The sequence below is a fragment of the Pholis gunnellus genome, assembly GCF_910591455.1.
Source record: "Pholis gunnellus genome assembly, chromosome: 4".
Lineage (NCBI taxonomy): Eukaryota > Metazoa > Chordata > Actinopteri > Perciformes > Pholidae > Pholis > Pholis gunnellus.
The window spans coordinates 29,150,496-29,222,584 of NC_136530.1; the positions used below are offsets into that span (position 1 = coordinate 29,150,496).

General features: G+C 41.8%; 3 protein-coding genes across 4 annotated transcripts in view; all 3 read left to right on the forward strand.

Moving 5' to 3' along the window:
• Positions 1-3,848: 3,848 nt before the first annotated feature.
• Positions 3,849-30,000, forward strand: LOC306694785 (uncharacterized protein). 2 transcript variants are annotated; one of them, XM_079157796.1, is made up of 14 exons: positions 3,849-3,980; positions 9,365-9,490; positions 11,627-11,782; positions 14,053-14,191; positions 15,053-15,222; positions 16,727-16,861; positions 18,389-18,574; positions 18,706-19,217; positions 20,676-20,818; positions 21,454-21,675; positions 22,830-23,069; positions 24,382-24,515; positions 24,932-25,258; positions 25,357-30,000. In XM_079157796.1, exons 1-14 carry the CDS (start codon positions 3,924-3,926, stop codon positions 29,836-29,838), a joined length of 7,029 nt encoding a protein of 2,342 aa, XP_079013922.1. In that variant the 5' UTR covers positions 3,849-3,923; the 3' UTR covers positions 29,839-30,000. The 2 variants fall into 2 exon arrangements, with proteins under 2 accessions (XP_079013922.1, XP_079013923.1); XM_079157797.1 differs by lacking the exons at positions 3,849-3,980; positions 9,365-9,490 and having other exon boundaries at positions 11,654-11,782; positions 15,053-15,154.
• A 4,975-nt stretch (positions 30,001-34,975) lies between these two features.
• Positions 34,976-53,268, forward strand: ttr (transthyretin (prealbumin, amyloidosis type I); the record flags this gene model as incomplete). Its single annotated transcript, XM_079158435.1, is given in 5 exon segments — positions 34,976-35,047; positions 44,591-44,730; positions 44,825-44,840; positions 44,844-44,960; positions 52,448-53,268. Coding segments are annotated over 5 exon segments (507 nt in total). The 3' UTR covers positions 52,610-53,268.
• A 6,076-nt stretch (positions 53,269-59,344) lies between these two features.
• The window catches only part of b4galt6 (UDP-Gal:betaGlcNAc beta 1,4- galactosyltransferase, polypeptide 6), a 15,488-nt gene continuing 2,743 nt past the window's right edge, over positions 59,345-72,089 (forward strand). The window contains exons 1-7 of the mRNA XM_079157588.1: positions 59,345-60,103; positions 63,928-64,044; positions 66,093-66,206; positions 66,498-66,622; positions 66,777-66,893; positions 67,573-67,760; positions 69,363-69,485. Of these exons, the coding sequence (XP_079013714.1) occupies positions 59,989-60,103; positions 63,928-64,044; positions 66,093-66,206; positions 66,498-66,622; positions 66,777-66,893; positions 67,573-67,760; positions 69,363-69,485 (899 nt within the window). The 5' untranslated portion in view covers positions 59,345-59,988. The remainder of the gene's footprint in view (positions 60,104-63,927; positions 64,045-66,092; positions 66,207-66,497; positions 66,623-66,776; positions 66,894-67,572; positions 67,761-69,362; positions 69,486-72,089) is intronic.

The following is a 72,089-nucleotide window of genomic DNA, read 5'->3' on the forward strand; positions in this document are numbered from 1 at the left end:
CACTTTGTCACTTTCTGTGCACCTTTCGCTAATTTTCTTCATCCTTATCTGCATTTGTACTGCTGACACCAAACTGACACCAAACTGGACCTGGCACTGTAGAGTGTACACCTTGCATATGATAATATTTGTAATACATCATAACCAAAACTTCAGTTACTACCAACTGACATTTCATTCAACACAATGTTGCTCTCCTCTCCCTCAGTTGGAAGTATTGCTGGTTTATTGGGATGGGGATGGGGAGACATGGCTGCTGAGCATCAAGCTGCATCTGTACTTGGGCCTAGACTAACTCAGTCTCATTGTGAAATGCTCACAAAATGAGCAAAACTCAAAGGAAAGGCTTGTCACTTCAAGGAGAAAAGCGCTGACCCACCTTCACGGTCAGCCCCCCTTCAGTGAGCCTGAGTTGTTGCTAAACCTTTCATTTTAAGTAACCGCCAAATAAATTGTACACACCAATAGCGTTACTGCTAACTTGATCACTCACACACTCTCTCTTGGCTACCGAGCGAGGACCATTTGGTCCTCCAGCGAGACAGTTTAAGGAAGAGAGTGTCGTAGACTGCACTTTTCAGAAATTAATATAATGAATGCTACACACGTTATATACCAGATTAAACAGCAACATCTGGGCAATACTACCATGTAAGTCATTTTTTACACACTCCAAACACAATTATACACAACTAATATAAGCAACTAGAAGATATATCACGTATTTGTCACCACGAGTCGGCGAGCTATGCACTCCTCTTCGATATTCCAAAAAAAGCTAATGGCTAACACGGACCACCAATACATCGCAAAGCATAAGAATTCGACACAGAATCCAGAGATATCTTCAGACTGTCTCTCCGTGAAACCAGTACAGAACTGTGAGCAAATAAATGCCAGAACAACAAACCGCTTCACCGAAAAAAAATCTTAGCAGCACTTCACTTTTAGCTGAATCATGAAAAGAACAACATAATTCCCCATTTGTCGGCTAAACACTGTTGCTACATATATCCTGTGTGTTTCTCATCTGTTTCCAGGAGAAGGGGGGGTCAACCTAACTTGTGGGACCCCGGGGTAAGGGCTTAGACTTTTGCCGAATGGAATTTTATGCTCGGGGGTGCGCAGCGGTTTTCCGATTTTTACTGGCTTAAGACTCTGTCAATCAACACCAGGCTACTACTACCGCATTCCTGAGACTCTGACGCGTCGAAAGAGGTGTCATTTTCTAAAATTGACCAATCCTAGGCTGACAAAGCCTCACACAGTCAAACTGCAGTCAGACGAGAATGGATCCATGGTTTACAACCTTAAAGAGCATTCTGGCAAAATGATGCCACACTGCTGTATTTGGATAGATTGAACACTATTAGTGATAAAACAAGTGAAATATATAGTTATATAGAATATAAAAGTACAATGGAACAGCTGGTTCCAAAATGAGAATTTTGCCTGCATGACCTCTCCGTACTGAAACCTCTTTAACTTTGTCCTGCTTCACTTTAGACTACTGACATGCTGTGCTATGATTTAGGCTAACCAGGGCCTCATTTCAAGAACAAGATAACAATAAAAGTGCTTTATTTTCAGGCAAACCTGAAACTTTTCAATTTCAGATGTGTCTTCATCTTCATTTACTCTTAACCAGTATATATACACTGATATTTACACATCTGAACAAATCTCACAAGTGTTACCGTTATAACATCAGAATTATTAAAATAGACCTTGTAGTTACAGAATTACAGTCTTTTTGGTATGGGTATGCAATTTTTGAGCTGAGGCCTAAAAATAGGGCTAGGTATTAAAGAGTTTTTAAGCGTTCACTCGCTAACGTTAGGCTGGGCGTAACATACTGATTGACTATGCCAGGAAGACCTCGCAGCTTAACAAATTAATGTGGTGGAGCTGCATGTGTCCAAGACAATGCACGCAACACCGTGCTCCTAACTCTTCTGGACGGGTTTACTGGGGATTTAGTTGCCTGTTTTGCGCTGCAGCTGGAAATAAATGATGCAGTTAGCTTTCTTTTATAATGCATTAGAAATTCTGGATTGTCAGTTCAACTCAGCTCACCTGGTCTACAGGTAACCGGTATAACCAGTGGTTAGTGCCAGGCAGTGTCTAATGAAACTAAATTAAGTTTCTAATGAAGCTGCCTGTCATAATGATTTGTAGAAATGACAAGTATGTCTAGGAGCAAATAAATCAAAGCGGCGTAGCTTGATGTACATGTGTGATTAAGATGGTATTTCAACTGTAAATGTGCTGTAAAAAAATCAAGGGAAGACTACAACAAAACATAATATTTGTTCAAGTAGCAATGTTGGATTTTAAACATCTATTAATGGTGAACGTACAAGATTTTACTGTTTATGATAAAATTAAGTTTTCTGTCTGAAAACATGCACTCTGTACATGCATCTCAGTAGTGTCTGAATAGTACAGACAGTGAGCAGGTAAGTATTTACGTATCGAGCAGATTAAGGCGGGAAAGCTGCGAACAGGAAATACTTATAGAATATAAAAATAGACTTCTTTGTCAAAGTGTCTCAAAGAGCTATTTTTCAGTAGAACCAGTCCTGTACTGGGTCAAATTCATAAAAAGCAGAAGTTGAATTGGTTTTCAGTGGTGACACCGTTGAAGGTAGACAGACAGAAGAATCTGAGGCAGTCTGAAGTCATACACTGATATCTAAAATCCCCTTTCACAGTTTTTTGTGGAGGTGAACGTTGTCTTAGATTATTCTCTTTAATTATAATTTATTTTGACAAAAAGAACAAATACCAGACACCTTTTAATAGTATTTTGGATATTTAATATCTGAATGAATTTTCCTTTCTAAAACCAAAACAGCAACAACAAAGCTAACGTACTGTAAATGACCATTAATAAATGAAGGAAAGATAATCACAAATAAAATCAATCAAAATAATAAACATCAGGTGTAAGTATGAATGAAAGGCATTCATCCTCACTGAAACAAAAAATGAAGATGAATCATGATAAACTACTCGGGAACACCAGAGGGTTGTTTCTGTGAAAACAGAGCAGCTGTTCTGATATCGGTCTTTGAAAGCTCAGTATTTATTTAACGTGAGCATGAAGCTGAAGCACATACACTGTAGAGAGTGTTTGATAAGATCTTCTGGTGAGAACTGGGGATAAAACAACAATATCTTATATCTTACATATCTATCAGTTATTACTTTAATAAACTTTATTTGTGTAGCACTTTGAACAAATTGAACTTCAATTTGGATGTGAAGGTGAACTTGTTATAAATACACATACACATGACATAGACCTGGTTACTAGTTGGTTAAGGTTAGAAAAAAGATCATAGTTTGTGTTCAAATAATAATCTTACAACTCCTAACAGCGTAATGTAACAGCTTAAAAATCAGTGTAATATAATAACGCAAAGTAACATAACAATGAATAGTAACAGCGCATCGTAACAGCGCAATGTAACAACATAACGCAACAACTTCTTTACACCTTCCTGAACCTGAGCCATAACTTTACTGTTTTTTGCAAAATAATAAAATATTTTCTGAAAAAAGTGGAAGGTTTTCTCTTGATCGAGTGTTTTTACAGTGTGCGCTACTTGTCTGTCCTTGTCAGCTTCATGAACTGCCTGAGGCTTTACTGTACCCTTTAAAAACCATGAGGCAGTAATCCGACACACCTTTGAAAAACATGCACACATGTGACAGCTGAGGTTACAAAAGCATACATGATGCTAGGGGAGGGAGGAGGAGGGGTCTACACATGCAAGACTGGTTGTAGGTGTGGAGGGAGGGGGATGAAGCTGACATAGGTGTGTTTAAGTACAGTTTGTTCTGTTTTGACCTCCTGCAGTGGGGTTTTCCACACATAGAAAGGACAGGCTGCCGTACGCTCTGGATTCCCTGAACTCATGGCTTGGCTCTCCTTCATAGAAGTAGGCCTGCTGCTTTTGTTAGTGATGGCCTTGGTGAGTATTCACTCTGAAGCTACTCCTAAATTTCACTTTGACTCACCAGGACATGCTGCAGGCCATGGTGGAACTTGTCATTACAGAAGAGTCATTTATACTTTAAGTGGACTAATTTGCACTTTGTTAGATGCAATTACTTGTGGTGATAAGTCACGTTTCTCTAATGATTTATGAATGCTCTAGTTTAATTGTTTTTCAAAGTCTTTCAGAGTTGCAGATCATGCTAGTCAGAAATGTATTGTCAGTTCTGCACATAAATACTGCTATATAAATAATGCGTTGATAAGCAGAACCTTGGTGCTTGTTGTTTCTGCTGTAACTACGGTGTGCCACAGTTAGAGATCAATGAAAAGCTGCTAGCTCACTTCATGTCAGCTTGTTTGATATTGTGTCAAGCCGCGCTAAAATGGAGACACGCATGAACAATACTGTGGTGGAATGAGTTAGATGAAGTAAAAGCTGAGAGCTGAGGAGCATCTATCTGGCTCATTTAGACAGTGTTTACATCTTGGGATGTGACCTCATTGAAGTTTTTAAACTTACAGAACAGTTTACCATCTATTAGTGTTAAGATAATATGTATATTCAAGCCCAGTCAATTTTATTCATGCAGCCCATAAATTGGCCTCAGGTCATTCACAGTTACAATAAAGTAAGATTTGATAAGAGATTTAAGGATAAAACCTTTAGAAAGTATCATTAAATGGGTTTTACAGAATGTATTTTGTCCATGGTATTGGGCTTTTGAGCTGAAAAAGTGTCCTATCATGCTGTATAGAAATTTATGCCCTCCTGGCCAGGTTTCCCTTGAAAAAGAGGTTATTGTAGAATATCTCTAATGGCTGCCATTTTGGCTTGGTGCAAAATGGCATCCAGCCTGACATATCTGTAAAGGATCGGGTTCACTAATGTACATTGAACTATACATGTTATAGAATTAGGGTTGCAAAAAATCTTGATGAATCTGACAGTAATTTCCCCACTCCCTTATCATGTCTGGAAAGCGTTTCCTCTACGGTTTGTTTTTCTTCTTTTTTTTCTTTTTGTTCCATACAGTTCATCAAACTTGTATTCAAATCCATCTGCAGCTAAAGGGTGGGTCAGTGGTGGTCTCAGGCCTTGTTGATGGGGCCAATTTCAGATGGGAGTCAGCCTCCTGCCAGAGGGTGGGGAGGGGTCGCAAACTCGTCAATCACCTGTGAATGTCCTACTGTTGCATGTATGCTGTAAAAAATAAATAAGCCTATTAAAACTAAAGACAGTAGCTTACCCACCCTCCAAAATATTATATTATATTTCACCCTTCAGGAATGTTTAAACAAACATTTTAAACTGATTCTGAGAACACTGTACAGTGCTTTAACAACAATCCCCATTTCCATAAAAACAGCTACAGATTCCTCTTCATTCCCCTCTTTAATGGCATTTATACTGTATATGTGTGTGTCCATAATGAGAAATGTCTTGATGAAATAATCCAAAGGCATTGCAGAGGTACATTTTCTGTGTTGGAAATTACCTTTGTTCTCTATGAGCGACCACAGTTTGGTGTTAACAAATAAATCAGACAACACAGAAGCAGTTTAGTGATACCCCTGCAGTTGTGGCCTTCAAAGGATAATTCAGAGTCCTTCTTGCCTGAAATTGAGACAAGACCAAGTAAAAATGCTGAGACCGAGACCAAAACCGCTCTTGAGTACTCCAACACTAATATATCTCTATATAACCCTCTCGCTCTGCCTGAACAGTACTAACTTGTCTTTTTTTACAGTAGCCTGCAGTCAGGAGGGTCCTTCCCCTAAATAGTTGGCACTTGTTCAGACCTCCACCAAGGGTCAAAATATCAGCCCCTTTTAATTGTATGCATCTGTGTCGTATAGTTGGATATCCTAATGGCTTTTGTTAGTTTATTTAAATGTGAGTTTGTTCTGTTAAGAGTATCTCGAGAGGTCAAGAGGTTTATGTGTGGTGTCACACACTGTACGCTGCTTGCTATGCCCATACAGTAGCTAATGAAACCATTATCCACTTATTGCACCGATTCACTGCTGTCCAACTACATGCTCTCTAGTATTAAACACGACAGCACCAGCAGCTCCAACAACATTGTGATGATATCGGCAGACCTGCTGCCTCACACATCACACTATCACAACACAGCCCAGGTCCAGACTCAAGCTCTTTAACAGTTCCCCATGCTGGGAGAGGAGCAGTGTTTTACCTCCACATGGTGTGACCAGGTGCTGCATACCATACATTATTCACATTCAGTGCTGGCGTGCTCCCTGGTGCTCAGGAGCTGGACCACACCTTAGACTCACCTCTTTCTCTCTCTACACACTCTTCAGCAAGATTTTTTAATATATACACTCACGATCAGTTCCCTTAGCCATTTTTGACTAATATTGTATTTAATGTGTACATGATATAATCCATCCAGTTAAATTTGAAAACTGAGAAGAATAATTGTTAAAATATAATTGATGTGTACTTTCTTTATTTGATTTGATAATTGTTGACTATACAGAGACGTTGTTACTACTACTAGGCTTCTTGAATATACAGTATATATGGCATTAAATAGCGCAAGTGAGATATTATTGTCATGTTCCGGACATTTGCACGAGGAGATTTTCTTGATCTGGACCTTTTGGAATTTTAATTGAATACCCCTGGTCTAGAAGTTAATTCATGAGCACACAACCACCAAAACCAAAGCCAAAGCAAGAATGTGTGACGCTGCTCAGCGAGCTAACCTATTAGCACAAAGGCTAACCCAGTAGCATAAAGTCTACCGGGTTAGCCTGTAGAAATACATAAATAAATGTTCGTCTCATTTCAAGAATAACAAGGTCTCCATCTAAATAATACACAAAAAATAACTTTTGAAAAACTTGCAACTTAAAAGACAGTGCTTGATTTTAGAAAAATGAAAGAAAATTAAAAAGAGTGTGACTGGAGTTAACATTTTTTTGTTTTTGTTTAATCCATTTCACATCATAACGGTCTCAGTCAACTTTATAATAAACAATCTACACATCTTGCCCTCAGTTCAGATTGAAGTGGGTATATGTTAGCTCAAAAGAGTTATGTTTGGTCTCGTAGTGGCTTTTCATATTGGCGCATTAAATAATTGCCACAATATCTGAACATATGAGACAGAGTGGACAGAGCACCAGTAGGAAGAATGAACAAAGAAGAGTCCGTCCATTCTTTGTTCACTAACAAGGACCACGCCAATAACAGTATGAGTTTCGAGAGGTTTATTGCATAATAGAATGATAGTTAGATTTACGAAGCGGAAAGGGTCGAGGGTTGAATAGATATAGGGTAGGGGTAGAGGGATGTAGGGTAGAGGGATGAAGGGATTTAGGGTAGGGATGCAGAGATGAAGGGATTTAGGGTATGGAGTCAAGGTAGAGGGATGTAGGGTAGGGATGAAGAAATTAAGGGATGTAAGGAAGAAGAAATGAGGATGGTTTGTAGAAAGGAGGTTAGGTGATCGATGGGGGACCGTTGGTGTCCAGTGGCTGGCAAGAACAAGGGGAATGGAGACTGTAGGGTGGGGGCTATCTCTTCGGAAGCTCTGGCGGTGCAGAGTCCCCTGTTGTTCCTGTAATCCTGCAAGAGAGAGAAAATAGAAGGACAAAATGGGGTTGGGAGGGAGGGATGTGACGACAGAGTCGAAGAGGAAGTGAACAGGTTCGTTGTGCTTAAATACTCTGTGCAGAGGAAATGAGCTGTGTTCTGGGCGTGGCCCCGTTCCTGAACTAAGTTTATAAAACTACATTTAAAAGCTCTGTTTTCGCAGTCCACTTTTCTCTTTTTAGAGCACGTCATGTGAAACTGCTCCTCGGACTTACTTACTTCTCCCATTGCTCGCTCTCTCGCCCTGTCTCTCTCTTGTCCAGTCTCTCTCCTGTCAGTGTATAAATCTCACTTGACTCACGATGCATTTTGGAATACACATATTTGATCGGTAGTAGTCACGTGAGATGATTTACAACGTATGCAATTGGTTTGTGTGTTTCCTGGACTGCTGAACGAGTGCTAGTAAGGCTAGAAAATCTACACAGGTTAAAATAGAAGCGCTCCGCCAAAATGTATAATTCTCAATTATCCATCAGTTATAGGTCTGGGTCCATATCCGGACCGAGGTCCGCCTATTAGTGACCCCTGTTCTAAACTTTGCTGTCGGCCCATTTGTTTGTGTTTTCTTCCATGTTTTGTGTTGTCTGTTGTTTGTCTGTCATGTCTTCGACTATCCACCGTACACTTTAAGTCACTCCCTCTTGAACTGGGAGAGTACCTACTCTTACCTAAGCTTAAGATGTCCTTCAAAACTGCGTTTTGATAACTACGAATGTTAAACAATATTAAAAGGGATTCTCAGAACTAAGAAAAAGCTCTTTCTGTCCGAAAACGTATACCGTACAGCCGAGGTCCCCAACCTTTTTTGCGCCACGGACCGGCTTCATGTAACACAATATTTTCACGGACCGGCATTCAAAGTGTGGCGGATAAACACGACGAAATAAAATGATACGATTGGCATTAAAACAAATATAAAATGCATAAATAAATACTACTCACAATAACGCTGAATCAGTGAGAGCCCTGAGCTTGTTTCTCTGAAACAAGACGGTCCCATTTGGGGTTAATGGGAGACAATGACACCCGAAGTGTGTTCCTTATGTCCAGTCTACTTCATTTTGTTTTGATTGCTGTCACTGCAGAACATCCTGCTTCAAAAGAGGATGTGTGAAATGGAAGCAAGTTTTTCAGTGCTTTAGTGGCGATCTCAGGATACTCAGCCTTGATTTTAATCCAATACACCAGCAGAGTTGTTGTCTCAAACATACTTTTAAGGCCACCGTCATTTACAATCTCCAGCAGCTGATCTTCCTCTGTTGCCACATATTCTGCAGAGCGGGCTTGGAGCGTCAGAAATACTCCTGATATTTAATTAGACTCCTGATATTTAATTAGACTCCTGATATTGTCTGTTAAATGAAGTTTTCTTTTTCTTGGAAGTTGTCGGCTCTTCTTCTGTCTCCTTAGTGGCCTTTCTCCCTTTGCAAAGAAGCTCTCCAAAAGTTATTTACTCATTTTCGCTAGTTTACGGGCTTCATTATTATTAACGTATCACGTGACTGAGACAAGCGTCTTGACATGTGTCAACAACCACAGACGGATGAAATTGCCAGAGAATCCGGTCATTTTTCAAAATAAAACTTAAAAAAGAAAATCAATAAAACGGAAATAATATATTTATTCTTTCTGTGCAGCCCGGTGGTCGGGGACCACTGCCGTACAGCACTGCCCACTGTACTGCTACTGTCTCCATTAAAAGCAAGTGAACATCTGCTGTTTGCTTTCAGATGCTCAGTGCTGAGGCAAGAGAGAAGACGCGAAAGGCACTAAGGAGGAAGAAGAGAGAGTGGATCCTTCCTCCTGCCAAGCTGATGGAGAATGTTGACTACAGAGAGAAGGAATTCATTGCCAAGGTCATTTGGCTCTTTAGACATTCAAATCTTATTTCCTTTAATTTGCATATTGGCATCAGAATGTGTCAATGTAAACTGGAATAACAGGAGCTGCTTTCTGTCACATCATTGGATGGTCTGCCAATAAGCCTGCAGGGATTAACCCATTTTCACATGTTGTTTCAGTCAGTTCTAGCCCTCAGCTATACCACTATGGGGAATTTGTCCCTGGGCTGAAATCTTTTAATTCACTGTTCTTTTAAAAGCCAGACAATTAAGCAAGAGGCCAAGTGATGGAGTAAAGATTACAATTTACTGGACCAGAATCAGAGGATACTAGACTCCAACAGGAGGCAGAAAAGGTGTTTTCAATATTCAATGACCACACAAGACAAAGAGTTAAGAACTGGTCTCCCTTTTCTTAGGTTTTCAACCACTGAGTTCTTTCCAACTTCTTTTCTGTCTAACTGGATGCACTCTAAAACAGGTTATTCAGAATCTCAATTCTCAATACTTGGATCCAGCATTAGGTAGGTAAAAGTATTGAAACAATACCAGGTTCAATATTATCTCTTTACAACTTATTTCAACCTTAGAATAATTCACTATTCACTGCATCAGCAATAACAAAATCACCTTAAACCAAGGCACAATAATATGAATACTCAGTCCATTCACTTAAACCAGTGAAGGTTACAACTCAGTCAGACACAGGGAATGTGTTTGAAGAAGAAGGTAAGTACTCTTTTTTTTTACTTGACTTTGAAAAGACAAAGTCAGAGTCTGGAATCTGGGGTTGTGCAAGTGGTGCTGAGTGTAAGAGTTATGCTGGCCTTGTGCAGGTTATGATGTGGCAGGAGAGGGGCAAGGTTGGCAGTTCTGGCTCTTAGCTCTTCAAATCTTCAAATATTTATATTGTACATAGTACCTAAATGTTAAATGTTTATGCTTAGTTTCTCTGTTCTATTTTGTTGTCTTTAATGTCCTTGTTTTTATATTTCTCTTGTTTATTGTATATTCGATGGGAAGCAATGTGTAACCGGAGTCAAATTCCATGTATGCGCACGCATACATGGCCAATAAAGCTGATTCTGATTCTGATTCTGAAATCAGAGGAATCAATCATCCAGGAATCTAGAAGTCTCGTCTGGGTTGGCTCGCCATCAACTTCAAATCGATAAACAAAAACCTGACCTGCAGTCCTTGATATGGCCAGAACTGTCTATTAAGCAACTGCTCAAATGTCTGTCTTATTAGTGAAGGATTCTTATTTTTATTTAACTTCAACAAAATATACACATGGAACTTAAAATATTTGAAATAACCTTTACAGTAAATTAATTTCTGAGTAAAGTGAAGATACATTTCTATTTTATACTCCTATACACTTTTTTAATTTAAGCAAAACAATGTTACGTGAATTACAAACCCTTCAGTGTACACTCGACAAAATAATGTTGTCTTCTATTCTTTTTTGAAATTTAGATTCAATATACCAATGAAATACAATATCTGACAAAACATAACTTTTACTGCTTCAGTATTAAATGGACGGTACTTGTGTAGTTTTCCGACCACTCAAAGTGCTTTACCACTACATGTCATCATTCGCCCATTCACACACTGTTGAAAGGGGCTACCATGCAAGGTGCCACCTACCCATCACAACTCTAACTAACATTCATATCCATTCATACACTGTAGGAACAATTTGGGGTTAAGTGTCTTGCCCAAGGACACATCAACATGGACTAGCAGAGCCGGGTTCGAACCGCTGATTGAAGGACGACCCTGCTCTACCACTGAGCCACAGTCGCCCCTCAGTTCAGTAGCTTTACCACGTCATATTTTTATATTCTTTCCAGTTGAGTTGTCAAACAACTTTTCTTTAGTTTAGCCCTACAACAGTTGGCTAATAGCAGGTGTCATCCCCTAATGCTAATTGTGTTAGCTCTGAACACATTCACTTGAACTCGCTAGCTTAGCCTAGCCATTTATTTATTTTTACTGCGACATTGGTTGGCTTCTGCTTCATAGCAATGGATGAAAACGTTTTTACGGTGCCATTCAACAGTAGCCATGAGAGGTGTCATATTTCAACACTAAAAAAGCAGTGTTTAAAAGTCCTTAAATTCTCTGTATGTGTTTTGTTGCCAGATTCGCTCTGATAGAGACTCATTTAGGGAGGTGCATTATTTTCTCACCGGACCAGGAGCTGACAAGCCACCCGTCAACCTCTTTTTGGTGGACCCTGACACAGGGTTTGTACGTGTTACTAAGGTTCTGGACCGGGAGGAATGCAAATCCTACAATGTAAGTCTCTCTTTAGATAAGTTCTACGCCTCGTGCTGTACTGTGTGGACTGAAACCTGTTGTCGTCTGAGTTGTTTTGCAGCTCCCATATACATATATTTCAGTTGGCTGTCGACGTTTTGTGACAGTAATATGATGTAGATTAAATCTCTGTTGACAAAGCTATACAAGTTAATGTTGTCAGAGGTAACAGCAGCTATAAGAAACTGCAGCTCTTATGCTCATGGGCTGCAGTTGATGCAGGTGTAAAACTGGCCTGACAATGAGTTTCTACAGCCTGAGGTTCATTGTTGACCTTAGAATTCAAGTTCTACTTACTGTGTTTCTTCTGCAGCTTTCAGCTACATATTGTGGCCTTCATAAGTGGATTGAGTTTGCTAAGTTAGTCAAGTCAACTCACTAGATTTCTTTTTAAAACAAGCTCCATCTGCTGATGAAAGCTCTGGAAGAAAATCTAGTCCAGATGAGGGCCATGAAATGTGGCTGAAAGTTTAGGTATAGACAGTGGTGTACAAAGTACCCAAAAGCCATACTTGAGTAAAAGTAAAGATACCTTACTGGAAAACGACTCCAGTAAAAGTGAAAGTCACCTATTAAAATACTACTTGAGTAAAAGTCTTAAAGTATCTGATATTTACTGTACTTAAGTATCAAAAGTAGTTTTCTGATATTAAATGTACTTAAGTATTGAAAGTAAAAGTACAAGTAAATGCTGTTAATAAAAAAGCAAAGGGTCAGAATTTTGAGAATTATGAAGTTTATTCTTTTAAGTGCTGTGGCCACCATGACCAAGGACAAGGAGTTGTGTTGAAAATAATTGGGTTGGCTGTGATCCATCCAGGAGCAACAATGTTCAACATCATATATTGTACATAAGTATACTTTTGCATCTACTATGAACTATGGGCCTGATTTGAACACAACAGGCAAAGGTTTTGCGCAAGCTGAATCTGCAATTGGTCGACTGCTACCATCATAACTCGATCTGATCATCCACAAAATTACTCAAATATCAAAACATGATCAATACTAAAGTATTACAAATCGTAATGCGGCGCTCTCGTTAGCTAACTAGTGCTGCAGTGATTATAGCTATGATGACTCAAATCAACAACATCTCACAACTGTCAACACTTCCTCAGCTCACTAACTCGCTAGCGATCTGTCTACTACACTAATTGTCTCATTTGATTTACGATAGCTAGCGAACGTTAGCCTAACATACACCATGTATAGCTAAATTAGAAGATCAGACACCTGTCCCCCCCCCCCCCCCCCCCCAAAAGATATACTCTGTGGGAAACACTGCTAGATATCTGAACAGGTTTATGATCATTATGATAACTAAACATTAACGTTGCGGCTCATGGGATTCATCTTAATTTACCTCAATGTGTTTCCTGTGGTTGGATGGGGAGTTTTTGAATGCTAATATTTCAGTAGCTTCGGGTAAGCATAAGAGGCACTTCATCCGGTACGAAGAATCTTTCACTCCAACATAAGAAAACATTTCTCGCAAATATGGCGACGGTGTTGGTCTTCGTCACCACCGTCGTTTGTTGCGGGAGCAGCAGGTGCTTCCATTTCTGCTTCCATCATGAAATCAGTCATCGTAGAGTGGAATTCTACTCATGTAGTCGCTCGCTAGCGAGCATCCTGGGCATCACTGGAATCAAAAAAACGCGGCTTTAAGAGCACTTGTTTGCAGTTGCGCATTAACGTGATTAACCAATGATTTAACTTGCAAGCTAGGTCCACTGATTCACAAATCTGCTTGCTTGCAGTCTGTGTTCCACCACAGTCCCAACGTTGGTCTCATGATTCATTTTTTTTCTAAAGATAGATTTTATTTTGTAGCGAGTAACGAAGGTTTCAGGGGAAATGTATCGGAGTCAAAGTATCAGTTTTCTTTGCAAAATGTAGTGAAGTAAAAGTCAAAGTCAAAAGAAATATAAATAGTAAAGTACAGATATCCAAAAAGACGACTTAAGTACAGTATAGTAACGAAGTATTTCTACTTCGTTACTATACACCACTGGGTATAGATTTAGCACATTTAGTAACCCCGTACTTCTGGTACGTTAAGTTTTGTGATGCTAAATCGGGCCAGGGGGGACCACCACGCCCGTCTTTGAACTCCGTTTTGATCTCAATTACACACCTGTAAAGTCTCATGGCTTCATGTTACAGGGTTGGGATGCTGTCCCGGTGACAAAATCTGTTCACAGACATGACTAAGCTTGTCTCACTTCGTTATGTCCTTCATGCAGCTGACAGGGATTGCTAAATACAGAGATGGGACCACAGCAGAGGATGACATCCCACTGACTGTCACAGTCCTGGACGAGAATGACAACCCTCCTCGCTTTGAGATGCATTCAGGCCACATCGAAGAGGCTAGCAAAGCAGGTATTGTCACTGTTTAAACACTCTCCATCAGCCTTTTTCTGTAAAGGATGGATACGATCAGAGGTGTGCAACAGGTGATTGTTTGTTTATGCTGCCAGTGCTGTCAATCAAATGTAAAGCACACCCACATAGTGCCGATGAAGTAGATCGTCCAACCCAGTCTCACTCCCAATCCAGTCAAATACTGACTGACTCTCTTGCATAACTTATGCACTTAACTAACATACACAAAACAAATTATGTGAATTTTAACTCAAGCACCCGCAATCTTTTTTCCTTAACCTAAAAAAGTACTTTTGTTGCATAAGTAAACCTACATTGTAATTTATTTTGAAAAGACACTATGCCTGTAATAAGACTAATACTAACAGAAGAGGTGAACCTAGAGTGGCATAGTTTAAAGCGTAAGGCCACTGACCAAGAATTGTTATTGGACAAGTGAGAATGTGTTGCAACGTCTGAGTTTATCAGTGTTCAATTCTAATAAAGTGAAATAAAGATGTGCTTTCGCCAAACTTTAACTTTGGTTGTTTGAGATTCAGTCATGAATATTTAATCTTATAGAGAAATACTTCATCAACTTTTATGGCATCTACATGTTTGTGAGAACAGACTTTTTCACTCAGTTTTTTGGAAACCGTCATTTAGACTCAGTAGTAAAACAAGGATCAGCATGATGATATGAGTGGGATATGATAATGGTTGATAATTGATGGTTATGTACTATATAGATGATCCAATATAAAATCCTTTAACATTCATTAATGGCATTCCGGCAATCTGTTTTATTAGATCTAAACATAATATAGAAATTTAATGGATTCTCATGAGATGGTGTTGTGCTGTTGTGTTCCACTGCAGGTATATTTGTCATGCAGATCGAGGCGAAAGATGATGACCAACCTGGAACAATTAATTCAGAGATCTCCTACTCCATCATCAGCCAGGAGCCGGCAGGCACAGGTCACATGTTCACTATAGACAGAAAGACAGGCAAATTATACGTCAAACAGGCCACGCTGGACAGAGAGGTGAGGCTACTGCTAAGTGCGCATAAAACACAATGCACATGTGCTGCAGCCTTTTTGTGCAAACTAATGCTAAAAGCTCTCTCCGATCTGTCTGACCAACCCGGTCTCCCTCTCATTTCATCAAATAGTGATGTTTGGTGAGTGCACTTCGGCGTCTGGCTTTCAACTAACTCCAGTGTGAACACCTCCGTGTCATGTGTAGATGCTCAGAGCGACTGATGTAGATAAAGAGAGAGAAAGTCAGCTTAGGGAGGAGGTCGGGGTGGATAACAAACTTTCACCCAGGAGACAGCTGTTCATGTCCCGTATGAAACCAAGGCCATGGTTGTACTGACTTTTGAGATCAGATGCACCATATCAGAACTTTCATTTTCTATAAATTCTTCACAATAAAAGTCCCCCGTTATTTTGCTATTTAAAAGCTTTTATTTTGAAACAGCAAAATCAGTAAATGTTGTGTTTTTATCAGCAATAACTTAACTTAGCAATAACAGGACTCAGACAGCAGGTCTCAGCTGGGCTCCAGTCCTGGTTTTCCTCCTCTCTTCTCTTTGCTCTCCTCTGGAGAGGAGCTCCCGTGTGGGGGGAAGATGATGGAGACCTACGTTTGATAAATTGTCCAGTTTGTGCTTACATGCTGACCACCCCTCACTGAGATCACAACTCAATCAATGCGAGGCAGGCCACCACAGCATGTGGTCTGTGTGATCGGATCCCAATGCAGAGGTCCAGACTTGAGGTTGATGAGTCCTGACAAAGGTCGCATTGAAAAGACAAGTGTAACCACGACCCAAGTCAAAGTTGACTTATTTTAGCTTACTATTGTTACTTTACTCATTTATTTAACTGGCAACCACAGTCTTTTCCTAAACCTAACCAAGTACTTTTGTTGCCTAAAACTACTCAAGTAACCCTAAAACCTAAGTAAACCTACGTTGGAAGGTTATTTTGAAAAGACACTAAGAATGTAATGAGTGGTGACTGACCCGCTGTCCGTGACACGTTCAAAAGTGACACTAAAGGGGAACCTAGTCATAGTGTGTAGTGTAGGGACACTGACTGAGTGTCGGTATCTGATGATTTAAGAGTGAGAATTTGTTGTTCTAACGGGGGAAATTAAGTCGGATTAAAATTAAATTCAGAAGTTTGATGAGGAGTAAGAATGAGTCGCTCATCTCTCTGTCTCTCATCATTTGAACCACTCACAACATCCAACAACTGCTGACCGGTTCCCTTGATTTACCAACCTTAGTCTCGTCCTGTAGATGACAATCAATCATCAATCACACTTTTACATAATTTGAATTGTGGGAACATCAGTTGGAGCAAAATGTCATCTGAAATTTAGCCTCAAGGTGGAATCAAAGCAAGTTTTACAGCAGCACTGTATTGCCCTGAGGTACTTTGTCACCCTGTAAAGACACGTCGGCTGACTTTTGTCAAAACCTGCACAGTACGTAATTCATCCAATAACAGAAGAATGTGTCCGTTTTTCCTCCAACAGACTCATGACTTCTACAAACTGGTTGTACAAGGGACTGATCTTGGAGGGGCAGTAGGGGGGCTAACAGGGACAGGAACTGTGGAGATCAAGGTCCTGGACATCAACGACAACCGCCCTGTTCTAGAAAAATCCGACGTGAGAAAAATGCCATATACAGTACACACAAACACATGCACACACACATAGTTCAGAAACGGGTATATCAGTAAATGAGACAGGGACGATAAGTGAAAGACTGATATAATATGCACATTTTCCTTTTCTCTTTTTTTAATTTCCTCTTGTTAGTCTCTTGGTGGGTGGTACATAAAAAGAGCAGCACTTCCACAAGATTAGAGGACTCACCAGAGACAGTCTGTGCAGCAGAGTTCGAGATATCCTGACTTTTAGTTTTTGGTAGAATTCAAGGTCCAAAATCACTGAATACCACATCTCTCTTAATGCAACTTATTAGCATAATTTATTCGACTCTACCTGTGTGGTGAAGGCCCAAGTCATACTGAACCCTAAGGGCCTTTTTAAATCCGTGTGCTCTGATGAGCTGTCTGATGAGACAGTATCAAGGTCGGGAGAGTACCAAACTGTAAAAGCAATTCTCACGTAGGTCGTTGCACCTCCATGAAAATCAAACCATCAGTTATTTTAATCACAACAAAGACAGCAAACACCTTTTCACTGCAGTATATATGAAAAGATTTGGTATTTTTCTAAGACACAAAGTATATTTTAAAAGATATATCTTCCTCTTATGTAGTGTGGGCTTTTTCCTGACTTGATGTAGAATCAAGTTTGGACAAGAACCTATCAGCATGAACTGAACTATAAGAGCAATATCTCCACAATTCCTGATCTTTGGGATCAGTATGTTCTGCGCTTTCAACTGCCTCTCAAGGTTTTAATGTAGCACAAAAACGTCGTCACGTGACTTTGGTCACATGGTAACAAGTAGTTACATATGGAGAGCGATAACAACCACTACCTAGCCTCCTTTAACTTTCTCAACTGACTCCTGCTCGGTGGCTTTTGACCTCTTCAAAGTGGATGCTAGGGGTGAAAAAGATATCGATACACTTGAGTATCTCAATATTATGTTTTCTGATAATGTATAAATTCTCAAAAACACTATCGATTTTAACCTTTTAACCACTAAGCCTATTTTGAGCCCTAGATAGTGCCCTAATAGAGCCATAAATAGTTTCCTGCAAAGATTTGTGGCAGCCAGTGGTTTATTTTGTGTTGATGTTGGATGTTACAGAGACTGTGATAAAGGCAAAAGCAGATCCCACTGTTATGATTGCATAAAAAAGTACACTTTTTTTAACTCTTTACTCTTTCATGCATATGATGGTGCAGTCTTTGTGATTTTAGTTTTCCTGAAATAAGATTTGAGGTAATCGCCATATATGGCTTTGCTTACAGCGTCACAATATATTGAATCATAACCCGCTGTATCATGATACAGGGGGATACATCCTCTAGGCCATTACACAGCCCTAGAGGATGCTGTGGGTGTTTTTTTTCAGAGTATTTACATCTAATTTCTGTTTCCAGTGTTCATAACACACAGAAAGAACAGAGATGACAGTCAGACATGAACAATTATAGCTTTTCGAAACAATTTAAACTCAAGGCTGCATGCTTTGAATCTTGTTGTGTTTGCAGTACTCTGGCTCAGTGGATGAAAATGTTGCTGATGTAGTTGTGATGAGAATCAAAGCTCTGGACAAAGACCTTATAAACACAGACAACTGGCTGACGGTCTATTCAATTGCTTCAGGAAATGAGGATAATCTCTTCTCCATTGAGACAGACAATGTAACCAATGAGGGCATCCTGAAGCTGATCAAGGTATTTTTGTGACTTTACATACAATGTTTTTTTAAGTTGTTTTTATTTACTGTATCTAGTGTTGGTTGGGTCCCTAACATCTCTTATTGTCGTCTCTCCACATTATTTACCCTGCATCTCCGACCAAACAGCCTGTGGATTTTGAAGAACTCCAGAAGCTTGAGCTTGGCCTTCTCATTGCAAATGTAGCTCCATTTGTGGAGGGTGGTGCTATGCAGATGGATGTAGACATTAACGTTGGAGAAGGTACACCTATAGCTGCCGGTGCCGGAGCTGGAGCTGGAGCTGGAGCCGGAGCCGGAGCCGGAGCCGGAGCCGGAGCCGAAGCCGGTGCCGGTGCCGGAGCCGGAGCCGGAGCCGGAGCCGGAGCTGATGTTGGAGTCAGTGTTGGAGTCGGTGTTGGGTTGGATGCAGGACTTAAGCCAGGACTCAAGCCAGGACCTGGAACAAAGCCAAAGCCAAATGCACCGACTAGCTATCCCATTAAAATAGCAGTGAATAATGTGCCGGAGGGTCCAGCATTCATACCCAACACCAAGATTGTTCCTGTATCAGAAGATGTAAATCAAGCACCTGACGATGGTGTGATCACAGTGTTCACTGCAACCGATCCAGACACAGGAGAGCCAGCTGAAGATGTCAGGTTAGTCTAGAGAGGAGACCACAGCTGTAGCTGTACTTGGACACTGATGTTTGATGTTTGTTATGTTTCAACCAAGTTGCCAGAACAAAATGCTGCCATTGTATTGTATGTTTCTGCAAACCACGGATATGTTGACTTTCAACATTTCTGAACCAAAAATCAACATTTCTACGCTTGTATATCAATGTCACAGTGTTTTAACCGCTCGTGGTGCTTTTAATGTTTCAAAACTGCATTCTCAATTAGGTTTAGGCACTAAAACTACTTTGAAAAGATCATGGTTTGTTATTTTTGGTGGCATACAGGATATGAATGGTATCCTGTGTGAGAGTCGTATGTTTGATCCGTACATCCACTGCAGTCTCCTCCCTGTGCAGACTTCAGCAGATGTTTGATTTGTAATGTATTTTTGATATGTCAAATACAAGAGTAATTCGGGAGAAAATACGGTCCCTCGAAAACGTAATTCAGAATGCAGTTCTATTGTATTGGAACGTCATTTTTAAGATACCAGGCTGAATGTTTATTAGTCTTTAGTTTAGTCCTAGTCTTAGTTTAGTATATTAGCATGCTAAACTTTACTAGTTAGCAGTAAACACAAAGTGCAGCTGTTTAAACGCAAGTATTTGTCAAATTAATATTTTGACCTGATGATGATGATGTTGACCCAATAGTTTTTTAACCATTTAGTCAGGCGGGTAACGATAGTTAGAAAGTCAAGTAAGCCTTAGCCCCATCCTGCTGTTTTTTTGCTCTGAGATGGATAAAAGGGTTAATTTCACTCTCCTGTCTGTGTAGCTTGAGCCAGGAAGTGATTATCTTAGGGTGAAGACTGGCAATTGTCTCCTGGCTTTACCAGCACACTCATGGCCCTTTCAGACACAACACCACTGCACTCTGAAACCCATTATTTCTAGTGGCTCCTGCTGCAATGTGCACTGAAACCAGTCACATCGGCGAGGGTAGCAACTGTCCATGCGGCCAAGGTGACATCACACCATAAGACACTGCCCTTTGCCGGGTTCCACGCAGCAGGTTTTTACCTGTCCATGCACATCCAACAATTTCTAATCCTTACATTCTAACTATGTGGATGGCCGTAGAAAATGGAGACCTTTGAAGAGCTTTGAGAATGTTTGTCTGCATTAGGGAAGAACCCTGCACAGAGTACAAATAGGTTTCTTCGTCACGATTCCATTAGCTCATGTCCATGCGACCGTCCTTGCAGAAGTATAACCAAGGCATTACTTTATCCAAATCACTACTTTTGGTGAAACAGTTTACTGTTGCATATTATTACTTTTCTTAATACGTTTGTTCCTTTTGGTTGAACAGTTTACTGTTACATTTTATTACTTTTCTTAATGTTTTTGTTCCTTTTGGTTGAAGGAACTGTTACATATTTTTACTTTTCTTTATGTTTTTTGTTCCTTTTCCTACATATGCGTTGTGCTCCAGTTATGCCAAGGCCTATGATCCAGACAACTGGTTTACCATCGATGAAGAAACAGCTGAGATTAAACTCAACAAGGCACCAGATAGAGAGTCACCATTCTTGGTGAATGGTACCTACATTGCCAAGATTCTGGCCATAACCAAAGGTAATCCCTTTTTTACTTTATAATCCTGTAGGATAGTTGTTAACGAGAAGGCTTAATTTCTGGCTTCTCGACACTGTAGAGAACGCCTTTGGCTTTCCCCCTGAAGGACTCCATAAACATGATTTATCACCTGTATAATTATGAGTTGCATGAGCAGCTCATAAACAGAGTTGCCCGAGGTAATCTATGAAATGAAGTGCACTGATCTCTGACAGAAACCTGCCCGATCACGTTGTGACTCAGGGTGTGTCAGCCATAGAATGAAAAACATCCAGTGTCAGATTTAACACACCTCCTTAAAAAACTCTAGTGTCGAAGAAACTATTGAAATGGGGAATTATCCAGATGTACCAATGTTTTGTATTTATTGTTGCATTTTTTTAATTTATTTAACTTTTTTTATGTATTTTCTTCAAGAATGTACTGAGCAGGTAGTTTCAGCAAGACTTATGTTTGTTCATTTTGTGTAAAGCTGCTAAATGGGGGGAATAGAGAGAGCTATGACAGGCGACAATGTTCCCACAGCTGGAATCAAAGTGGGGATGTATCGGCCATATGGCACGCACTATAACAATTTCGCTACATGCAATAAAGTCTGTGTTTTGTTTGACTTACTTCAGCTTTATCATCCTCAGACATGCCATCAAAGACAGCCACGGGAACAATAGCCATTAAAGTCACTGACTACAACGACCACTGTCCCACCCTGACCACCACCTACAGCAGTCTGTGCTCCGATGACAAAACTGTTAATGTCACTGGCTTTGATGAGGATGCTTATCCCAATGCTGCTCCATTTACATTCAGAATCGTATCTGAAGGGACTCGAGGCAGCTGGGACGTAGAAGTCATCAATGGTAAGAAAATGTGCAAAAAGAAAACGTCACGCTGTAATTGATCAAGATATAAATTCTCACTCCCAACTCGTCAAAAAAAAAAATGTTCTTAAAACTTAGTTACATATACATACAGGTACATAAAATTTGACGTCTGCATTTAATCCATCCAAAGCATTTAGGAACAGTGGTCTGCTGGGAAGTAATGTGGGGTTCAGTTTCTCGCTCAAGGACACTTCAACGTGCAGGCAGAATGAGCCAGGGACCAAACCACCAACCTTGTGGATGAGGGACGACCCACTTTACCTACAAGCCACCGACCCAAAAACCATGGCTTTGTCACCCTTAGTGTATCAGACCAACGCGCAAAGACACCCTTTAGTGTCTGTAGGAGATGTAGGAGAAGTAAACCTAAAAACTAAGTAAACCTACGTTTGGAAGAATATTTTCAAAAGAGACTATATGCATGTCAGGAGCAGAAACTGTACATTTCCTGTTAAAACAGAAGTTTATTTTGAAAAGACACTGCATGTAATGAGCGCAAACTGACACACTGTCCCTGAGTCCAAAACTGACACTAGATCGTTACAGTTTGAAGTGTAGTTATTTGACGAGTTACATTACATTACAGTCATTAAGCAGACTTGCAATTCAGTATCTATACACTATAGGCACAGCTACGAGAGGAATTTGGGGTTAAGTGTCTTGCTCAAGGACACATTGACATGGAGCCGGAGCTGGGGATCGAACTACCGATCCTCTGATTGAAGGATGGCCCTGCTCTCCACTTAGCCACGGTCAACCCGTGTTGAGAGCTGAGAGTTGAGAGTGAGAATGTGTTGCAGCTGCCTATATTGAATTTAAGTCAGTGAGCTACGATCAGGTATGAAGCTAACAATAGCATAGCATTTTTTAGATTACGATTTTTTAATTTTTTAACAAATTCAAAATAAAAATTTATTATTTCCTAAATAAGATCATCCCTTAAATTAGATTCTAGATTTAAAGATTTGTCAACAGGACTATAGACTTTTTATTTTGTATTTGCTTGTAATGGTAGCATACAATAGTAGGCATATTAGTATTGCACTATCAGTTTTACAGTACTACAAGTATCACTACTAAAGTTGTTAGTAATGATGGTAATACAGCGTGAAATCCTTTGTTGTCTCTAGCTACGAGTGCCGCTCTTCACTCTCTTGAGTCACTGTGGCCCGGCTCATATCAGCTGCAGGTGGAGGTGTTGGACGCTCAGGGTCTGTCTTGTGAGGCCAAAGAAATTTTTACTGTGGACGTTTGTACCTGTGCGGAAACAAAGGACTGCACGTTGAAGCCAGCCAGACAAGTAACTACTTCATCTGAGCTCTCTGCCCCAGCCATCGGCCTGCTTCTGATGGCATTGTGCTTACTGCTGCGTGAGTTGAGCTTAAACAAACACCCTAGTACACACAATTACCACATCATATAGACAAATACCCAGTTTATTTCAGAGATTTAAGTATTGTATGATTGAGTCTAAGGAGTGTAGATTATGACCCACTCAAACGCTGCTAAAGCTATACTGTATATCCAACTATGCTGAGAATGACGTGGACATCTTTGCATTAGACAAGTGAGAACAGATGTTCAGGGGGAGAGACAACAAACAGGGCTAAACACTGTAAAGACTGTTTAGTTGAATACAGCATATCATTAACCTATTTTGTGAATATTGTTTAAGAGTAGTTCTTTGCAAACCAGTAAGTGAATTTACTGAAAATTAATCCATTGAGTATTGCATTACTCCATTACAAGGGAAAGTAAGTTGCAATGTGATTTACACATATGAAGGGGACAGAATATCTGTGGTGGTGTTGTATTGGATTGAGTTATTTTAAGAAGTGCCTATAATAAGTATGGATTCAGAAATGACCATAAGAGGCAAAGTCCCTCCTCTTCCGGTGTCCGCCATGGGCCATTTTTATTTATGAAAAAAATATGTACGATAGTCAAAGACAAATAATTGTTTGATCCCTTTAGAATTGTGCCATGAACTACACATATATTTGTCAATTTAAAAGAATCATCGTCATGAAAATCGCAGTTTGCCGTAGGTTTGTTGTAGTACTATTTAGTTTAGTTTCAAACCAATCAGTGAACTACATCCCTCGTCTCGCACAATGTAGGTCACCAACACCAACATGGCCGCTACCTTGGCTTGCTAGCTAGCTATGTAACTTAGCTACAATCCACACAAGAATGCAACATTGTCCTACACTGATTGTATCAAGCAACTCTTTTTATCAGCTGGGTAGCGAAAGAACTAGCAAAACCCAAGTAACGTCACATCCTGGTGCGAAACACTCACATTGTGGCTTCAGCGAGAGTCTTCATTAGGCGAGTTTTGGGTGTGTAGTAAATTCGTATTTTCACACGCTTCTACTTTTATGACAAAATGCAACTTTCTTGATGTGCAAATTTAAACATCATATATGTAATTCAATTTTCTCACCATTGACTACCACAGATATATCTCCGAAATAAGGTCCTATGGTGGTCCACTTGGTACTTTAACTCTCTATAGCGTAAAGTCACCAACTCTCAATTTAACATTAGAAGATTCTTAATGGTTGGATTTATTATACAATTACATTGTATTTTATATTTAATTTCAGCTTTTTTGTCTCCTGAGATCAAAAATACCTTTAAGTTTTACTTTAACATAAATGTTATTGCTTCTCTCTGCAGTCATCCCTCTTCTCCTGCTGTTCTGTCAGTGTGGAGGAGCAAACACCATCTTTCCTGACCAATTTAGTGATCTGCCATTTGACGCCAAAGAACACCTCATATCCTACCACACTGAAGGCAGAGGCGAGGATAAGGTTGGCTGTCATTTTCTATTTCCTTTTAGTGGAAAGAAAGGTTACATCAAGGATACATAAATCACCCTATCTTACCTCTTGTCACTAATCATTTAAATTGAGTCCAGATAAGGACAAACAGGAGGGTTCAACCTGACACACCCCTTCTAAAAACGGATTAGTCATATTATCTTTCAAGTATCTAGTAAAGAATTACTCAAAATGATGTTGAAAGTTTAACTAAATTAGCTCCCACTTATAGTTGGGCATGATATGTAGTTGTAAAGCTTGTTGCATCATCTTTCAGATTTAATGGTTTGGAGTCTAATGACTTTTAACCTGTATGCTTTTTTCATACCACACCCAGATTGCCATGTCAAAATCATACAAAATATGTGTTGATTGGTCAAATTTTCATTTTTCTGTTCTTTTTTTAGGAAGTTCCACTCCTAAGTGTCCCTATTATGTTGGGAAACCAGAAGAAAGTTGAAGCCGTACAAACAGCGAGCTTCAATGCCAATCCTTCAAAAATTACAGAAACTCGTCAGCAAAGGGCAAGCTACGATGAAACTGTGCAGAAGATTTGGGATACCAACCAAAGTTCGATGGAGACCGACAACGCCTACGGGTTTTCCATGAAATCTTTCAACCATGGCAATGGCAGTGCTTCACTCAGCAGACAAACATTTGGTGGCCAACACACGACAGCTCTGTACGAGGATATAGCCCTACCTGACGCTTTCCTCCATGATTACTACTCACAGGTACTGTGTTAGCTTTGAATGCAGCTGTTTTTCACCAGTCACATTCAAACAGATGTTTATTGACACCAGTGTTTGTGCTTTTTCCTTGCCCTTAACAGAAAGCGGCATGTGCTGTGCAAGTGAAAGACTGTTTTTTGGAGTATGACTTTGAGGGCCAGGGCTCCTCTGCTGGCTCAGTGGGCTGCTGCAGCCTCCTGGGGTCTGACAACGACCTGCAGTTCCTCAATGACCTCGGGCCAAAGTTCAAGACTCTGGCTGAGATCTGTTGCCCTCCTACACCTACACCCAAACCTTCTCTGACACACAGAATAACAGGCGCTGTCAAAACACACATAGTTGATATTGCTGAACCGGTTATTAAGCCCAAAATTGATCGCATTGATGAAACAAAGCATACCGATATAAAGACAGAGAAAGTCAAGTCATCTACTAACATCTCCAAATCATCTGACAGTACTGTAAGCACTGCCCCAGCACCCATGACACTTCCTCACTCCAATGTTACTAACATCGGTCATTCCTCTAACATCAGTCATTCTGCTAATCTGCACCATCAAGCCCAGACAGTCATACTAGAGCAGCAGCCAGTTTACTATACCACCGGCCCTGTACTACAGCCTGTGCACTATGTAGTTCAACCACAGTTTCAGAACAGTGTTCTGCTGGCAGATGGGGCCCATGGAGCCAATTTTCCAGGCCTGTATGTAGTCAGTGAACCTCAAAGTCCTTCTTCTGGTCTCATAATCAGTGGAACCCAAGGTTCTCCTTCTGGGCTACTTTTACGGGGCATTGAGAGCCCCACAAGCCCTGTCAGGCTCGCCAGTCCTGTAAGCCCCAGCCTGTTGCTACCTGGTGGCCCAGGAGTATCTCAGGGCTCAGTCCCTGCAGAAGGCTGGAAAATGGTAGGGCCAAATCCTGATGGTAGTTATATGTTAGTTAAAGACATGGGTAGTCCAGGTGAGGCAAAGGGGGTGAACCCAGGCACATCTCAGGGCACTTTGCCAAGAGGTGCTATCCTGGTAAACGAGGCTGCTCCCCCTCAGGGGGTGTTAGGTCCAGCAGCCCAGGTGAGTGTGCATGGCATTCTGCCAGGACACACCATTGCTAAAAAGGGGGATGTTGTTGCAGTAAACAGCAATTTGGGGCAAACATGGGTTGGGCAGCCAGGGCAGATGGGTTTTGGGCCAGTTACTGTTTTGGGAGTTGGTGTTGGACAGCCAAGAATGGGAATGGGACATGTGGTGACTATGAAGCCAGAAGGAATTTGGCCGACTGGGATAAATCCAGTTGGGATTAGGCAGATCAGTCTAAACCAGTTCCAAGGAATTCCACCATTTGAGCAAACAGAGGATGCTAGTGGCTTTCTAAGAGCATGTAGAATAGCTTTACCAAAGAAAGACAAGATCACCATTACTATGGAAAACGCTAAAACTCATCAGCCTTCAAAGGAAGAGGGGATGATGAAAAATCTGTTTCAGGATGACAGTAATCCAGGTCAGAACATGCATGAGGATACAGTTGAAGAAAAGCCAGAGGTGGTCACCTACACATCAGAGCATGATACAACACTTGATGATGAGAAGCCTTGTAAGGTGGTCCAAACTGTACTTGAGGACAATGAGAGTATAGAAGAGTATCCAACTCAAACATCAGAAAAATCTTCAATTGTAAATTTTGAGGGAATTGCTGAAGATCCAGCGAACAAATGTACAGATGTGATAAGTCAATCAACAGAATCCAATGACCCACAACATAAAGCAAAGGAAGAAAAGTTAGAACTGCAGAAAAAGCATGTTCCCTCTGAAGGTTTTTCCAAGGAAGGAATATCTATGGTCATTGAAATGTCCTCCACAGAAGCTTTGCAGTCTGGATCAGATGTCACAGATTTAGTTAATACAGTCAAAGAGAATGAAGAGTTATCAACATTCTCTCAAGGAGAGGGAGCCACCTCTACTTCAGACCCCATCAACATTGTAGACGATCAAATACATGATAGCACAAAAGATAATGTGGGCAGATATGAAGCAGCACCTTTGAAAGAAGAGGAAGTGGAAGAAGAGGGGAGTTCAGCTCAGCTGAGCATAGTTGAAGGTTCAGAGGACAGAAGTGCTGACGTTGGGTCAGAACCTCAATTAAGTGAAGTCACAAAGGAACTAAGTGACAAGGACCTGGAGGAAGATATCAGTCCAGCAGAGAACATTGAAAGAAATCAGGTCATTGCCACTTTTGATAGTATCCAGGCAGAAGAGAATATGGAGGAAATTACTACTGTCACCAGTGATTCATATGAAGAGGTTAAGGCTGAGCAGGAGCAAGTCTTAGATCCTGAAGTGGGAGTCAATACTGTGGTTGACAAATTGTCAGTAGCTCCTCCAAATGAGATTTCAACAGAGACTGTGAATGAGTCTGAAGAGAGGTCCATCCCTGATCAAAAAGCAATGCCAGATCTAGGGAATAGGATAGATGAAGGTCATACAAAGACAGCTATTGCTGATTCTGAAGCAAGAACATCATTGCAAACTGTGAGTAATATTTTAACTAATCAAGAAGATCTGGGTGACTCAAATTTGATATTAGCATCAGCAGAAATGACCACTCAAGTACAAGCAGAGGGCTCTAGTGTCCTAACAATGTCAATATCAGAGCAACATCTGGATATAGCGAAAGACAGTAGCGCTGGCTACAGAGAAGAAGATGATGCTACTCAACAACATATAACGTCGGAATCAGGAGTATACAAGGATCAAGTCAATGCAGATGCAGACAGTATAAGTGATGTAGAGAAAGAGAAGAGTATTTTGGAGGAAGGAGTGTCACAGCAGAGTTTTAGCGCCCCCAATGACCCCCAAGATGAAGACCCTGAGAGACAATATGCTTTGAGTTCTCAAATGGAGGATAATTTCACCTCAGATGACAACATTACTGAAGATGAAGATGCTTTTGGGGAAATGGCGTCACCTTTACAGAAAAATATAAGCTTTTCAGATGACCAAGATGAAGGGAGTGCAGGGGAAGATTCATCACTCACAAGTTTTGAAGTGGATGGTTTCTTAATTTCAGATGATAACATACATGTTCCAGAGGAAGAGGACGAGGAGACTGCAGAGGAAATGTCGTTGTTCATACATCAAAATGTTAGCACCACAGACCACCAAGATGAAGATATTAAAAGAGAAGCTGTATTAGGAAGTTCTCTTTTGGAGGATCAGATCATCACAGGTGACAATATGAATATTGGAGAGAAGGAGGAGCATATTGTGGAAGAAGTGGCATCAGCCATGCAGCCACATCTTAGCATCTCAAATGACAAAGATGAAGAGATTGGAGAAGTAAATGCAGGAAGTGTGATTCACCAAGTAGAAAATCAATTCCTCTCAGAAGACAGCATAAGAGACGGCCCGACAGAGGAGAATATTGTGGAGGAAGAGCCACCTGTACATCAAACGGCTTTCATCTCAGATGAAGATGAGGAGAGTGGAAAAGAAGATTCCCACACAGTTTTTCAAGCGAATGATAAGCTAATCTCAGATGACAGTGTAAGTGATGGAGAGAGAGAGGCACCATCCATACAGCATAACATTTCAGGTGCACCAGCCACAAGTGCTCACGTAGAGGAAGAAGACATTCAGTCTACCCAGCTGTTAGAAGAGGACTCTCAGCCTTTAGAGACTGAATGTTTATCTGAGGAAGATCTTAATTTAGCAAGTCAACATGCAGAGATGAATCCGGTGGCAGCAACGTCAAAGGTGGTCGAAACTCAAGAAACTCCTTGTGAAGTTACTCCACATCAATTAAGGCAAGGGATGAGCTTTTCTCAGACAGGAGACCTAACTCTGGATATTCCTGAGAGACAAGAGACGGTTGGTCGAGCGTTAGTGACGGGTGCTAACTTGGAGGGTTTAGATACTGTGGTTACATCTTCGGAGAAGCTGAGGTCATCCAGGGTGGCCACTGGACAGGTTTTTATATCCAGTCAAGATAAAGGGGCTAGTAGTAGAATATTGGCATCTGGACAAGTTGCTGAGGGTGAAATTAACCAGTATGATTACCACAACACAGACATAAATCTAATTGAACAGAGTAAGCTTGGAGATCTCACTTTGAAAAAAGGCAAAGCAGAGGTCACTTTTGACCCAGAGATAACCGAGGGATTAGATAATAGTGCAACTAATGCATCTGGTCAGGGATCACCAACAGTTTATTCAGAGATTAAAGTGGTGGACAAAACTATATCTTCAGTGTTGGAAAAAGACCCAGGCTCATCAGAGAGAGGAACTAAATGTTTTATTGGAACGTCAGACGTAGCTGAGGATGCAGGTGACCTTGGTCAGAATGAGAGAGTGCACATGACTAGAGAAGCAGCAGGGGTCTGCCCAAATACTGTGGGGAGAGCTGGTTGGACAGAGGTTGTGTCAAAAGCTTCAGATTACGTGGATGGTACTGAGGCAGGTGGTGGTGAAGTGAGTCCTGTACAGCTTCAGTCAGTCATCAGCCAAGCTCCTCAGAACAAATCCAGAAAGAGTAAAAAAGACTCCAACAAGAATCAAAACAGCCCCTCTGGAAAGTGCAAACAACAGTGATTGCTTACCCGTAGCATTAAATGTGGAACTGGGATGCCCCATTTGAATTGGGCAACTTTCTGCACCAATGTCATCATTGGAGTACTTCAACCATTTCTTGGGTTTAATAAAATTAAATCTTTAAAAAAGGAGGGCTGTTTTTATAATACGGTAAATATAATACACTCAATATATGTGAGGCTTCTGTTCACTTTAGATCTTCATCTGGTAAAGTGATAAGAAAAACGAAGTGCTCGATGTACTGATACAGCTCAGCTGATGACAGTGATTGACCAGTCAGGCCTGGTTTGTGTAGCAGTGTTGAGGCTGTGTGGGGCAGACAGGCAGAAATTTAAGCAAGTCACGGGTGAAGGGCAATGCACACCGGCATTTTTTGACACACTCAAGACCAGACACCAGCGGTGTCTTGGCATCGTGACCTAGACAGATTGAACCGCACCAACCAGCAATGATTGAAGTCAATGCATCAGGATTCTACTCTGTGGTAATTCCCAATGTTGATGGGAATTACCCAATGTTTTGACACATTATCTCGTCGGGTTGGCACATCCCAGCTACCCTACCTTGAATCTGCGGCCGGTTTGTGTCACTGGGTGGGGGCGTGTCCCAACTAAGCATACTGAACACTCCAAATAGCACAAAGATGTTAACTTCTGAACTTCAATGCCCAGAAATAGTTTATGTTGATGCTAGTTGACCATGACCTTTATGTCAAACAGCCCCAGAAATTGGTTTGGTCATGAGTTCCAGACATGACATTCCACGCCATAAAGTCCACAGTGAAGACACTAAAATAACATACACAATAAGACCACAACATAATCATAATAAAACACGTTGATCATATTGAGACAACAAGAAAGTCAAATTAAAAGTCAATGCACAACAATAAAAATTTATATAAAGGAGCAAAAGTGAAATAGTTGTTTGATGCTTTATTAATGCTCTAAATGTCGTATATTGCTCCTTTAAGCTGCATGTTATACAGGCTGATGGCTACAAGAGTTCTTCTATCTACTTATTTGGATTTTATTTTCTGGAAGTGTCTTTCAGCAGGTCAGGTTTCTGCTGTGACTAAAGTTTGAGTAGGTGCTGTCCTGTAATTCTTTTCCAGTTTTTGTAGGTTGAGTTTGGTGTACAGGCTTGTGATTTTAGGGTCAATGCCTATGATTTCCTACTGTCCCGATTTGTTGTTGTTGCCTGGCTTGGTGCTGTTTGCGCATTTTACCAAGCACAAAGATAAGACAAAGACTCAACACCGACGTATCAAATATTTGTAATATCCGATAGTTTGCGTTAAAATAGTTAAATTTGCGTAAGAAGTCCATTCTCTGTTGGAATTTCCTGACTTTTGAAGTGGCACAGTCTGCGAAGATAAGTTTTCTTGTCTGCTCGTACTTTATTCCACAGGATAACAAATAGATAAAGACATAGACATTTACCAACAGAGACAAAAAGCAGAATGCCATTGTGTTGGTCAAGGTTATTCCACAGAGTCTTTGTTAGTGAGTGAGTTTATATTTTCACATTAAACAAGTCTACGTAACATTTTCTGAACAGCGGGCCACTTTGGCAACAAGTAATAATTAGAGGAAAAGGGTCAATGCTGAAACATGGCACACAGTAGCACAAGTAGAAGAAACCTAAAGTCAGTGAAGTGACTCAGGGATGTCCTTTACACAGCACTATCTATCTAAGGTATACTGACAATAGCTACTTTAGTCACCATAACTGAGAAACGGGAGATTTTATGATATGATATAATATTGATTTGTAAGAGAATGAATGTGTTACTTCTGCTTTCAAAATTTGCATGGTTGCACTTTGAAGGCCCAATCAGAAGTTTGGGATTAAACACCTAAAAATCACAGTAAATTGTCATATATATCATTGACTTTACTAATTGAAAAATCTGTTTTGTGTGTTACATAATCAGAAAACATTTACAAATTCATTAGAGCTGGTGTCTGTATTAAAAAACCTGTCAATTTCCAAACTTGTGTTTAGAATTTAGGTGGTGGGTCAACCCTTTTGTTTACAATTACTTGCATATTGAACCTTACATATCTTGCATAATGTATCTTTCATTATCTTTAATTTCATCATTACCTTATAACCATGTTGGTGTTTTAGGCATCTCTTATTTTCTTTCAGCTGAAATGTGAATAACTGCTAGACAGAACATGTTTAACTGGTTGAAACATACGCTGGAGAAACTATGCTAGATTTGTGAACGTATTTGTCTGCACCTGCATGTGGGAGTAAGTGTGTTAGAGGAGTAGTTTGGTGAATTCATCTTCTTGTTGGGAAACAATTAACATTACTCGATTTTTTATTAAAATACAATTTGGGAATGCTGAATCTGTCATCATTTCATTTAAATCAGTCACTTTGACGCACAGTATGATGTGTGTTGTGTACAGTAACTGTGCTCTTTGTAACTGTGCTCTTTGTTCCGTGTGCTGTATTAGTTTTATTATGCTTCAGCACCGGTGATAAGTATGATGATTTCAGGTTGTTCTACTTTATGTCTGTTTGTCCGTCCATTTCTCGAGAACACAATATATCAGGAATGCCTGGAGGGAATTTCTTCACATTTGGCACAAATGTACATTTGGACTCAAGGATGAACTGATAAGATTTTGGTGGTCAAAGTTAACTTTTTTTCAAAATAAACTGTCATCTTCACAGGAAGTTAGGTTTTGACAACAAAACTAATTAGTTAGGGTTAGGAAGAGATCATGGTTGACATTAACTTCATTGACTTGCGACTCACATGACTATCGACTGTCGCAGTAAAATACTTCAACGTTGTCTTGGTTTCAGCTGTCTCCTGGGTAAAAGTCCTGTTTGTTTAAAGTTTAAAAGTGTTAAATGGGTGGACATATGGACATGTAATCTGATCTACTTAATTAGGCATGTACTTATTACAAGATCATGCATGTGATAAAAAAAAATGTGTTTTCCATTAAAGCAGGGCTAGGATTTAAGAAATTCTGAAACGATGAGTCCAATGCCCCACTAATGCTTACCTGGGAACCAGACAAATTGTCTGGCGTCTGGCCCCCCTTACCTAACCCTTTGGACAGATCTCCAGCAACTTGAGATGTGACGGGCCAATCAACTAGACATCACTGCTTTCTGTCATGTCTTAATAGGAATGTAGCCCAGAATTAAAAATTAATTTCCGTTATCAGAAAGTTCTATCAGCAACAGAGCAGACTGAGTGCTTGTACTGGGCAGCTTCCAGGTGTGAATGTGTGTCACTGTGAGTGAAGGCGCGCCCTTCTGCAACACCCCAATACAAATTTTTATTGTATAATTATATATATCATTTATGAATATCATATATTTAGAGTGGGGTGTTTCTTATAATGACCAATACAAGAGAACTTTACCGCATGTCAGTTCAAAGTAAAAAGTTTGTACAAACCATTCAGATCACAGATACAACTTAAAAATTCCAAAGTAACAACAGTCCTTTCCTTCCCCGTGTCTACTGTCAACATCTTTACTGCAAACAATCTAATAATGCAAATATAGTAATGAGAAGTAGAAGAAGAAGAAGAAGAAGAAGAAGAAGAAGAAGAAGGATCTTTAAACATTTGTATTGTAAGCAGTTTGAGCCTGTATATTGCATTTCACTAGAAACATGGAAACTAATGAATAAGTCATTGACAGAAGTGCGGCTTTGTCTCTGTGGGTTTGCTTAGATTGAATGTTGAGAATATCTGAGACGTCTTGTTCTCATGTCAAAAGGAATCATGTCTTTTGGAAAGCAAGATGTGACCGTTTACACTGCAGTGTCAATCAGTGTCAACACCTGCATTTGCACAGGTGCATTAAAACACTTTGGCATGATATCAAGAACATTCAAACTAAAATCTCCACCTGTCAACAGCTTCTCTGTTTACATCAATGAATAACTCTTCTGTAATAGCGTGCAGCAGCAGCGATGTGAGGATGACACTCCTGTCAAACCTGTCGTGCTGCTCACACACTCCTAAGGCAGGGCCTGTACCACGGAGCAGGATTGGGGTTTAGCGAGGTAACTTCAGGGTAAATTCACTTGTGAGTCTGAAGGCCTCGGACCTCTCTTCTTAATGGTGAAATCTGATTGGATAAAAGCTCTACTTAAAACAAGCTGTACTGGAAGCAGAGCAACTGAGGAAGACAGTAGCTGTGCAATGAGAAAATAAGGTAATGGAGAAAAAAATTATAATACATGTAGTGTATTTATGAAAAATTATTAATGATAAAATAGCTATAACTTTGTGATTCTGACTCGGCCAGCAGAGAAGGCCTTGCTGGCCCTGACGGCCCACCACTGGAATTACTTTGTACATAACCCTGCTGTTTTCAGTACTTAATATACCTTTAAATGTATGTTAAATATGTTCTCACAGACATCTGTGGACATCTGTGGAAGATTGTTCCAGTCCAGTGCATCTACTCACATATCAATGAATACAAAAAAACTGTACATTTGTGTAAAGTGAACGACTGTGACTCTATTTTCCATTTGAGTGCAGCAAGTTAAGCTAGCACAGTGCTACAGAGTACACACTTCAGGGTATTCTACCTGATATGTACTCCTGCAATGTTTGCAGATTATGTCATGGGACATGTAGAGTCAGAACAAACTTTTTTAAAGGAATGATAAAAAACTCTGAATCAACAAATGTATTCTTCTTATCTTATACAAATGCTCACTAAGTAGTCAGTGTGACCAGTTCCTGGGGTTGTTACACCACCTTCTGGTGGATTGGTTAAAGTATTGCAAAAGCCAAAACTGTCCCAACAGTAAACAGCTCACCACATCTACTCAAGTATGTAACTTTTGTTTAAGTATTTCCAATTTATGTTACTTATACTCTACTACATTGTACTGCTACTTTTCAGATTATGATTTTACAGAAATGTCACATAGATTTATTTTTAAAAACAGGGGATAGTAAACAGATTTGGTCTGAGTTATTCATTGTCCAGGTATTGACGTGGTCCACAGAGCTGGCAGCAGGGTGGGTAAGATGGTGTGTGTGTGTGTGTGTGGTGGGGGGAGAACAGCTGCAGTTATAAAAGGCCTGAGACAGCAGGTGAAGTGTGAGCAGTGATTTCTGTGTGTTACCAGTCAACAATGCTTCAACCACAGCGCTTTCTGCTCCTTGCCTCCTCTGTGCTGCTCTGCAACACCCTGCCCACCCCCACGGTCAGTGTGTCTGTGTGTCTATGTCCAATAATTTGGTAATTAATGATTATAAATGCAAATACATCAGTTCATTTTAAGAAAATGCCGTTCTTGCCGAACAGAGTGTAGGTCTCATATTCAGTCTGAATAGATTTTAAATATTTGTTACCATTGTAAATCGGCCGAATTCTGCCAACAGAATATAAATAAGAGAAGCTGATGCCACAGTTTGTGGGTTTTAGTATGAGTTGCAAGAAACACGTATTATCTTCCGACAACATGTTTTTAAAACCTCTTGAACCCTAAGCCTATTTTTAGGCCTCTACTCAAAAATTGCTTAACAGAAACACTTGTGAGATCTGTTCAGATGGGTAAATATTGTGTAAATGTTACTGGTTAATAGTAAATGAAGATGGCACACAGCTCAAATTGAAAATTGTCAAATTCGCTTGAAATAAAAGCAATTTTATTGTTAATATTTTTTTTTATGAGGCCCTGTCTAGCCTAAAAACTTTTCAGTACAGAGAATTTAGGCGAGATCATCATTTTGGAACCAGGTGTTCCAGCTGTTCCATTGTACTTTCATTACTATATAACTATTAATTCACTTGTTTTATCAATAATATTGTTCGAACATCCAAATCCAGCAGTTTGGCATCATTTTGAGAACCAGAATCTGTAGAAGGCTGAAAACCATGGATGATTCTCATCTGAGCTCCAGTCTTCATGTGTGTATTAGGAGCTCAGACAGCCTATGATTGGTCTATTTTCAGGATTGAGACCATTTTGGACACGTCAGAGTCTCAGCAGTGCGGGGATAGGAGCTTGGTTTTGATTGACAGAGTCTTTAGCCCCTAAAAATCGAAGAAACTCCTCCCAAGCCCGTGTGTAAAATCCCATTCGCCCAAAGCTTGCCCCCCTTCCCCCGGGTCCTGCACGTTAGTCTGACCCCCCTTTCTCTAGTCAACACATCAGAGGGTCAGAGGACAAGCATAGAAACATAGCAAGTTAGCTTTGAACGGATTACCGGAACTTTTTCTTCATGATTCGTCTCAAAGTAAGGAACTTTCACGGTTGTTATGCTGCTGAGTGGCTTGGTGTTGTGGTGCTTGTTGGCTTGTATCTCTGTAATGCTTTCACTGAGAGAAATTCTGAAGATATTTCTAGATTCCTGATCGAATCCTCTTGCAGTTAAACGTATTGGTCGGCCATGCTAGTCGTTAGCGCCGTGTTTGTAGCCTTCTCCGAAGTACGAAGCTCCCTGACTCATGGCCAGAAATACGTGATATTGTGTACAATCTTCTTAGTTAGTTAGTGTAATAGTTTATAATGGTGTTTGCTGTGTGTAAAATGGTTTCCATGATTAAGTTAAGGAGACTTTTTTTCAATTTCTTTATGAACTTTGATTTCTACAACGCTCTCTTCGATTAAATATCTCACTCTGAACCCAAATGGGGCTCGCTCGGGCGTAATTATTGTAAAATAATATGTTTTCATCAGATAGACAAATTCCAACTACTGATTTGAAATGATGTATAAGAACACACCACAGGTAACAAATGACAACAATTTTAACTAGAAAATGCATTTGCTGCTGAAAATGCGTTGGCATGCTGAACGCTGAAATTAATTGCGAAAACATTGCTGAAAATAGATATCCAATTTAAAAAATAAATTGCAAAAAGCTTAATAATTCAAAAAGTTTAAAGATTACAAATTGCTGAAAATACAGAAATGGGAGACTACCTGTCTGAAAAATGTTAAAGTCCGAAAGCATTTAAACTGCTGAAAACCCTTCTAGTTGAAATGTTGAACTATGGTGTCTGTAGCTGAAAGTATGAGGAAGAAGAAGGCTTTGAAAGTTGAAGAAGTTTAAGAGGATTTGAAGATTTTCTCCATAGAGATTCCATTCAAAAAAATTGCAAAAAGCTGAATAATTCAAAAGTTTTAAACATTACAAATGTGAAAAGTCATATCAGCCCTCTCCTGAAAGAGCTGAACATTTTGATAGTCGAACGGTTTCTGTAGCTTAAAAAAGGGAAAATTCCTCTCAAAATCTCTAAGACCTGAATGACTGTATGAGAGAGAGACAGAAAAGAGAGAGAGAGAGAGATAGACTGAGTGAATGAGTGTGAGAGAGTGAGAAAAAGACAGACAGACAGACAGACAGACAGTTAGATGGACTGAGTGTGTGGGAGAGAGAGACAGACAGAAAGGAGGTCTAACAATCCCTTCAAGTCGTGTGCATGTCGGACAGACAGAGAGAGTGAGACACAGACAGACGGAGGGAGAGAGTGACAGACTGAGAGATAACCAGACAGAGAGAGACAGACAGACACTCTGATCTCTCTGGCAATCCTTCTCATTTGGAGATTGTCCTATGTTTTAACATTTACAGCTAAAGTAACTATTGTCCTGCTCTGCCAGGTCTTTCCTCGTCTCGCCCACTTGTGTCATGGTGTGTGTACATCTCACTGGAATCAGGAAACTTGTGAGAATACCCATATTTGATTGGCTGAGCAGCATCACGCATATCTCCAAGTTGTGTGTGTGTGTGTGTCTCAGTGCCTCTGTGTGTTTATAAACATCACAAATGAGCTCATAGAAACACCTGTGTGCTTGGGTGCATGGTGATTGGAGCACCTGTGTGAGAGATTAGAGTGAACAGTGATTTTCAACAAAACTACCTGTCAAACATATGCCCTTTATACCGAAACCATGAGACCAATCAATAAAATATGGATACCGTGAGAAAGATAAGACTCTGCCAAACGCGCTGATGTGTTTTTTATGTTTGTGGTGTTAAAAATGTGAGCTCCAGCGCAATATACAATACTGGTACCGTCTGCTTTCTTTGAGAAATGAGTGGTCAGATTTAACATTGATCTCTATGGAGCAGAACGTTGGTTTTTCCTCTCAATTAAGTGATTTTCTGCAAATGTGTAAATCTGTGGGATTCCACAGTCACTTGTGTACGACAACGACATGATTAGCTACTTCAAGATCATTAAAATATATATGAAGAGTGAAAATTGTGGAGGCAAAGGCAAAAGACAAATATTTTTTTCACAAGAATCTGAAGCTGCTCTTCACTCTAGCAGTGACATCACGCACTCTAAGCTGCGCAATACACACCCATTATAAAGGCAGAAAAGGACTGAAAAAATCATAAAAGGTTAAAATGGGACAGTTCAAAAGGTATAACAGATATCAAAAAGCTGAATTATGCGGCAATAGATCAGGGTTTTTCCAACATTTTAAAGTTGAAATGGTGTCTGTAGCTGAAAGTATGAGGAAGTAGAAGGATTTGAAAGTTGAAGAATTATTTGAAATATTTGAAAATATTCTCCATAGAACCCCATTCAAAAAAAAAGTTGCAAAAAGCTTAATAATTCAAAAAGTTTAAAGATTAGAAATATGAAGAGATATAGCATAAATGTCCTTAAAGAGCTGAACATTTTAATAGTTGAACGGTTTCTGTAGCTTAAAATATGAAGGAGCAGAAGCAGCGTACGGAAGAAATATAATAAAAAGACGAATAAAGAAAACAGGATAACAATACTTGGAATGCTTAAAAGCATTCCAACAACTAGAGAACATCTTGTGATAGGATCACACTTATGCCAAATCTGGCCATTGGCGTCAAGTTCCTACTCTCCTACTTCTAGTACCCTTTCTAGGACCACACACATCTTTAAATTCTGCTTTTCAATTTGATCTAAACACACCTGTGAAGTTTGGTGACTGTTTCTTGTTCATATTATATATCTTCAACATATTCAGAACTTCTTCTGTGGTAGTTCCTGCAACGACACCAGGACCACGTTTTATCATAATAATACGCTGTCTCGGCTGGTACCAACACTAACACAATGACTATTACTGACTGAACTGCTAAAAGAGAAACTTTGATGAACACAGTTCACACACATAGGCCAGTAGACAGCTCTGTAGAATGATTATGTTCACTGAACTCACTGACCCAAATAAACAATGCTAAATAGATGAAACAGAATTCAAAGAGCACAACCTGAAGCTGAATGCATTAAATGTAATGTTTATTGAGTATTGATGAACCAAAGACACTTGGACTGAATGTTTATGAAAAGGCTCCAACTCAGTAGCACCCGCAGACACTTTTCATAGAGGTGGGCTTGAAATCTTGACCTGGCACACCAAAACCAATTGCCATAACTGATATTATGCTGATGTAGTATAGACTATAGGAAACAATTTGCTATACATGTTTAAATTGTGCTGTAGCCTTTCATTACAAAGTTCATACTTCAAGATGGGGACCAATTGCGCCAATAAATCAAGCGAGTTTCTATTGGCCCGAAGCTGATGTGGGTGGAAGCCACGTCACCTTTGGGCCAATAGAAACTCTTATATGCTTGTGACGCATCACATCAATCTGTCATGAATCAGTCACTTCATTCAGTGTGTAACCAACTGTTCCTGCTGCTCAACTGGGCTTATTAGCCTGGAGCATGGAGAAATATTTGAGTCAGTCCACATTGTTGGGACTTCACTATTTGGTTGAAACAAAGGAAACAAGCCTACCTGGGGCTGGTTTAACTGCACCAACCCCCATCAGGTGTCAAAATCTTTCCTATGTGTGAGATTTGGGTCAAACCAGTTTACTGGTGCCTCATTAGATGAGAGCCAAGTGAACCACAGGAAGTCCCTGGGACACGGCCATGACGTCACCAAGGCTATACAAACCAGTACTCACTTTGACTCTGTGCCGTCCATCTGACTCAGGTTGCTGAAAGTATGGAGCTAAATCCAGGTCAAAAGTTTTGTTCATTTGAAAAAAAAATCTGAACATGAAAGTTCAAGTTGTGGTCTTGAACATTGAAAAATACAGCAATGTATTCAAAATACAAATAATATATGAATGAATATAATTTTGATTCAGTTCTGGAATTATTTTTAATACATTTTTTTTTTTTCGTTTTTCACTTTCACATATTTGAGTTCTTATGTTTTCAGGTTCAAATCTTTTTTTTTCGGTTTCAAATCTTTTTTTCACTTTCAGATCTTTTTTTTCAGTTCAGACTTTTGACCCTGATCTAGCGTGGGGGGCGTGGTATCAACTGAGAGGGGCGTGTCATCGTGAGTGACAGCATAACAAAGAACTTCCTCAACCACGTTGCCTTCAGGTAATGTGGTTGAGGAAGTCCACAGTGGAGCACAGTCACTATTTTGTAAACTACAACACCACATGAACAATATATATTTTGGCAACCAGTATACAGTTTAGGTCATGCCATGGAGCTTTATTGAGATGAAATTAAATTAAATAAAATAACATATATGTTAGGCTGGCTTCTTGCCATTAACTTTGAACTTCTTGTCCTAACATACATTTAACTATTGAATTTTGAATAACGTTGTAGTAACTGTATGGATGCCTTGCTAAAAATAGAACATCAAGAATAATCAAGGAAACCTTGCAAATTAATGCAAAAATCACATGATGGAAATGCTACTTCCAGGGAGTACAACGTTGACGACTGCTAACATTAAACTATACACTTTCTGCACCCAGGGATAGTACACATTGAAGAGCAGCGTCATTGACCCATTTGGCCACAAGAGGGAGTTTACCTTGAAGTGAGCGCTTCTGTCAGCAGTAAACTAATGTAGGAAATATACATGTTTTATTTATCACCACAGGTAGAGAGATGTTTTCCTCTGTTTCTTTTTGAAAATATATTTTTCTGAATTTATAAATCCATTGTGCAATGAAATTTGTTAGCATAGCCGTTCATTCACCCCGGTTTAGTCTGCTGGTGTAGTTGCCATGGCAACAAGTGCCAACTGATGTTAGCCTAGTTTAGTTTAATAAAAACGAGTAGCCATACTATTACAATTCGGCATTTTTTACTAAACCAATTACAACTACCAACAGTCATACCTTCAAGGACCTTAATGTATTGTTACATATTATCAAATAACGACAAATAAAGGCTAAACTGCCGCGGTTCCTCTCGCACACACGGCAGCTGAGCTAGCAGCAGGAAGTGCCTCTACTAGCTGCCACTGACACATTTTTAGCCTTTCTCGGGACGCCATCGCAAGGATACTACACTGCGTTCACAGTGGTGTGTGGAAGTGCGAAACGTCAGATATTAATGTGTGGTTGTTGAACGGCCCAATATGGCATAGTTTATTGCTCTTTTACTGTGATTCGTGCCAAGTAGAGGCTACGTTACCTGAAGGCAACGTGGTTGAGGACGGTCCTCGGCCTTCTTTGTCACTGTCACTCACGATGACACGCCCCTCTTAGTTGATACCACGCCCCCCACGCTAGATCAGGGTCAAAAGTCTGAACTGAAAAAAAAGATCTGAAAGTGAAAAACGAAAAAAAAAAATGTATTCAAAATAATTCCAGAACTGAATCCAAATTATATTCAACCCAAAAAAAAATTTCATTCACTTATTTTTATTTTGAATACATTGCTGTATTTTTCAATGTTCAAGACGACAACTTGAACTTTCAGGTTCAGATTTTTTTTTTAAATGAACAAAACTTTTGACCTGGATTTAGCTCCATATGAAAGGAGGTGAGACAACATTGCTTTTAAATAAAAAACCCTAAGTGATAGTGCTGGGCAGTATGACCAAAGGTATTTTGCCTAACTTTGGCGGTACCACGGTATATCATGGTATTCTTTTTGAACTCATACACCTCACCATGAGTTCAAGTGTGTGGAAAAGAAATACTTTGATCTCAATGTTTTCACAGCACTGGTTTGGGAATGCAGTCTTTTTAGCAATTTAAATTGGTAAAATCGACCACAGATATTTAACTTTCACATATGGATTCTCATGAGATCTGCCCTATGACGTCTTTCATTGTCTCTCCTCCCTGTGTCACGGTGTGGGTATATCTCACTGGAGTAAGGAAACGTATCAAAATACCCTTATCTGATAGGCTAAACTGCATCACGTGACGTGATTTACAACGCATTGGCCTGTGTTTTTCCTGCGCCGCTGAACAAGTGCCGTAAATGCTGGAAAGGAGCGTGAATAACTCCGCTGCTTTAAGGCAAAGGCCCGCGACCCACTGAAAACGGGTCCGCGACTACCCACCAGTTGAGAATCTGTTCTACAGGATCGTGACGAGCGGCGAATAGCTGTTTGTGTGGCGTGTCTTCCGTCTCTTTCGGTTTCCTTCACCTACATTCCCCTGGGTCCTAAGCCCCTCCAAGTACAGCTTCGTATCACCCTCAACGTACATTTCTAACAAATACCACACATATTACACGTAATCAGCGTTGCATATGTGTCAAACTCTATCGGTGCATCTCTGGTCTGTCTATGTTTATCCTGCATCGCTTTTCTGTAATGTAACTTTACTGGAGCAACGGAGCCTCTCCCAGCTGTTAGCAGACTGTTGTGCTAGCAGGCGAGTGAGCTGTACCCAGCATGCAGTTCGGCGGTGAAAGTTTATAAATGTACAATTATTAGTGTTACAAATTGTTTAGGTGTCACAGACTGTTGTGTTGTGGTGTTTTGCTCTGTTAAAGAGCATTAGTTGTGGGTTGTTAATTGTTATAAAGTTATAAAGTTATGACCATGACTAGGGATCCGTCTCAATACAGATAAGTTAACTAGCTCCACAACTATTGTTTTCGGTGGCAAACATCATCTTTAGCAGCCTGTTGAAGACTGTCAGCAATGTTCTGGCTATGCACCGGTATGTGGAAAATTCATATCGTACGGGAAATTGAAACCTTTATACCGTTTGAACCGGTATACAGCCCAGCACTACTAAGTGATACTCTTAACTTCGCTCGACAAACAAAAGACTGCTTTTGGATCCCGAAGGAGAAAACAGTTAACTTGCCCTGTGCTCTGCCATTTTAACCTGCAGAAGGAAGATTCACGGAATCCCCATATTCTTCAGAGGAAGAGAAACGAAAAGAAAACGTCTATGCCCCGCTCTCTTTCTATTCAGGTCAACATTTGCCGGTCATAGAAGGAAAAATTCCGCCTATCTTCCGATGACAAAATCATTGCTGTCATACGGAGGATTTGTTTACCGTGTAGCTCGCCCAACCAGTGTAACTCTGGTCCCTGGATAGAGGCGCTTATTTCATACACACATGGACACATCGTGTAAGAGCGGCCTCTATTGTGTGTTTTATTCCCTGTTAGATAATCCCGGCCTCGTCGCCATTGTGGAGTATTTCATGACGTGATTACTTTATGTGAATATGTCTGCCCCCTTGCTCCCCCCTCTCGTTTTCAACTCTCCTCCGCCTGTGTTAAGTCTCACATGGCGTAGTCACTTCTGTCCACCATTTTGTCTTTCCCCCTTCTTTTTCACACACACCCTCACACACACACACACACACACACACGCCCACACACACTCCTCACCACATTGTTTGTTGCTTTTAGGTAGTATGCTTGTAGTTTTATAATATATATTTTTCTTGATTATTATTATTGGTTTTAATAAGTAATGTTAAGTACATAAACTGTTATATTTTAAGCAGCCGTTTCTGTGATTACTTTGTGCAGATGTGTTATGATAATAGCTGGATATCATAGCCTGTGCTCAAATTCAAACCTTCACTGTTTACTCTGAATGTGGAATAGTACTTTGACTATTGACATTTTGAGTGAACACCAATTTTGATGCTTTATCTACATTTGGTTATTGGTCACTGATCCCAGGGTGGTGCCCCGTGTTTGTTAATATATGTTTATATTAATCGTATTGATATTAATACTTTTATTGATATCAATGATTTAGTTTTCATACTTGCTAATAACCAAACACACTTGTCAACATCGACAAGTGACGCTAAGCACAAACTAGCTAAACTGAAAAAATATGATTATGTTATCGTTGTTGTTCTTGCATCTAGTGCAACAACAACAGAGACTGTTTCTACATGTCTTGTAGAAACAGGTTATTATGCAAATATGCGTACCAATGACAACATCAACAAGCATGGCTGCGCCCATGTCACTTCTCACATGTTTTCCGGATAAAACATAGTTTGGAGACCTCATTGTGGATTCCAGATAAAGGATCGTGTAGTGTGTGACCCCTGTCACCTCAGTCATGGAGAGTGAAAACCACAACAACTTCAAGACTCCTGATTACAATATAGCAAATTGTGCCGTGTGAACAGTACAACAATCTGACCACTTTGAAAGCTGTGTAGTCTGCTTTTGGCTTGAGCCCCACTCGAAAAAAAGCCCAGTCTGCTCTGATTGGCTTGCGAGAAAAATATGGTGCACCTTTGCAAAGGTAGTTAGTTCTCAACTGTGGACTGAATGGGGCAGACTGTCAGACCCTCCTGCAGTAAAATTTGAGGTTTTCTAAAGGGACTCTGGTGCTCCAAAAAACTGTCCACAGGGAGCGCCAAAATCAACACAAAATGAAAGTAACTCCTTGTAGTAACTTTAAAGTCCTACAATCATATAAGAATATATATATATGAATATACATTGAACCAGCCCTGGTAATAATATGTGGATGTGTGACGAAGAGGAACAGAGACTAAGGTGTCGCCCTGGCTTGTGTCTGTGCTGCAGGACAAATATGGGGGCTCAGACACCAAGAGTCCTCTGATGGTGAAAGTCCTGGATGCCGTGAAAGGGACGACAGCCGGATCCGTGGCACTCAAGGTGTCTCAGAGGACTGATGACGGGGGATGGACACAGATCGCTACTGGGTATGCACAGTTTGAATCAGAGCTCATATCTCTTCTCATGATCCGTTTAATATGTACAAACCATGCAGACAGATGTCCCCGTTTCTCACTGCAGAGTAACAGATGCCACCTGAGAGGTCCATGATCTCATCACAGAGCAGCAGTTCCCAGCAGGCGTGTATCGTGTTGACTTTGATACCAAAACCTACTGGAAGAATGAGGGGAGCACACCATTCTATGAAGTAGCTGATGTGAGTATGAACCAGTCAATACAACTCCACGTCACTACGATGTGAAGATTATATAAGACCCCATTCATTCTCAGTGTGGAGATTCACATCCAGCTCCAGGCTATTGTATTGTGTTTTAAAATGCACTCCTGCTGTCAGAGCTACAATGTGTCCTCATACAATGGTTCGTATGACATCTTACGAAAAAGTTATTCCTCATTTTACGTACGTTTTCCTACTAAAGTCAAGCTAAATGTGTCAATTTCTGCTCCTTAACTGCATACAGTTTTTTCAACCAAGTTTAGAAAAAAAGATCCTGTTTTGGGTTGAAATAATTACAGAAGTGGGATTACTTAAATACAGAAGTTACGTGACAAATAAATCAACATGGACTTGTTGGGCGACTGTCGCTCAGTGGTAGAGCAGGGTCGTCCTTCAATCAGAGGATCGGCGGTTTGATCCCTGGCTCTGCTAGTCCATGTCAATGTGTCCTTGGGCAAGACACTTAACCCCAAATTACTCCTGTAATTGTGCCTATGATGTGTGAATGGTGTATGAATGTTAGTTAGAGTCTTGATGGGCAGTTGGCACCTTGCATTGTAGCCCTGTCATCAGTGTATAAATGGGTGAATGATGACATGTTGTGTTAATTAAAGAGCTTTGAGTGGTCGGAAGACTAGAAAAGAGTACAGTCCATTTACCATTTTACCATTTGTTTCACTCGAGGCACAAAACAGCGGTCTATTGGCTACCAAACGCAGCAGAAACTTATGGTTGTATCTTTCTGCTGCTGAGGTTGTGGAAATAGTCCTCAACCGAAAGCCACGACTCGCTGGAGGACTTGTTTGGAGGATTTGTTTGAGATGAGCCAATGGGAGCCCTTCATGAGGGTTCGTCGCCTCTTTAAAGATAGGACTTTTTCACTGCGTGCCTCATGTGTTGTGTGAGACGAGGAGCGATTTAGGTGACGGTTTATCTTAAGACGAGCCATTTTACTGTGTAGACGGTAATGACAGCATAAGAGTGAAGGAGTGAAGGAGAGATTGACCTGAGGATCGACTTCTATGTGATTCATTGGATGTAATGCCCTGGTCATAAAATTAGGTGTTAGATGCACCATATGAAAACAATTAACAAAAATACCAAAAACAAAGTAACTATACTTAAAGGATAGAGGGCTCTCTGTGGCTCTTAAGAAGGCCAAGGGTTAGCCTAAAGTGCAGATCAATAGACACACAGACCAGGAGAGGTCGCTGCACTGAAACAGGTCATGGAATGCAAACTGCAGGTGTGAATCGGGAGACGGAGTGATTAGTTAGGGGTCTGTCTAGCTGGCACCAGCAGAGTAGTTGTCTGATATACGACGTCATGACAGGTTTTGCTCCTTGGCACCTGCGTTGGACAACAGGGCCTCCGTAGGAGACTTACACATGTGCGTCTCCATACTGACACACACACACACACACACACACACACACACACACACACACACACACACACACACACTAGCCTACATAAGACATACTCGAACTTGTTAAACACCTTGAACACATTTATGTTAATTTACTATAATCTAGTGATTACTCCTCCGCGAATCGCCACCTTACCGTGGTGGAGGAGTTTGCGTGGCTCAGTGATCCTGGGAGCTATGTTGTCTGGGGCAGTAGCCCCTGGTAGGGTCTCCCAAGGCAAACAGGTCTCAGGGGAGAGCCCAGACTAAGAGCGGTTCAAAAGAACCCCAATGATAAGCAGCCCACGGACTTCAGCCACCTCGCCCGGACCAGGGAAACCGGGGCACCCTCCCGGAGCCAGACCCAGGAGGGGAGCTCGTCGGCGAGCGTCTGGTGGCCGGGCCTTCGCCCATGGGGCCCGGTCGGGCTCAGCCCGAAGAAACAACATGGAGCAGCCACCCTGTGGACCCACCACCCGCAGGGACAAGCATCGGGGTCGGGTGCAATGCAGACCGGGCGGCAGGTCAGGCCGGAGGCCTGGGCGAGCCGATTACCGGCAGCATAGACTAGCTCTAGGGACGTGGAACGTCACCTCACTAGCGGGGAAAGAGCCGGAGCTGGTGCAGGAGGTGGAGCGATACCAGCTAGATATAGTTGGACTCACCTCCACACACAGTACTGGCTCTGGAACCAAGCTCCTGGAGAAGGGTTGGACTTTGTCCTTTTCCGGAGTTGCCCAAGGTGAGAGGCGCCGGGCGGGAGTGGGGATACTCACGAGACCCCGGCTGAGCGCCGCTGTGTTGGAGTTCTCCCCAGAGAACGAGAGGGTCGCCTCCATGCGCCTACGGGTTGCGGGGAGCAAGGCTCTGACTGTGGTTTGTGCTTATGCACCAAACAGCAGTTCAGAGTATCCGGCCTTCTTGGAGTCGGTGGGAGGGGTCCTGGAAAGGGCGCCGTCTGCCGACTCCATAGTTCTCCTGGGGGACTTCAACGCGCACGTGGGCAATGAAAGAGAAACCTGGCGGGGGGTGATTGGGAGGAACGGCTTGCCCGATCTGAACCCGAGTGGTGTCTTGTTATTGGACTTCTGTGCTAGCCATGGTTTGGCCATAACGAACACCATGTTCGAACATAAGGTGGTTCATAAGTGTACCTGGTACCAGAACACCTTAGGCCGGAGATCAATGATCGACTTTGTAATCGTATCATCTGATCTGCGGCCGTATGTCTTGGACACTCGGGTGAAGAGAGGAGCAGAGCTGTCAACTGATCACCATCTGGTGGTGAGTTGGATCAGATGGCAGGGGAACCGGTTGGAAAGACCCGGCAAGCCCAAACGTATCGTGAGGGTGAACTGGGAACGTCTGGCGGAGGACCCTGTCCGGGAGGTCTTTAACTCCCACCTCCGGAAGAACTTCTCACACATCCCGAGGGAGGTTGGGAACATGGAATCCGAATGGACCATGTTCAAAGCCTCTATTGTGGACGCGGCCGCTAGGAGCTGTGGCCGGAAGGTCATCGGTGCCTGTCGTGGCGGCAACCCGAGAACCCGATGGTGGACACCGGAGGTGAGGGAAGCCGTCAAGCTGAAGAAGGAGGCCTTCAGGGCCTGTCTGGCCCAGGGGTCTCCTGAAGCAGCTGAGAGGTACCGGGAGGCCAGAAGGAATGCAGCTGCGGTGGTCGCGGGTGCTAAAACTCGGGCATGGGAGGAGTTCGGGGAGGCCATGGAGAAGGACTTTCGGTTGGCCTCAAGGAGGTTCTGGCAAACCATCCGACGGCTCAGGAAGGGAAAGCAAGGCCTCCCCCAGGCTGTTCTCAGCAGGGGGGGGGAACTGCTGACCCGGACGGGGGACATCGTCGGGCAGTGGGAAGAACACTTTGAGGAACTCCTAAACCCGACCAACATGTCCTCTGCAGAGGAGGCAGCGCCTGAAGACCTGGGGGGCTCACCCATATCCCTGGCAGAGGTCGCTAAGGTAGTCAAAAAGCTCCTTGGTGGCAAGGCGCCGGGGGTGGATGAGATCCGCCCTGAGATGCTGAAGGCGCTGGACACTGTTGGGCTGTCTTGGCTGACACGCCTCTTCAGTGTCGCATGGGGGTCGGGATCAGTGCCCATGGACTGGCAGACCGGGGTGGTGGTTCCCATTTTCAAAAAGGGGGACCGGAGAGTGTGCTCGAATTATCGGGGTTTCACACTACTCAGCCTCCCGGGGAAAGCTTATGCCAGGGTGCTGGAAAGGAGGCTCCGACCGTTTGTCGAACCTCGGATTCAAGAGGAGCAGTGCGGATTCCGTCCCGGCCGTGGAACAGTGGACCAGCTCTTTACCCTCGCAAGACTACTGGAGGGGTTCTGGGAGTTTGCCCAACCAGTCTACATGTGTTTTGTGGACTTGGAAAAGGCTTTCGACCGGGTCCCTCGGGGGTTCTTGTGGGGGGTGCTGCGGGAGTATGGGGTGCCGGACCCGTTACAACGGGCTATCCGGTCTCTGTACGACTGCAGTAGGAGCTGTGTCCGCATTCTCGGCAATAAGTCAGACACGTTCCCAGTGGGTGTTGGCCTCCGCCAGGGCTGCCCTTTGTCACCGGTCCTGTTCGTGACTTTCACGGACAGGATTTCTAGGCGCAGCCAGGGGGTGGAGAACGTCAGGTTCGGGGGTCTCGGGATCACCTCTCTGCTATTTGCAGACGATGTGGTCCTGTTGGCCTCCTCGGATCTTGACCTCCAGCATTCATTGGGGCGGTTTGCAGCCGAGTGTGAAGCGGCGGGGATGAGAGTTAGCACCTCCAAATCCGAGGCCATGGTGCTCTGCCGGAAACCGGTGGATTGCTCCCTCCAGGTGGGGACGGAGTGCCTACCTCAAGTGAAGGAGTTTAAGTATCTCGGGGTCTTGTTCACGAGTGAGGGTAAGATGGAGCGGGAGATCGACAGGCGGATCGGTGCGGCTGCAGCAGTAAAGCAGGCGAGAGAGAGCTGAGCCAGAAGGCAAAGCTCTCAATTTACTGGTCGGTCTACGTTCTCTACGGTACAAGCGGCCGAAATGAGTTTCCTCCGTAGGGTGGCCGGGCTCAGCCTTAGAGATAGGGTAAGGAGCTCGGACATCAGGAGGGAACTTGGAGTCGAGCCGCTACTCCTTCGCATCAAAAGGAGTCAGCTGAGGTGGTTCGGGCATCTGATTAGGATGCCTCCTGGACGCCTCCCACTGGAGGTTTTCCGGGCACGTCCAACTGGGAAGAGACCCCGGGGAAGACCCAGAACACGCTGGAGGGATTATATCTCCCAGCTGGCCTGGGAACGCCTCGGGATCCCCCAGTATGAGCTGGAAAATGTTGCGGGCGAGAGGGAAGTCTGGGTCAGCCTGCTTGGCCTGCTGCCACCGCGACCCGACCCCGGATAAGCGGAGGAAAATGGATGGTAAATTTTTTCAAGTTAAAAAGAATTAAAGTGAACCAAAACGTACTCGTGTGTTTAGGGCTCTACTTTTATTCTTATTTTTGATAAAATTGACAACCCACACAGGTTTCCCTTCGCGGAGGTTTAAGAGGCGAAGGTTGGGTGAGCGGTCGGTGTGAGAGTCGTCTCTCAGTGCTGAGCCAAGTGGTGTGCACGAGATGTTCATCCACACCGAGCTCACTGTCAGGCCAGGTGGATAAATCATATAGAGACGGGCCAGACCTCCGCCTATCTTCCCCTTCTCACAGACTTTCCCTGAATCTTTAAACTCACGTAACTCCTTAAGTCAGAGACGGGGAAACGGGGGACAGGGTTTCAGACTGTGTCGGGGTTTCTACAGAGGGCGACTGGGCATAGGGACAACAAATCTGAGCCGTCATTTCTCTGAAGGCTACGGGCCTGCTGGTTGTGTTCCTTTGACCCTGATCACCCTGGCGGCAGGCCACGGGGATTGGCTCTGCTCGTCGCCGACGAGGCCCCTCAGTTTGCGCACACATCTGGGGGTTCTCGTGGTGTTCTTCTGTTTATAGATACAGAGCCTCGAAATTTTAGACGGTGTGGTTTTGTACGCACGTGTCAGTTACACTGTTGGCAAACTCCTTGTTCCTCACTGTTATTAAAGACAAGGTCAAACATTATGCTGCCTCATGACTACATGTGTGGACCATTGGCATCAGTATCAAATGGACAGACAGGCAGGGAGAAACAGGCAGACAAGAATACAAACCAACCAGTGGCGGGCCGTGCATTTTATACCTGAGCCTTCACTGCTGTCCTGCAGCTGAAACACAGCTACAGTTATTATTTGTTTTGTGTAAAAATGAAGCTAAACACCTACAAATACACTAACTGCAGAGAATACGCGTGTGTCTCCTCTCTGCTCTGACTGCTGCGCGAGGCTGCTGTGAGAGTACCCGCCTGTCTGTGCTTTGGGGCGGCGGAAGGACAGTGCAGAACGGTACGTGCTTTCACGTCAGAGTCAAAACACCAGAAAAGTCTCTAATAACACCAGAACAAGTCGCTAGATTTGTCGCTATAGCTTTTGACGAAAAAAGTCACCAAGAGGGTTTGGAAAGTCGCCAGATTTAGCGAGAAATTCGCCAAGTTGGCAACACTGGCACCGGCTAAATATGTCCCCAGAGCAACATTGGAAGTAACAATGGTTCCTATCACATATTAAACCAAACAAAAATCCATCTTCATAAAAACAAGTTGTACAAATAATAATATATAAACAAGCATCTTAAAGCTACTGCAGATGTAAAAACAGCAGTTGACTTACCAAAGCTGCTGTTCACTATTTAGCTGCTGTTCCTCCTTTCTTTGTTAATAAAGAGTTTAATCTCACGGTTGTTCAGTACATCCGTGCGTTTTAGTTCCAGTAAGAAGTCCTTCTCGATTCATGGACGCCAGTCAAGACAGTTGAGCCTACCCAGTTGTATTTCTTGAATAGGTTTTAATGCGTTTGAGGGCTGAAAATGTCCGCTCGACAGAGGCAGCTGATATTGGGATTGTCACCGCCCAACATGTCACGCTAGCCCACTGACCAATCACGTATGGCCAGCTAGAAGGCTCTGGCACGTCAAAGAATACGCCCAACATGTCAAACTAAAGATCTGATTGGTTGAAGACTATGACAATCAACAATATCGTCCCCATTCACTTAAACTGCACATGGATTCACTTGTGAGTCTGCAGGCCTCGGGCCTCTCTTCTTACCTAGAGACACAGAGGTGAAATCTGATTGGATAAAAGCTCTACTTAAAACAAGCTGCACTGGAAGCAGAGCAACTGAGGAAGACAATAGCTGTGCAATGAGAAAATAAGATAATGGGGAATATATTTTTATAAATTATAATAATGTATGTAGTGTATTTAAGAAAAATTATTAAATTATAAAATAGCTATAAAAAATTAAAAGTTAGACTTGATACAATTTACAATTATCTTCTGCTCTCTGTATTGCGCACGGCGGAGTTCCGCCCCGATCCGCGTGCGAACATTCCCACCAGCGAATGTGGTGGAGATGCAACAGTCGCTCGCGAGCAGCACCTGACCCAGCCCGGCAACAGACGCTCCCTTTGCGAATAGCACCTCCCCACCAAAGCTGTAAACCTAGGGGAAACACTGCAGTTATTTACCAATATGTTAGGAGTAGTTACATTTACAGAGTCTTATATTTACAACTGGCCCTTTGAGGGCAACCATGATGCTGATGTGGCCCAGAGTGAAAATGAGTTTGAGACCCCTGATCTAGTAGCGTCTTTCTTCATTCACTTTGATTCATACGTCACATTATCCGCATTCAGTTTGTGGCAGACAAACTAAAAGCTGTCTGCTTTGGTTGTTAGCATGTGTTGCACCACTAAGTTTGAAACATATTGGATCTGTAAAGCTTCAGACATGGATGCATTTTGAGGTGGGTGTTGTCAAACATGTAAAGCATGACTTTGAAGGTTAAATGAGTAGCATTGGTATTTTTCTTACCCTCCACTGTATAGGTCATTGTTCCTGTGGCATCGTGTATGTGCTGGATGTTCTGACCCATGTGATCGTGTGTGTGTGTGTGTGTGTGTGTGTGTGTGTGTGTGTGTGTGTGTGTGTGTGTGGTGTTCGAGGCCCACGCTGAAGGCCATCGTCACTACACCTTGGCCCTGTTGCTCAGTCCGTACTCCTACACCACCACTCCTACACCACCACAGCCACTAGTGAAGGCTGGAGATCACCTGTTCTTTTCCTTCTTCTTGTCAACAAATCCCATGTGCTGATCCATAACCAACAGTAACTGTATCTGCTAACAAGTATTGTGTGTGAATTACAGCCTGGTGTCTCTTCTTCCTCTGTGTCGTAGAGCTCTATTAAAAACACCATCTGTGTGACTCACCGATGTGCACTGTGTGACATGTTCCTTCATTACCAGGCTGGTGTTTTATATCGTGGCTGAAAAAAAAGTATTTTTTGCTGAGGAAGGTTCCCAACTGCAGTTGCAGCAATGATAAGAGCTGGTCGGCTTCTCTAAATGCTAAGGAGAGGTGCTTCGGTGAATCTGTTGGGGAAAATCTAAATGACTAATTATAATGTGTGCTTACAAAGTCTGGTGTCCTTATGAGGTCATTTTTATGGGACCCTGTCCTTGTTGTGTGAACTTCCTCTTACATTAAGAACCAAGCTGTTTAGTCTCCGAAAGAACACTCAGCACTGCTTGTAATGGTAAATAAAGATGTTGACGGCGTCAATACTTCATGGCGTCTTCCGATTATAAAAATGACCTTTGTACTAGAACGAATTGTTAAAGTGTCCAGATACTTAGAATTTGCTGTATGAAGGCAATTTGTGTGTGTTATGCTTTTGTGATGTATTGCCTGTGACACTGTATGTTTACTTAGTATAAATATCCGAGGTTCGGAGACAGATCCCCGAGCAGCCTTGATCCATGTATACTGTATGTGAATCAACTCTGTCCCCTTCTTTGCAAAGAATAAATGTCCTGTTTAATTAATGATTGTTACCACGGCTCGAGTGAATTTTTCCTAACAGAATCATTCCTTATCTCCTGTAACATAGGGTACACTGGACCATCTTTTACGATATGAAAGGAGATAATGCCGTCCCACTATTCCTTGCAGCAGCAACATTTAGAGCGACGCACACCATTTGGCCGTGAATAACATCCACCGTCACTGTTTAGCTTTACACTATTGAGGACTTAAGAGGTTCTGTTTGGACAGGAATCCTTACTGTACAGCATTGAGTTTGTCATTGTAGCCTACTCATTGTATATGTGTTCTAATAAAGTTGCTAAAAAAACAAACAAAAAACATCCATCTGCATAAGTGCAGTGGGATTCTCTTAGCACAAGTTCTTATGATTCCTCCTTCACATCTCTCCATGACCATATGATGTTTTCCATTGAGTTCAAGGAAAAGTTGTTAGGAAAAGACAAGTGTGATTCTTAAAAATCATTCGACCGCAGCCTCTGATTGCTGCCTCCTGATAGGGCAGTGAGTGCAAAGGTCTGTTTCTGAGTTCCGAGGCATCTGCAATGGAAGCTGGAACGCACACCTCACAAATCTGCGGACAAATCAAATTCAACTCCTGTCGAGAGCCGGTTTTGACTCAGCGAGGGACATTCCATGTCTGTATGTAAAATTACGCAGAAACGGCCATGTGAATGAACCGCATGTACATGTCTACATCTACTTGAGTAAGCTTGTTCCCAGTAATTGTTTTGTTCCTTACAATTGATGTACACCTTGAAATTAAAGCTGTATATTTGTCTTTTTAAGGAAATGTCCAACTAGCATATGTGAAGGACAATGAATCACCTAACACATTAAACAGGATTGTTGTGGAACTCAAAATGTTAATGTGAGATAAATGGATTTTTGATTAACTAATTTTATATTGTAATATGTGTTATAGTTAAAACGGCCAGCAGGTGTCGCCATCTCGCCACTAGGGAGGTTGTCTGTGCATGGTATTCACACTTCCTTGTAAAGTTTCTCAGAAGAAGAACAGCAAAAGAAGAGTGTAACATAGAGAGAAGGTACCCTCAATAAAACATTTGTTTAAACTATTCAAGGTGAGATTTCGAACTTAAAGGCACACATTGTTTAAGGAAACTGTTACGCTTGTTAGCTAAGGCTAGTAATAGATTGTAAGTTGTTGTTTGGTAGAAAAATGTTGATAGGGCCGTTATTAGCATTAGCCTAACAAGCTAACCCGTTGGTGAATGTGACAGCATGGCTATTTTGGTATTGTTGTTTAGTTTGGACATTAGTAAAGTTGCTCAGAAGAAGAACAGCACCCTCAATAAAACATTTGTTTAAACCAGTAATGGGCCGTCAGGGCCCGAGGTCCTCTAGGTAGACTTTGCAGATTAATTAAAGTGAATGGGGACGATATTGTTGATTGTCATTGTCTTCATCCAATCAGATCTTTAGGTTGACATGTTGGGCGTATTCTTTGACATGCCAGTGGAACCAAGGTAGCCTTCTAATTACGTCTGCATTAATGTGCGCCGTGATTGGTCAGTGGGCCAGCGTGACTTTTGTCAAACAGAAAGCTAGCTAGCAGATCTTAGTGTTTAGTAAGAGTTCATGTTGAAACATATGTAAGAGCCGTTATGACATTTTTAGGGTTTTGCTTGGTGTAGATTCTTTTTTTTTTTTACCTAGCTTTGTTTTTATAACACTCAATGGCTGAAGGAGGAGAAACGGATTCCTGGAGAAGGACATTTCCAGAAAAACTGGTCATCGTATCAAAGGGTCGGCCAACCCCACAGCTAGCAGCCCTAACCCAGCATGGAAAAGGATTTGTATGAACGGTATTTCTGGCTGACAGCGGCGGAGAAGTGTTGCACGTTTTATGGCTAAGAATGCGTTGTAAATATATATAAACAAGCATATTAAAGCTACTGCAGATGTAAAAACAAAAGCAGTTAACTTACCCTGGCTGTTGTTCACTTAAAGACAAAGTTCATCCTCCTTTCTTTGTTAACAAATAGTTTAATCTCACGGTTGTTCAGTACAACCGTGCGTTTTAGTTCAAGTAAGCTATGACAATCAACAATATCGTCCCCATTCACTTAAACTGCAAAAATTCTTAAACTTAACTTAACTTAAACTTAAACTTGTAATTATGAAGGCCTCGGGCCTCTCTTCTAGAGACACTGAGGTAAAATCTGATTGGATAAAAGCAGTGGCGGGCCGTGGATTTTATACCTGGGCCTTCAGTGCTGTTCTCCACTTCTAATAACCTCATTATGACGTCACAGCTACGGGTTATTATTTGTTTCGTGTAAAAGCCGCATATTCACATAACACTGCAACATTTGACAAATGAAATAAAATGTGCAGATACATGAATACGAGCATGACGGGACGCTGCGTCATTAACGGACAATATAGTCCAAATCAATGTAACACAATGACAAACTCACAAGAGCAGTCGCATATATTCATATGACAACAAAGCAACAAATCAATCCAGCAGACCTGCAGCGGATCCACGCATTCCACCACACGAGCACGAGCCATTCAAATACTATTCATAAAAACGCCACGATAGACAAATGAACAGTAGAGGTAAACAAACGATCGTTCACTTACCAAATGCTGTCTATGCTGACAAAGAGTTTAATCCCAGTACATCAGTTCCAGTAAGAAGTCCAACCGGATCCGCCGCTGGTCGGTTGTCCGTGGTCCGCCGCTGTTCGGTTGTCGTCTTTGACCGACTTTCGGTTGTCTTCCGCTGCCGCTTGTCCGTCTTCCGCGGCCGGTCGGTGGTCCGTTTTCCGCCACAGTTCGGTGGTCGTCTTCGGCCGTGGACCAGCGAAGGGCGGGCCGCGGTTGTGAGTTGTAGATCCACTCGAGTCTCTCCAAAAGTACCGACGCTCAGTTAAAATGAAACACATTCCCAGCCATAACATGTGCAACGCTTCTGACGCTGCATAAAAATCCTTTTCCTGGCTGGGTCAGGGCTGCTAGCTGTGGGGTCGTTTCTTACTGTCCAGTTTGTTCAGAAATGTCCTTCTTGAGAAAAGCGTTCCCAGTAACTCCGCCACTAAATCCGTTTCTCCTCCTTCCGCCATTTCATATTAAAAAAACAAAGCTAGGTAAAATGTCTTTCAAATATTTCCACTTGAACTCTGTCTGCTACAAAGCTCTGCTAGCAATCATGTTTCGCGGGCACATAGTCACGTGCCCGCCCACTGACCAATCACAGCACACTCTGCACCTTGCTGGCAGAGAGGCATCTGGACTCTGAGCTGACGTAACTAGGCCTGCAAACTGCTCTGGTGGGGCCATGAATCCCAAACTAAAGATCTGATTGGTCGAATCAATAATATCGTCCCCATTCAATTTAAACTGCACATGGCAGCACTGGGTGAGTCTGCAGGCTGGGGCCTCTCTTCTACCTAGAGACACAGAGGTGAAATCTGATTGGATAAAAGCTCTACTTAAAACAAGCTGCACTGGAAGCAGAGCAACTGAGGAGCACAGTAGCTGTGCAATGAGAAAATAAGATAATGGGAAAAATATTTTTATAAATTATAATACATATAAGAAAAAATTAAATGTATTTAAGAAAAAATATTAAATTATAAAATAGCTATAACTTTGTGATTCTGTTTAGGCCAGCAGAGAAGGCTTTGCAGGCCCTGACGGCCCGCCACTGGATAAAAGCTTACTTAAAATGAGCTGCACTTGGAAGCAGAGCAACTGAAGAAGACAGTAGCTGTGCAAAGAGAAAATACGCTAATGGGAAAAAAAATTATAATACTTGTAGTGTATTTATGAAAAATTAGTAAATTATAAAATAGCTATAACTTTGTGATTCTGTCTCGGCCAGCAGAGAAGGCCTTGCTGGCCCTGACGGCCCACCACTGTTCAAACGTATTGTTCGGCTCCAAAGCCTCGTACCAAACAGTTTAAACTCTGCGAGGACGCCGGCGTCCTTGATCCCCTCCCCTTCCGTTCTTACGGCTTGCTCATGCAAAATACGTCACAAAAAAAGCATTCCAGCATGCACCAAATCCTCATCTTTGCATAGAAAACATAGATTTTCTTTTATTTCTTATGGATTTTTGACAAAAGGAGCCCATTCACACAGTGTCCAAAGTTGCCATGACCGCTGCAAGTTGGGTCTTGCAGCATTTCGACGGCGAAAGATACAGTACAGACCCGAATTTACTAGTAAATGTATTAGCTGATGTTACCATGGAGCTAGCGGCTGTAGAAAATGCTAGTGTTTATACTACAAACCTAATTAATTTCTTAAATAAGCCGTCAACCTACGTGTTCATAATTTTCGCTTTTCTTGTGCGGCTCTTTTCTGATGCTTCATTATGGTGTGTCTGTGTCTAAAAATGACTTTGACGATCACAATGATGCCGGGTTTCAACACTGCACTATGTTAGCATCTGGCTCAGTGTTGTGTGTTCACTGACAGTAATGTATTGAAGCCAGGAGACCGAGCAATCTTTACCTGCCCTGAAACCTTGGATTTGCTCCGTTTTTGTTTGACTGCATTTCATGAGTAACAGCTAGCGATACGTTTAGGCTTGTCAAGCCCTTCGTCTAGAGGAGACTTCAGGCTTTCTAACGATGTATTGCATGTGCAAATTGAGCTTTCCTGGGGGTGTAAACAGTCTCACGTAACGGAGCTACCCACATACTCTGCCGTGCGCTCGGTCGTGGCTATTACGCACAGCAAGTCTGCTACTTACATACCACGTCTTCGACCATATATACTTAGGTTTTGCTATTTGCAATGGCTACAAATAAAAGGGAAATAATATAATAGCAAAATGTAAAGGAAAAAACACCTTCAGTATGTCAGAATATCATTTGGTTATCATGTGTCCATTTGCGTCTCCAAATATCCTTTAGAGCTCCGCCTGGATCTCTTCATGGAAAGGAACACTGTAGAATGGTCATACTTTGTCCAATCTTCTTCAAATTTGAGGCAGGTGTTTACTGATAGTGTAGTTACAGCCCTATATTGCCCTTTACAGATACAGCCAAAGGCAGGATACCTTTTTATTTTAGGCGGACAAAAATCTTCAATTTTTACTGACTTCAAAGGCCCACTGCTACGGCCTTGCTGCTCATACAGGTCTGTAGACCTGTATGACCCACAGGTCTACAGACATTTTCACAAGGAACTTTAGGGGGTTTTCTTTCTGGCAAGACCTCATTGATGCATATAGTCAAAGTGGTTCGGAAGTTACAGCCATTTTAATTTGGGTATGTCATTTTAGGCGTTGTTGCTCCAAAATAGGACGGGGAGTGGAAGAGGTTAATACGAATACGTGTATTATTACATCCCTAGAAACAAATAACCTTAGCTCAGTAGGACAGCACAGAAGGCCCAGGTATAAAATGCATGGCCCGCCACTGATTTAAACTGTATTCAAGGTGTCTGCTGTCGTTCTTTGGTGCGCCCGTCAGGGTAACATTAAGTGTACCAGTATTAATCTAATTAGCAACATGAACTGTAAAGTAATAAACGAACATATCAGTGTGTGATTCCTGGTCTCTCATACTGACAGTTCAGCCAAGGTAGCCTGGTAGCACTAAAGCAGCATAGAATTCCTGAAATTCAGTCATGGCTTTTGGTTTTTTAGTGACACCCCAAGATTTTCAGTGGCACCATCTTTTCACCCCTCTGAAAAATATGCTTGCAAACCAAATGTTAAGATGTGGGACCACTTGAACACTTTTACTGCTTAACTTTTCCCTGCCATTGGTGGGGTCTGTTTTCTCCTCCCAGTAAAGTAAATACATCAATTAATAATACTCTATTTAATTGTATATGTCAGTTTGACCTCTCCAATTTTAAGTTTTAGCTGAAATGTTGCACTTTTGGTTGGGAAAAGGCGCTAAATAGAGGAGGAGAGGGACGACACTGCGTTGCACCGCACACAAGTTTCCATGGCGACGCGGAGAGGAGGGTTGTTACGCCCACCGGAAACGGTCTCTGCAGTGCCAGCAGAAAAATGAAAAGGAGGCGGACCTGCCCTCTCTTTTATTGAGTTTATTTATCTTATATTTTCCTGCACTTATGCCTTTTGAATGCCACAATCGTGCGGAAGCAGCGTGCCGACTCCAGGTGGCATGACTGGAAATGGACTGTGTTCGCCGTCTGACGAAGTAGTGAGCCGACTGTGTTGGAAACATCGCACCGGCCGACATTAGTCTGTGTGGGTGAAGGCAGACCGGTGCTGCCCCCTCTCAATGACCAACCTTCAGTGCTAGCGATCAGAGCTGCGCTGGCGACACCGTGAGCATGGAAGACTACCATGAGTCTACTTAAGTAATATTGCCGCTGAACTCCCAACTACCGTAAAATAACGGTTCCAGCATGCCCGACCGGTGGTGCTCCACGAGGCTCTCAATTGCCTGATATTAACGTTACAGGCCTGCTTTTTCCATCTGTAAATTTATTGGCAGGGGAAAGCAGGCCAGCTAGCACCGCCAGCGTTCGCCTTCTCCGCGCTGCATCTCTGGGCTTTGACGGTGCACATTTGTTCCATGCCCACACCTGTGACACTGTCGTCTTATCAATTCGAGGACTTTTTTTAAACTCCAAAAAGTATTTTATGGGATTCATATCGGCGAAGGAGAAGCAGGCCTAAACCAAAATGGTGAACTGGAGGCGGCTGCTGCGAATGTCCAACCGATCGTTCCTGGCCTTCATCTTCTTCTTCTCCATGTCCACCACTTGTCTCTACTTCATCTATGTGGCTCCTGGAATAGGTTAGTTAACGGAGGTTTACGCTAATCGCCTCACGAGGCGACAGTTAATGGGATTATGTCGGGATTATCATCCGCAGCTCAACACGCTCTGGCCACTGTCACAGTGCATGCTACCGCTAAATACATGAGCTAATAGGCTAACTAGCCCATGGCTGTAAGGTCCACCGGGCCATGGTGTTCAGCTAGCTCGCTAATTTGCGATTTTCTTTTTTTTTAAACAAAATCCGTCTCCCACTGGCAAGTGGATAGAATAATGATCTAGTATTATCTACTGTGTGTCGGATTTCTGGATGAGATAAGCTTTCACTGGCGTTGCACAGCTGATTTGTGAATGAATGAACTGTTAATGTCAGGGATGTAGCCAGGCGACCTCCACACAGCGACACGGCAGGTCGGACAGGTCTATGACTGGGCTTTACTGGTCCGAGTGTGTCAACGTGTGTCCCAGTATTCACCGTCTCCAGGTGTGTCCAGTGTTGTATTTCTATTTAAGACGAGTCAGCGTTTCCCGCATGGGACTGTTTTTACAGGTCTTGCTGGTGAAGATACAATATTATAACTAATATGAGACACTGAACTCTGCTCATCCTGCCTCAGTATGTATTTTTATATATTCAGATTTTTACAACATTTCTTGGTACACTGGTTGTATGTAAGTGAACTCTACAATGTGATATAATTGACAAGACTCTATTCCTGATAGAGCAATATAATCATCCAGTATAGTAATACATTGCAGCCCTGATGTTTGACCAATCGGATAGGTGTCCTGGTCTAGATCCCCAAATGCTCTGCCATAAATACTATTGAGGAATAACTTTCTGCTGGTGTGAATGCGTACATCCTCTTTGTCATGAAAGCGGATGCTGGAGTGGTGGGCTGGCAGGTTCCTGTGTGCTTGTTGTGTATCACTTTTTGTTGATTTGACATTTTACTCGGTTATTTGTCTGTGGCGGTCACATGCTGGAGGGAAGTGTGTGTGTGTGTGTGTGTGTGTTCGTGTGTGGACAGGAATTATATGCTGATGATGCAAGCTTTTACTGGCGATCAGTGGTCATCATGCCTGTGAGGAAAGGCAGATCTGAGAGAATTCACTGAAGACTTCTGTTAGTCGGAGCACCAGCAGTATGATTGTACGGAGATGAGACGGGCCCAACACGTTGCTTAGACTGTACTGGGGTTTTCATTGTCACACATCTGCACTTTGCACGTGGTTTTAATATGGCCGCAGTTCATTACTGTAGCTAGCTAGGTACGGTGTAGGTGATGCATGCAAGCTGTACAGGAAACTCTTTAGCCCGAGCTGTGTGTGAAACAGCAGGTGGTATGAATGGACTCAGGCGTCCTCTCTGAATGCTAGCTTGTTGCAGAACTCCGAATGTGCTGTAGCCTCCAGCATGTGGCTGACTGTTCTACATGGTATATATAAGTAATATACTACGCACTGCTCGCTGTGCTCCTCGCTCCATTCAACATCCTGCCGAGGATTACATTTGAGAACTCAGGACAGTCATTTCATGCTTTGCTTGTTCTGCCTTCCATGTGACTAATTGTGACTTCTCAAGCATGTGTGCCGCTGGGGAGCGGAGAACATATTTATAAGTGTGTTAGCCTGGCAGCACATATAGAGGAGGGAAATATTTATCCTTCTGTTTTTTAAATCCAGAGCCGAGGATGATGCTGTTTTGGTGTCAGGGATTGTTGAAGCAAACCTTTTGACTGTACTCACCAGCTGATTGTCAGGCTGAACAGAGCAGCATCCTCTGCTGCTGGGCCTGTTTTGTTGTGAACCCTGTCACCTGCTCCCCAGCAGAGACTGCCTGGCTGCTCTGTGATAGGACGCTTATCAGCCCCAAACACGCTCCTGTTGACTCGTTCACACTGAAACTGGTGCACTGGCCAATAGGAAGACTGACACTAGGGTTATGACGATGTACACTGTGGAAGGGTGTAAAGTGTTACCCTCCAGAGATACGCTCTGTACCGTGGTAGCTATCCCCTTAAACTCTGTGGGTGTGTTGGACTAATGTAGTGACAAATCAATGAGCAGGGCAGCTACATGTCATTACTCTGATAGTGTATTTGTCCTATATATTTAGTTTGCTCTATTTGCCAAAGCTATACTAATAATGATAATTTGATGCGTCATCGGAAAATGTGGCCATATTATATCCTCTTGACTTTGGCAAAGGCATCGGCTGTTTGTGATGGCTTTGAACATTGGCGATCAGCACAACCTTAATGCATAGCCTGTGACATGAAACTTTCTTTTACTAGTCAGGAAGTGTCATCCTGTTCAAACTCCCAAACACTAGTTGAAAATGGTTTCTATGGTGAAGCTTTGCTTTAAGAAGCTCTTGTATCCTCATGAACTAGGGAGGATGTGTTTGGTGGGACAGAGAACCAATAAAAGCTGAATCTATCAACCCTGCAGTCTGATTACAAGTAGCTTTTTTTAGGGTGTCATCTACACACACAAATCTGTTCTTGAGTGGCACATAGAAGCTTTTAATGCCTTCTGTTCTTCTCTTCACTCATTTACAGAGAGCTAAACAATGTGTTTCGTTGTTATGACCCCTGATAGTGGAACATCACTTGTAAGAGAAATGTTTTTGTTGTCCATCTGTGTATTTCATGTCGACTAACCCTTACAGCAGTTGGATGGTGTTGGTTCTGCTCATGATCTAACCTCTAAGATGCAGCTACTCATGAGGAGGCGATATTGAGGTGATACGAGTGATTTACAGCAAGTTTGTGCAATTAGGGGTTTGGTTGATCTGACTCAGTTTGGTTTATGGGGCTCAGAGGAATGATACGATCACACTCTGGGAGGGATTTGGGTTTTGAGAAGCATCATGAATACGTTCACTCTGTTGTCGCTTTGTTGCTGGTTGGTGTAGTTTCACACATTTGAATCACTGGTTAACCTGTGAGTGTGTTTCCCACAGCAGACCTTTTGACTTGTCATTGTAGGAGAATAATGGGTTATGATTTTCAAATAGTCATTATAAAAATCTAGTAGTTTGTTTTAGTTAAGTTCACACCAGGGTTTGATTGACAGCTATCACACCTGCTCACATGAACCATACTATCCTGAGTTTATCTGAACCAAACGGCATCGGCGTTAAAGCCTAGATCTTAGACCACTGCATTCTTCCCATCATTTTTACTTTGACTTTTTGAAAGTATGCTCCATGAATAAACAAAATCATCTTGTAGACAAAACATTGTGACGGGCCTTTTGAGAAAATAACGATGCAAACAGAACGGACATAGTGAAGAAACTTAAATTGTTAGTTGATCAGAATTCCTTGACTCAGTGTATCTTTAAATTCCAGTAAATGTGTAGGGTAAAAAACTAGAAAAGAGATTGTGGTGCTGCTCTGAGTCCTGAACAAGTCCAGTAGATGTTCTCTAGACAACTGAGGAGATAGTTACTGTCACACAGTTACAATATGTCATGCTTAGAAGTCAGTGCACCTGTCACTTTCAACAGCTTTGAACTTCTAATATTTATTTAACTGTTGATTCATGTTGAATGACATTCAGTATTTCTAGCTGCAGATGAATTAGTTGTTGTGACTGAAACAATAACCTGTACATACACACACAGAGAACTTAGTTCTGTCCCCACAGATTTGGGTTTCATCCATGAAATGTAGGTATAAGAGAGTTCTAGTACATAAAACGATAAGTCATGTTGTACAATAAGTGAGGCCATGTACAGCAGTGTCTACGGTGCTACGCTAAGCTAATGTACTGGAGTGTATTTAATGCGATAAGTCAAACCAATGCCCGACTTCTTTTCCCTGTCTTTCTGTCAGCAAACACGTACTTCTTCATGGTGCAGGCTCAGGGCATCATGTTGAGGGACAATGTGAGGACCATCGGCCAGATGATTCGATTGTACACCAACAAGAACAGTACGCTCAACGGGACGGGTAAGTCACACACAATCACTTCTTACTATAGGGGGGTTGGGTTAAATAAGAGTGACCCTGGGTAGTCCACTACTACAATTCCATCTAAAGAGTCGGATTTGACGAAGAAATGTGTTCATTAAACAATGGATGATTGCATTCTGGCTATCCAGGGGTGCTGAATGTCTGATTCTCCATAGAACTGCCTGCTTTCTCCCAATAAATCATGATACGTTGCCTATCTTGGTATAAATATTTCCTTAGAGTGCATGAATAAATCACCATGTAGACTATGTTGCGCTATGACGGCCCCAGAAAGGCTAAATAACAACAGAAAAGCTACAGTTTCAAAATCAAAGACTACATTTATCAATCGGAGTGCTGAATATGTTTTGAATTTATGAATGAATCTGTCAAAATCAGCAGCGGGAGGTGCATAGAAACAGCTGTTTTGAGGCTTGCAGGGCTCTTGCTGTCTCTTTCTCTCTCTCTCTGTCTGTGTATTACTAAAATGGAAGTAATGGAATTATGCCTGAAAGTTATATTTACAACTACAAAAAGCCGGTTATCCTCCTTTGATTTAGTACTACATTAAGTGCCTCATCTACAAAACACCCTCAACACAACAAAGAGCTGTCCTCAAACAACACATGATACTCACATGTATCTCAGGCAGTAATGTTGTTCTTCTTCAGTTTCTCTATAAACAACATCAAGGTAAAACACAGGGGGATCAATTATTTATGTCAAAAGAAGCATAATTTCACGATTTGTTGACAATAGGCAAGACTTGACCAATCAGTTCGAGGGTAGATGGAAGAATCTCAATACTGTGAACCACTAGCTGACCAGTAGTGTTTGTGATACTGTAGGTCAGGGGTGTCAAACTCATCTTCACTCTGGGCCATATCAGCATCACGGTTGCCCTCAAAGGGCCGGTTGTAAATGTCAGACTGTAAATGTAACTACTCCTAACGTATTGGTAAATAACTGTCTCTGCATTTGATTGTTTATTCAAGTGTTAAAATATTGTACATGCAATTATATAAATGTTCAAATCTATTTAAGCACATTTCTGTTATAACTTAAATCCTTTTAACTTAGGGTTAAGAAACCCACATTACTCTATCAAACTTTTAAAGAAAATAGCAAAGACAAATATCAAACACAAGTTATTACAATAACTTTGTTCAATGCTTAAAATCCTTTCAAGGGTGCGTCAATCCCACGTGAAGTATTTCATGTGTTGTAAAGCCACGTTTAAAGTAGTCTTCAATGTACTCACAATACATGTATATGTTAAATGTTGAGTAACCAGCCAAAGAGCTGCTTTTATGACTGTTGTTTAAGTATCTCATAATTTTGACTTTCTATCTCATAATTTTGACTATGGGGATATTTTTATTATCAAGTCTAACTTTTTTTAAAGGCCTTGAGTTTGACACCCCTGCTGTAGGTAGGACAGAACTCCTGTATATCCTCTGGAAAAAAGAAAATAACTTCTATTGCAATAAACACTATATGATGGGACCAGATTAATAGATGGTGTAATAAAGCGGCTGCATGTAACTTACTAGCTTTAGTGTGACGTGTGGAGAGGAGCAGAGTCTCAGCAGCAGAGAAGGAGGTGACTGGTGAGGACAAGCTGTGGTTGGGTTCATTTGACGGCCTTGCTGTCGTGTAGCTGATCCTGCTAAATGAACCAGTAATAATAGCTAAAAGATAAATGAAGCCCAGTAAAATGTACACAGTGTAGATGTATGAAGTAGTATCAAATGGAAATATTTAAGTACAAGTAGACTACGTCAAATCTGTACCTTTCACCTCTAAATTATGTGATTGTGTGCTAAAACTCCATGACAATGTGGGTAATATTCCCAACATCTACAGAGAAGTATTTTGGAAGTGAGGTAATCGTGCTGCAGTATCAGTTTACAGTCACTTAGAGAAAACTCTGATAGAAGTAAATAGACATGTGGTTATAATGACCAACAACGTTGAGCTCTATCATTGGATGTAGATGGTGTGGTTTGAAGTATTCTAACTGACGTTGGTGCTTTTTGCTGCAGACTATCCTGACGGCAGTAACTCCAGTGAATACCTGGTGCAGCCAACCACGTACCTCCCTGAGAACTTCACCTATGCCCAGAACCTGGCCTGCCCACAGCGATTACCTTCTATGAGTGAGTAGGGAGACAAAGTGTTGTCTCAGAGGGTCCATTCACATATTCACACGGCAGGCCATTTAGCTCTTATGTGATGCTCAGGGTGGGAAGGAAACTCCCGGATACTAGTTTGGCTGCTTAAAAGTAAAGATGCACCAATTGCTAATGTGTTGTCCAATTCAGATTTTTCTTTTTTTTAAGTCTGACCTGCTGATTCAGATTTGTTGTGCGAAGTGCAGACACTTGCAGAAGCAAGTAATGTTGATGTATCAGTGGAATAATCTCTCCCTTGCCAAACACTCTCCACAGAGGGCCTTATGGAAGTGAACATGACCGAGATCCCTATGGAGGAGATAGAACTGAAGTTCTCCAAGTTTTTTGACATTGACTTTGGAGGCCATTGGAAACCAAAGGACTGCAGACCTCGTTGGAAGGTGGGTTCATGCAGACTGCTCATTTTTTATCCTGTAAACAAAAATACAGTCCTATCTAATGTATATCAAGTATTATGTCAGTTATGCAGAATACATTCTTCTGAAAAAAACAAACCTAGAAACCAGATGGATCTAACTCATGTTGGTCCTATAGGTGGCCATCCTGATTCCATTTAGAAACCGCCATGAACATCTGCCCATCCTCTTCCAACACCTTATCCCCATGCTGCAGAGACAGCGGCTGCAGTTTGCCTTCTACGTCATCGAACAGGTACTGTGTGTGTGTGTGTGTCTGTGTATGTTGTATGTATTTTTGCAATCTACTAGAGATCTGAATCTTCACTGGACTCACGATTCCATTATGATTCACTGTCAATGAACAATACCATGGTTGATTTTCTGCCTGCATGCATGTTTTTTTCAGCCTAACATTGTTGAAGTGTGTGTGTGTGTGTGTGTGTGTGTGTGTGTGTGTGTGTGTGTGTGTGTGTGTGTGTGTGTGTGTGTGTGTGTGTGTGTGTGTGTGTGTGTGTGTGTGTGTGTGTGTGTGTGTGTGTGTGTGTGTGTGTGTGTGTGTGTGTGTGTGTGTGTGTGTGTGGAGGTAGGTGTGTGTGTGTGTGGAGGTAGGTGTGTGGAGGTAGGTGTGTGGAGGTAGGTGTGTGTGTGTGTGTGTGTCAGGGAAACACCAACATAGACAAGAGAAAGTAGCGTGGCAGTAAATGAGAGAAAAACAGTGAGGTCTGTGAAATGAAACCAAACTCCCAATTATGTTCCGTCGATGCAGAATTGTCCACATCAAGAAGTTTCCTCACTTCTACCATATACAAGTCTAACATTTAGCTGAATGAAACTGTTCTCAGGCTGTGGATTGTGAAGGAGCTCACTGACATTGCACACAAATACATTACCTCCAAGTACCAGGCTCATTGACCCATCATGTGTGTGTTTAGAGTGGGAGCCAGCCCTTCAACAGAGCCATGCTGTTCAACGTGGGGTTCCTGGAGGCCATGAAGGACTTGGACTGGGACTGTTTGGTCTTCCATGACGTGGACCACATCCCTGAAAACGACCGAAACTACTACGGCTGTGGTCAGATGCCACGCCACTTCGCTGCCAAGCTGGACAAATACATGTACATGTGAGTGTGTCATCAGCGTTGAGAATGTGTAGACTATAAATGAACTGTATGTGAAACAAGTACAGATATTCTTCTACAGTGTTGACAAACAGACATGAGAGTTGTGGTGAATGACCCAGATCACTTAGATCTATGTTATGTCTATATATATATATATTAGTGGTATCATGGATCGATCCGTGATCGGTTCGGATCACCCCTCACCCCACCCATCACCCCTCACGGTTCGGATCACTTGTGAACCGCAGATCAATTGAGTATTTTTTTTTTTTTTTACAGTATAATCATCATAGTGTGTAATAAAGGTTTACTGCTGCTGTTCCTTTTGAAATAAGTCCCCGAATATCAGATATAAATCAGTAGTGTGTTTATGTGAACAGAGCGTGTTAAAAGCTAACTGTGAAAGTAATGGCGAACAGAGGAGCTGGAGAAGCCCCCGGCGTCATTTAAGTCGCAAGTTTGGGAGCATTTTGTCTTCCCTATAACTTATAAGGGTGGTGGACAAAACCGTTACAGTATGTAGCCGTTGTTTAAAGAGAAAGATATACGACAATCGCAATACATCGGACATGTCCACACATATGAAGCGCCAACATCCGAGTCTGTCAGCGATGGGGGCCAAAGCACAACAACAACGTATCATCGTGGCATTTAAGAAACCGTTTGTGGCAGAATCAGACTGGGCTAAAGCTATTATAACATCTATTGGGGTCTTTATTGCAGCAGACATGAGGCCATTCTCCGTTGTGGAAAACAAAGGATTTAAAAATCTGGCTAAAGTGCTTCCCAAGTGTCTTAATTGTCATTTCCTCGCTCCTCTCTTCTCGCATGGTTTCCTCCATGCATCCCTGGTGGGAGGGACTAAGACACAAGGAAAGGACCCAAGTGAGGGAAACGGAGATGCAATTAAGAGACTTGGGATGTACCCATAGTCTGGTGCTGTAGACACGCCCCCTCTGTGAGAGTCACACAGACACAGACCTGGTGCAGGTGCTGACAGAAGCAGTAGAGTGGAAGCTAGACAGGCCCAATAGCAATATCCCAGTCACCACAGACAATGTAGATATTCTCATCTTTTTGAAAAAAAAAATGTTAAGTTGTAGACCATTTTACAGTAATCGTAAACAATATTGTGTATTTGAATGACATAACCTGACAGGAAGAAAACATAGACCCACGTTGTTGCCGAGCAGTTCAGTTCAGTGTAAGCAGTGTAAGCGGGCTGTTTCTTTCTTCCAATATTGGTCAAAGGACAAGAGTATCAACATACCTCATGTTGCACTTAAACTTAACAGAAATTAGTATTCTTGAATGTTTTATTTTTATTTGTTATTTATATCATTTTGTTTCAAATTGGACATCTTCAATATTTTTGTTTTTATGTAAGACTATAGCCCAAAGTTCTTTGCTTTAAGTGTTCTTGAAGTTCTTTAATTAATAAATAGAAAGCAGTTATATTTGTCTCCTCCCCTTTCTTTGCTGATCTGAAAAATGATCCGAACCGTGACTCAAGAACCGTGATCCGAACCGAACCGTGAGATTTGTGATCTGTTGCACCCCTAATAAATATATATATATGATCCATTTTTGTGTTGTTTCCAGTCTTCCATACAGCGAGTTCTTTGGTGGTGTGAGCGGACTCACTGTGGAGCAGTTCCGCAAGATCAATGGCTTTCCTAATGCATTCTGGGGCTGGGGAGGAGAGGATGATGACTTGTGGAACAGGTGAGTGTACTGAAGAGAAAGTAACCAGAACTCTTCATTGAGTCACTCAGTTGGTTGTGTTGTAGTTTGGGAAGCAATTGAGGAAGGAGGGGTTTCACATACAGCTCTGCAGACAACAGCAGCTTTGTCTCCTCTTGATGGTCAACAAGTGACCTGACAATGGGCTTGAAGCATGTTGTCCTCAGACAGAAATGTATCATTATTAAAGTATTAGACTATTATTGTTATTACTGAAAGATTATGGTGGCCATGGCCAGGAGGATGAACAAAGACCAAGCTGAGCTTTTTGAAGATTAAAGGCAAACTGTTTTTCCCATCGTGTGTGTTTCCAGGTGTTGTGGTGAACTACTGCATATGTGGGGAGAAAAGTCATATAAAGGGCGATGTGAAGCCTGATAAATGTCCCAGAGTGATGTCACTTGAGTCTGAACACTACAAGATTTAAAAGTAATACATTCTGAAGGTGGGGAGCTCACTAGAGATGATTCTAAGATCCATCGTGATGCAGAAGATTGTGCATTGATGGACTTACAGTACATAATAGTATAAGTAGTCTTTACTGTGTCTGCTGCTGTTTACCTTCTGACGCACTAGTTTCTCTCTGTCTGTTTCACATTCCAGTCCTACATTACATTACAGTCATTTAGCAGACGCTTTTATCCAAAGCGACTTACAAAAAGTGTAGTCAACATCGGTATTCAAGAGAACTACTAGTCACCAGAAGTCATAAGTGCATATCCTTTGCTAAACTAGTATCTAAGAGCATAAACAAGGGCAAACGTACAGTGCAGAAACAAACATACAATAAGTGCAACGAGCTAACACGCAATACAATAAGTGCAACGAACTAATACGATTACAATAAGTGCAACAAACTAATAAGATTACAATAAGTGCAATAAGCTAATACAAATAAAATAAGTGCAATAAGCTAATACGAATAAAATAAGTGCTAAGTGGAAGGCTCAGGGTAGGCCTTCTTGAAGAGGTGAGTTTTCAGCCTGCGCCGAAAGATGGGCAGTGACTCTGCTATCCTGACGTCAGTGGGAAGTTCATTCCACCATTGTGGCACCAGGCGAGCTGCAGCTTTCTGGACAAGCTCCAGCGGTCTGATGGCCGACGCCGTGGCTCCGGCAAGTAGAGAGTTGCAGTAGTCCAGGCGGGAGATGACAAGAGCCTGGATGAGCACCTGCGCCGTCTCCTCAGTGAGGAAGGACAGTAATCTACTAATTGCTCATTGTCTGCCAGGAGTGCAAGTTCCTCCCCCTGCAATCAGCAGAGCTATTCAGCAGGAGTGACTAAATCACACCTCCTCAGACAGGCAGAAACTCACAGTCCAATCACAACTGAGGCAGGCCTAAGTACAGCTCTAAAGACAACTAAATTAAAGCAAAAATAAATTACCTATCAGATTCTGGGTGAGTCAGAAGTTCAGTTGTTGCTCCAAAAGATGAATACAGTCTGGTCAACATGGTCCTAGGCGTGTACTGCTGAGTCTGTGGAGCAGACTTTTAACGATGGAAGTTTCTAACCAGTGTCGAGACACACAACATGTTGTATTCTGTTTCTGAATGTAGTACACCAGCAGACTATTCACTGTGGTGTCCATGGTAACCTACTGAAGGTATCTGCACAATAGTATTAGACCCCTCCCCCCACCCCCCACCCCGACCTCTAGTGTTTACAAGTGACTCTATTGTTTTCACCGCTGTAGATATAGTAAGCAGACAATAGCTGTGTGTCCATCAACGTATTCTTATGCACATTTTGAAGTAGAAAAGCCATGTGGAAACATTTGATATAAACTTCCTAAATTGCACAAAAAGGTTTTTGCTTGAAGTGGTTTTGCCTTTGTCAAATAAGGGTTGTTGCACTAAATGTATTATGGAAACACCTTTTGTCAAATATATACACACGTGCTTCCATACAGTGAGCAACATGACCAACACATGAAAGAAGAATTACAACTTGAGCAGTTAAAACTCATATCTGAAGACCTCTCCATTTTTCTCTCGTAGACGGTCAGGGGACCAAAGAGACGTGTTTTGTTTCTGGTTCATAACCTCTACCTCTTTTACTCTGTTTACTGGTGGATTACAGTCTTATGTAGCCTAAAGAGTCAACTCCTCTTTTGTGCCAGATTTGAAGTTTGCTAAAAATTCACTTTACAGTTGATGAAAAATGGCGAATGAATCCTAGATGTTTGTTTCTTTTGTCTCAGTAAAATAAATGTAGATGAGTTGGTTTCTGGCTGGTCCTGGCTTCCTTGTTGTAGTTTGTTCCTGGTTCATCGTGATAGCAACATGGCTACTAAAGCACAACAACTGTAAGAATCCCAGTTTGAACTAGAAATCTGGATCTCGGTGTCATGATGAATGCTGGGTAAAACTAGTAAAAAATAGAACCTTCATGGTCCCGAGAGATCGCGACCCAGTGGCATTAAGAATTATATTGTGAAAGTGAGACTTGTATGGAACCAATCTAAACGCAGATGGTGTCTTTTCTCTATTTCACGTCAATCAAGTGTCTAAGTATCCCTCCTAGGTTTTAGCTGAGATTTTAACTGGCAGTAAAACAGTTTGCTTTCTGAATGTTGAAGTTGTC

Bases quoted from the DNA above. Each gene is read 5' to 3' on its own strand.
- LOC306694785 (XM_079157796.1), top strand. From the start codon at position 3,924: ATGGCTTGGCTCTCCTTCATAGAAGTAGGCCTGCTGCTTTTGTTAGTG. The intron at 15,223-16,726 runs GTGAGGCTACTG...TTCCTCCAACAG, and splicing joins AGGCCACGCTGGACAGAGAG to ACTCATGACTTCTACAAACT. The intron at 25,259-25,356 runs GTACTGTGTTAG...TGCCCTTAACAG, and splicing joins TCCATGATTACTACTCACAG to AAAGCGGCATGTGCTGTGCA.